Source organism: Pan troglodytes, chromosome 15 (assembly GCF_028858775.2).
Source record: "Pan troglodytes isolate AG18354 chromosome 15, NHGRI_mPanTro3-v2.0_pri, whole genome shotgun sequence".
Lineage (NCBI taxonomy): Eukaryota > Metazoa > Chordata > Mammalia > Primates > Hominidae > Pan > Pan troglodytes.
In genome coordinates this window covers 52,484,754-52,553,294 of record NC_072413.2, presented here as the reverse complement: position 1 = coordinate 52,553,294, position 68,541 = coordinate 52,484,754, and the positions used below count along the sequence as shown (strand labels likewise).

General features: G+C 40.2%; 1 protein-coding gene across 4 annotated transcripts; it reads right to left on the bottom strand.

Annotated features, from left to right (window-relative positions):
• Window positions 1–19,358: 19,358 nt before the first annotated feature.
• Window positions 19,359–48,971, bottom strand: CGRRF1 (cell growth regulator with ring finger domain 1). 4 transcript variants are annotated; one of them, XM_063792915.1, is made up of 8 exons: window positions 48,646–48,838; window positions 43,274–43,391; window positions 36,082–36,221; window positions 30,787–30,886; window positions 28,452–28,629; window positions 27,807–27,954; window positions 21,014–21,121; window positions 19,359–20,780 (listed from the first exon to the last, which is right to left on the bottom strand). In XM_063792915.1, the coding sequence occupies exons 4-8, from the start codon at window positions 30,842–30,844 to the stop codon at window positions 20,460–20,462; spliced, it is 813 nt and encodes a 270-aa protein (XP_063648985.1). In that variant the 5' UTR covers window positions 30,845–30,886; window positions 36,082–36,221; window positions 43,274–43,391; window positions 48,646–48,838; the 3' UTR covers window positions 19,359–20,459. The 4 variants fall into 4 exon arrangements, with proteins under 4 accessions (XP_063648985.1, XP_063648983.1, XP_063648984.1 ...); XM_063792913.1 differs by lacking the exon at window positions 30,787–30,886 and having other exon boundaries at window positions 48,646–48,860; XM_063792914.1 differs by lacking the exon at window positions 43,274–43,391 and having other exon boundaries at window positions 48,646–48,843.
• Window positions 48,972–68,541: the final 19,570 nt, after the last annotated feature.

The following is a 68,541-nucleotide window of genomic DNA, read 5'->3' as shown; positions in this document are numbered from 1 at the left end:
GGGCAGAGGTTGCAGTGAGCCGAGATTGCACCATTGCACTCCAGCCTGGGTGACAGAGCCAGACTCTGTCTCAAAAAATAAAATAAATAAATAAATGAAATTAAAAAATGAAAACTGAATGCAGTTTCCTAAATACACTTGATAAGAATCACCTGGACTGCTCATGGAAGTCACTCATATTTGCAGACCTCACAAAATCCTCCTAAACAGAATCTTCTGGGAGTGGGCATGGAAGTCTGTATTTTTATCAAGAGACCCTGGTGATTCTTGACATCAGACAACTTGGGAAACATCAGAGCACAATTATGCAAAGCCATCTGAAAGAATGGCCCAGAGAAGCAACAGGGGCAGCTACAAACAGATGGAGTGAAAAGGGAATGCCCATTCAGTGTCCACACAAGCCCTCTCTAGATGAAAGACAGCATCCCAGTCATCTCGGTGCCACTCAGGCCCATCTTTTTTTTTTTTTTTTTTTTTTTGAGATGGAGTCTCACTTTGTCGCCCAGCCTAGAGTGCGGTGGCGCGATCTTAGCTCACTACAACCTCCGCTTCTCGGGTTCAAGCAATTCTCTGCCTCAGCCTCCAGAGTAGCTGGGATTACAGGCGCCAGCCACCACGTTGGGCCCATCTTTAAGGCATCCTAGTCCCCATATTCCAATCCCAAAAGCCTGATTAGAAGATGTCATCCCATATGGAGTACTTACAGGAAGAAAATGTGCTGGCAGGCGTGTACAAGATTTGGGTGCCCTCAGTAGTAGAATTCTCACTGTAAATTAATTCTCTTTCATGTCGGATGCATGCAACAATCTCATAAGCTTGCTGAATGTATGTCAGCTCCTGAAAGATGTCCTAATTGGCCTGATCCTTTTTTTTTTTCCCTCTGCACAAAGGAGGACTCTGGAGAATTTGCTAAGGTAAATGTGTCCCTTTGGAGATTTCTGGGAAAATACCCAGACATCCCTTTCTTTCCAAGCAATTTCACACTCTACTGTCCTTTGGACTTCTACAGCATATTTAGACAAAGAGAAGTGTCTGTCGGCGAAGTCACGTTTTTGGAGCAGTAGAGTGGGTTCTGAGCTGGACACTAGGAGCACGCCTTGCCTCCCTAGCCGGCTACAGGGCCCCCGGCCCCCACCCTGGCCTGCATTCAGTTCCTCAGGCGCATCCAGCTCATTCCCTTCTCCAGGCCTTTCCACTGATATTCCTGGAGAATTGTGTCTCTCCTACTCCTCACCCAGAGCCTCAAAAAGCTGACTCCCTCAGGTTTTAGCTCAAATGCCACCTGCTTAAAGAAGACTTTTTAGACCACACTATCTAAAGTGGTGGCCCCTTCCTTATGGGAGCACTTACCACAAACAGAAATGATGTTGCTTATTCATTCGCTTATCTCCTTATTATCTTTCTCCCCTTACCAGATTTTACACCCTTATTACAAGCACCTTATTTATTCCTAGGATCCTCAATATGTTCATAGGACCTGTCATGTAGAAGTGCACAGTATATACTTATGAATTGAATGAATGAGTCTCAGGGCTGGAAAATATCTTAGAAGAGCCCAGGTCTATCCCCATCCTATAATTAAATGCCCTTGAACAGTTCTGAGACCCAGTCCATGGACTGGTACCCAGCTCATGAGGGTGTTTTTACCTAAACTGCAGCAAAACAAGACTAGTAAGAACAATGAGTTTTCATTGTTCTAAATCTATTCAACTTAAAGGACTTTATGCTAAGATTCTGCTCTTCCTGTTTTGGGAAGTATTAAAGTATCTTCTATTACATTGTGGTGATGATAAGTGGTATTTAACTGTTTAATGTCATTACTTGGAAAAATAAAAATAAAACCTTGGTGACTTTAACGGGTCTTCTGGTCTTTCTGACTTGTGACATTCAGAATACTGAAAGCCACTGGTCTCACATCCTCCGTGTGACTATTTAGATGATGCTGAAGTGGCCATTGCCTCCCCCGTTGCCTTTGATTATTAAAGCATGCTTTTTTTTTTTTTTTTTTTTTTTTTGAGAAGACAGAGTCTCGCTGTCACTCAGGTTGGAATGCAGTGGTGCAATCACAGCTAACTGTTGCCTCAACCTCCCAGGCTCAATGCTGTCTTCCCACCTCAGCCGCCAGAGTAGCTGGAACCACAGGCACATACACCACCATGCCTGCCTAATTTTTTTTTTTTTTTTTTTTTTGTAGAGAAGGGTTTTGCCATGTTGTCCAGCTGGTCTCAAACTGCTGAGCTCAAGCGATCCGCCCACCTCGGCCTCCCAAAGTGCTGGGATTACGGGCATGAGCCACTGTGCCCAGCCTATGCTTTCTTTAAATTTTTGTTCTCTCTGTGGCATGGAGGTGCACTGCTCAGCTCTCCTCCCAGAGAGTCTGCCACTGGGTGGTAGCCAGCTCCAGCTGCTGCCCTTTGGGTTAACCATAGTTTTCATGTCAAGGCCATGCCTCCCTTGGGCTGCCTCTAGCCAGTGACGGAGCACAGCATGCGTACTAGGGCTGGGCCATCCCTGACCAATGTGAGATTCCTCCAAGAGCATCAAAGGAGGAACACCCCATCCACTTAGCAGAGACTTTCTCAGAATGGTGTTGTAGTGCTACCCAATCATTCTCCCCCTCTCTCCTTTTACATGTACCATACCTGCGTCCTTGTCTGATGGCTCTCCCAACCTGTTTTTGCTCTCTCGTTCGACGTTCACAGGTATTTCCCCCAATAAATGGCTTGCATGTCTATCTCTTCTTGGCATCTGCTAGTTTGAGAACCTTCCTGAACTAACTTATCCCTTGGCTTACAGTGACTCTAGGAACTAGACAAGGTATTTCAAATGTGATCTGACCAGCTGTGCAACTGTGGACAGTTACTTAATCTATTTCACCATCTGTAAGATGGGGATATTACTACTCACCTATAGGGTTGCTGGGATACTTGAAGGGAAGAACATGTGAAGTGCCTAGCAGTGCCTGGTGCTCTTTAAATGGTAAAGGCCTGTCCCCCGCTGGCTGCCATTATGAGAAAACTGCACTGTTTAAAGGCTGTTCTGAGCGACAAAAGTGCATTTTATGTGTTCAAACAAAGTGACCAAAAGTGTAGATTTTACTCTTAATTGCATATTTTAAAGGATCTGGAGGATTCTTAGGGTTACCAGGTATGATATCAGACAGTCTAATGTAAAATGAATTTTAACGCAAAGTCTACCTTCCAAAGGGCAGATGACTAGGCAGTAATCTGGGAGGAATGGGATTCAGGGGAACTAGAAACATGGCCAGCAGGCAGGGAGACCATTTCTTTCTTAGAAGGAGACCAGCACAGGTGATTCTCTGGACTCGATTCAGGACAGGTACAGAACCGTCGACAAGTGAGAGTTTGCAAGTGAGCACAGGTTATTCAGATCTGGATGTGGAGAAGGAATTGACTAGTAAAAGTGTGGGTGACTGAACAGAGGTGCCCAGAATTAAGGAAATAAGAAGACCAATTGGAAGCAGGCCCAGGTGGCATCATCAGCTAGATCTCTGCCTCTATATTTGCCACTAAGATCTAGCATGTTTCCTGAAAAGTGGGCCCAGCTGTGGGAAAGTAGTGTCTATATTAAAAATATTAAATAATTGGCCGGTCACAGTGGCTCACGCCTGTAATCCCAGCACTTTGGGAGGCTGAGGCAGGCGGATCACGAGGTCAGGAAATCGAGACCATCCTGGCTAACACAGTGAAACCCCGTCTGTACTAAAAATACAACAAAAATTAGCCGGGCATGGTGGCGGGCTCCTGTTGTCCCAGCTACTAGGGAGGCTGAGGCAGGAGAATGGCGTGAACCTGGGAGGCGGAGCTTGCAGTGAGCTGAGATCACGCCACTGCACCCCAGCCTGGGCAACAAAGTGAGACTCCATCTAAAAAATAAATAAATAAATAAATAAATGTAATGCCTGCCCTCTTAAGCTTGTTAAGAGGTTTGAAAATAACTGGCACATTACTTGGGACATAGTAGGTACTTAATAAGCATTAATTTTCCTTTTTGTTTGACACAAATTTGAGTGTGTTGATTTGGCTAATGTGCAGTGTGGCTCTGCCTCACACAGAGAGATGCTTTATTCACTCTTCGAAGACATGGTCTCTCAAAGCCATGTCATAAGGCCTATGAGAGGATTGTCAGGGCTAGAATCAGGATTCGAGGGGATGAAGAGAGAGAGGGGAGGAAGGAACTGCAGAACTGGTGACAGATGGCATGTGGGAAGGCTAAATCAGGAGTCAGGTCTGCTAAGATAGCAACAGTGAAAGGCAAGCTGGGAAGGCCTAGGAACTGTGGCTTAGGGAGACTAAACTTGAGTTCAGATCTCATCATAAGGAGCTCAGAAATATCTTGGCTTTGGCAGGGGCACACATTCAAACAGAAAGTCAGCATTCTGTTAGCCCAGGGCAGAGTAGTAATTGCCTGCACCAATTTTCTGATTCTCTAGCACCTTTTTACACTAGTGGGGCCATGGCCTGATAATCCAAACCCAAACCATAGCTGCTGGCCGGCACAGGAGAAGCCAGGCCAGAGTGAGCCTCAGGTGAAACTTTGGGACCCTTGGAGAATCTGTTTTCATTTTTCACTAAAGTTCTTACTATTTTGAGGATAGTTTTCAAATTGTCTTCAGTTTCTCAATTTAGAGAATTTTTCCAGAAAAAAAGACTCCTTGAACCCGATTTTAAGTAAATAGAATGCCAGTACCCAAAGGCCATGAACAATTGTGATTTTTTTTTTTTTTTTTAGATGGAGTTTCACTCTTTTTGCCCAGGCTGGAGTGCAATGGCATGATCTCAGCTCACTGCACCCTCCGCCTCCCGGATTCAAGTGATTCTCCTGCCTCAGCCTCCCGTGTAGCTGGGATTACAGATGTGCGCCCCCAGGCCCAACTAATTTTGTATTTTTAGTAGAGACAGGGTTTCACTGTGTTGGTCAGTCTGGTCTTGAACTCCTGACCTCAGGTGATCCATCTGCCTTGGCCTCCCAAAGTGCTGGGATTACAAGCATGAGCTACCCTGCCCAGCCCCGAGCAACTGTGATTCTTATTCTTTAGGAGTCACATTGGAATGTGAATTGGACAAGCATGCTGAATCCATGAAGAAAAATACATGTTTCATTGTGCTCAAATACACATAACATGAAACTTACCCTTTTTGCCATTCTTAAATATACATTCCAGTGGCATTAAGTACATTCACAATGTTGTACAATCATCACTGCAATTCACTTCCAGAACTTTTTCATCATCCCAAACTGAAACTCTGTATCTGTTAAGCAGTAACTCCCCATTCTCCCTCCTCCCAGCCCCTGACAACCATCATTCTACTTTCTGTCTCTATTAATTTGAATGCTCTAGGTACCTCATGTAAGTGAAATATAATACTTGTTATTTTGTGACTGGCTTCTTATTTCACTTCTCATAAAGTCTTCAAGGTTCATCTATGTCGTAACATGTATCAGTACCTTATTTCTTTTTCTTGTTTTTTGAGACAAGGTCTTGCTCTGTCACCCAGACAGGAGTGCAGTGGTACAATCATGGTTCACTGCAGCCTCGACCTCCCTGGCTCAAGCGATCCTCCCACCTCAGCCTCCCAAGTAACTGGGACTACAGGTGCATACTACTACACTCAGCTAATTTTTTTATTTTTATTTTTTGTAGAGACGGGGTCTCACTATGTTGCCCAGGCTGTCTCAAACTCCTGGCCTCAAGAAATCCTCCCACCTTAGCCTCCCGAAGTTCTGGGATGACAGGTGTGAGCCACTGTGCCTGGCCATCTTTTTTTTTTTTTTTTCCTTTTTTAAAGAGATGGATTCTCACTGTGTTGCCCAGGCTGGAATCAACTCCTGGACTCAAGTAATTCTCCCACCTCAGCATCCTAAGTAGCTGGGATTACAGGTGTGAGCCACCACACCTGGCTCCTTTTGTTGTTGTTACTGTTGTTGTCTCTAGCACTTGGCCCATTGAGTGGCAATAGAAGACACTCAATAAACTCAATTAAGTAAATGAAGACATGTTCACCTCCATGCAGTAATAAGCAGTGTCTGGCTGCAGGGAGTACTTCAGTCCTTTTTAAGGCAGAGTAATATTCCATGAATAAAACTTTTGAGGCAGCTTTCTCTGGAATGGAGTCAGATGACAGGGGTTAACTAACTTTTTGGACTTACTTTAGTCAGGGACCCTGTATTTTTTACTGATTTTTAAATCAAAATTTAAATAATCAAAATAACTCAAACCAATTAACTGATACAGTTATTCAAATACAATGTAAATATAAAATCAACTACAATTTCAAACAGAAATGCAGATGGGTTCTCACTTTTTAAAAATAAGCAAATGTGTGAAGTATTAATTATAGGGTTTTTTTTTACAGTAGAAAGTCTTATAAAGTATCATAGATAAATTTTCAAGTAAATACATTCAGAAAGTTAAATATAAGCATTGCAAAACCACTCCTATTTAGAGGATTTATACAGGTCAGGATTACAAAAGTGGGACTTCAGATCTTGTGCAGAGATAACCTGCTCCCAGGCTGACAGGAGACAAACAAAATAAAAGTTGCTTATACTGGAAGTCATCAAATACCTATTCTTACCTTGGTTATTGATCCAAGAATTGCTTACATCTTTTTCAACTGAAGGTGAAATAGAAATGTATCCACAGGTTGAAATAGTTTAAATGCAAACAAGTACCAATCTGAGATCATGTTTTTATAACCTAAACAAAGACCAGAATCCCCTTCCCTGAGATTTTTTTAAAAGCAACTTCTGTATGATGAGAGCATCCCACAATAGCTGGCACCATCAGGTTTCCCCTAACCAGGCACTACTGTTGCAAAGGACACATGAGATTTGATATTGTTTAACTCCCCATTTCCACATCCTTGGGATGTTCCCAGTCAGGACATTTATAAGAAACTGACTGAATGCAAATTTAAATTTTATTCCAAGATTTCTCGGAGCCTTTCTTATGCTAATGTTTGTCGTGAGTCTTCCGAAGAGTACACTGTGTGACCGTTCTTAAGCTGACTTGAGTACAGAATCTACATTTCACAGGTCTTCTTGTAGTACTGTTGTCACTTGGGACATATTTTGGGAAATGCTGAGTCTGATAATAGGTTATAGAAAAGCAATAAAAATGATGAAAGAATTTGGAAATTGTACCTACAGTTTGATGTTTAAAAACCATGTATTTTTCAGGCAGTGTAGGAAGGTGACTAGTTTTTAGAGCACAAGCTTCAGGCAAAACAAAACTGGATTCAAATCCCAACTCTGCCACTTTGTAGCTTTGTAATATGAGCTAATTATTTAACCTTATTTGGTTTCAATTTTCTGTCTACTTTAGGAAATTGTGCCAGAACTATAGGAGATAATATCTAATTATATCGATTGAAATCCAGCCAGGAGACAAAAAACACACCAATTATTTTATCAGAGATTAACACAAAGAGTTGTTAACTGAAAAATCAACAGGAAAACACTAAGGTATAACACTAGTAGCAATTGCAGGAAACGGCTACCATCCACAGAGCTGGGGAAACAAAGTGAAGTTGGAATTACAAAAATGTAGAAGTTTGGAGGAGCCCGACAGATCTGAAACACTGAAATCTCTGAGAAGGGGGTGCTGCTGGGCCTGGAGCTGGGTCCTGGGTGGGGGTGAGGAGGCAGGTTTGGAAAATGTTGGAAAAACTGCAACCTGGATTCAACTGCTGCTCCTGGAATCAACCACTACTGTCAAGGTACAGAAGTGAGGCTGGGGTGATGCTCACAGGAATGAGAAGCAAACAGGAAGCTCATGGGAAACAAACAGGAAAGAGCAAATCCCTTCTTCCTCCTATCTGTCTTCCAATCTCCCTCCATTGCTCTGATTTGCAAAGCCTCATGGGAGCAGCTGGGAAAGCATACATGTGGTTTGCAGAGGCCTAGTCCCAGCATTACTAAGCAAAGTATAGAAGGGTGGGTTTGGGGCTGACAGGTGGGTTTGGAACTGCACTACTGGCACAAATACAAAGTGCTCAGAGCAGAGAAAACATATGATGGCTGTTCCCCCTCCTCCTCCTAATCTGACTCATTAACTCAGTCTTATGCCTGGTACATATCTGCAGAATTCTAGAGGACCTAGCTATGATAAACACAGAAGAAATTAAATGCCTGGAGGTTCAAGTAGTTAAATAAACAAGGTAGGCTTAACATTGCATCTCACATTTAAAATGTCTGAAACTGAACACTTGATTCCTCCAAATACGTTTCTTCCTCAGTCTTTTAAAAGTGCAACTCAGAAAAGTTCACTTCCCAGCTTCAACTCTGATGTCTTCCCACTGCATAGAAGACAATGTCAACTCCTACCCACAGCCAGTAAGGCCTGTACTCTCTCCAACTCCATCCGTGTTGCTCCTCCTTGTTTATTCAGTTCCAGTCACACAGGCCTCTTTTCTGTTCCTCTAACACCTCAAGTTCTTTTCCACTTTGGGCCACTGTACTTCATGTTCCTTCCACCCAAAATGCTACAGACAGCCTCTTGACAAAGCTGGGTTTCTGTTAACCCTGAGGGCTGAGCTCAACTGAAGGCTTTTCAGAGATACATTCCCTGACACTCTCCTATCTACAACTACTCCCTAACTTGTCTGTTTCCTTCATGGTGCCTTCATGATATTTTTTGCTCACTGTTTATTGTTAGTCTCCCCTCACCCTTACCCATCCATGTGAGTTGCTCGAGGGCCAGGACCTCTAGTATCTTGTTCATCCTCTCTCTAGCACCAAGGACAGCAGCTCATTCAAAGTAGACCTTCTAAGTATTTTCTGAATGAACTAATGAGTGCTTGAATGAATGAATGGTGTTCTCAGGAGAGAGGCACAAACATGATTAAGACAGTCTTGCCTCCAGGGAGCAACACTCCAACAGAAAAAGTGTACATGTGCTCCGAGATTCACTGACTGTTATCATTCACCTTACCCAAGTCAGAAGCGTAAGAATTACCCTAAGCCACTCCTGTCCATTATCAAAAATCAAGTCCTTCGGCCCTTACTGTTCCTCAACTGTATTACTATAGTGGCATCTTGATCCTAATTTTCCTACCTCTAGTATCCCCCAATTCAAACACTAAATTATCCTCCAAATTTGTATATTTATTTCTAAGTATCCCCCCAATTCAAACACTAAACTATCCTCCAAATTTGTACATTTATTGATAAGCGATTGACATGTCCTAATGCTAATCGAATATTAGTAAAATTTAATTTTCTATGTAGCTAAAAATGAATATGAGTTCTAATACTTTTCCCACACATCACTTTGTAGACTGTTACACTTCAAACCACTTCCCATACTGATATTTTAAAAATACAAATCTGATTATATTGCTATATTTAAAATTACTGCAGTGATTCCTCAATACTTTTAAGATACATTTATTCATTTCACAAGTATTTGTTAAATGGTAAACTCTGTAGAAAGCAATGGGAATACTTGGAGAAACAAGTCAGCTCCTGTCCTAAGTAGTTTCTAGTCTACTGAGAGACAGAGAGAAGTAAACAAGCAAATAACACACAATGTGATAAATGCTAAGATGGGCTTAAGCATGTTATGTTGGCCAGGCACAGTGGCTCACGCCTATAATCCCAGCACTTAGGGAGGCCAAGGCAGGAGGATCACTTGAGGCCAGGAGTCTAAGACCAACCTGGGCAGCATAGCGAGACTCTCTCTCTACTGAAAAAAAAAAAAAAATTAAAATAGCCAGGTGGCCGGGTGTGGTAGCTCACGTGTGTAATCCCAGAACTTTGGGAGGCCAAGGCATGTGGATCACCTGAGGTCAGGAGTTCAAGACCAACCTGGCTAACATGGTGAAACCCCGTCTCTACTAAAAATACAAAAATTAGCCGGGCATGGTAGTACGTGCCTGTAATTCCAGCTACTCAGGAGGCCAAGGCAGCAAAATTGCTTGAACCCGGGAGGTGGAGCTTGCAGTGAACCAAGATTGCGCCATTGCACTCCAGCCTAGGCAATAAAGTGAGATCTGTCTCAAAAAAAAAAAAAAAAAAAAAAAAGCCAGGCATGGTAGCACATGCCTGTAGTCCTTGCTACTCGAGAGGCTGAGGCAGAATGATCACTTGAGCCCAGGAATTCGAGGCTGCAGTAAGCCATGACCACGACACTGCACTCCAGCCTGGGTGACAGAGCAAGACCCTGTCTCTAAAAAAAAGAAAAAAACAAATAAAAACCGTGGTATGTTATGGGACATGGAAATGGTACAGGCTAGCTGGAGTGGGGAGTGTGAAAGGGGAAAACAGAGGTAACAAGGCTGCAAACATAACCAGAGGCAAAATCAGGAAGGGGCTTGATAAGATTTAAACTTTTCTCCTGACAGTAAATGGGAGTCATTGAAGGGTTTTAATCAGAAGTAACTTGATTAGTTTTTTATAAAGAGCTACCTGGTTGGATGTGGAGAATGAATGGGTATGATGGGAGGACTCAAACAGGAGGCCAAGAGACTGTTAGGAGATGGCTACAAAGTCATCTCATGGTGGTAGTGAGAAGCCTAGCATGGAGGTGGGAAGAGAGGCAGGGGTAAAGACAAGATTTGAAAGATATTTAGAAGAGGGTACAAAACAGGAGTGATAAGAAATGATGGCCATGTTTCTGGTTTGGCCAACAAGGTTGGGGATGGTATCATTCATCAAGATGAGGAACTCAGGAAGCAAAACAGAGTTATGGGGAACATGCTGAGTTGAGCTTTGGACATGTTGAGGTTGACGAACCTGTGAGACAGAGTGGAGATACATGGGTCTAGGGTTCAAAAGAAAGTTCTAGCCTGAAGATAGAGAGTTTAGGAATTGCCAACATGGGAATGGATGGAATCAGCCAAAGGATGGGTGGTAAGAAGAGATTGCTCAGGACTGAGCATTGAGGTACACCTACCTTTAAAGAACCAGGCTGAGGAAGGTGTAATGGAGACTAGGAGTGTGGATTAAGTCAGGTTTAGCAGGCAGGGAAAGGGGACAGACACAGAAACTAATAATACAGGAGTGGAATCAAGATTTGCTGACTGATCGAATATTGGGGGAGAGACGAGGGGCCAGAAGAAGGGGAATGTGGGATTCTGGGAAGATAGCAATGTCGCTAACTCAGGAGGGGAAAGTGAGAGAGAAACAGTTTTTGTAGGAAGATGTGTTCTACTTTGGACATGGTGGAGGGGCCTGTGGGAAACATGAGTGGAAACATCCATTAGCCACTTAGCAATGAAAGTTTCAAACTCAGCAGAAAGACCAAAAATAGATAAATTGATTTGAGAAGAATCAGTCTAGAAGTAAGGGCTGATTGCAATAAATAAGAGAGAGCATAGACGGTGCACTCTTTGAGAATAGCAGGTCTATGCTTGACTCCTCAGTGTCTATTCCATGCACTGCCAGATACACCGCGGAAATGGGGCTTAACAAGACATTGGTCCCATGAATGATGCATGGGGCCTGTAGAGACCTAGGGAAAGATGCAGTTCATGGCAGTGATATCTGTGGACCACCTGCTTCAGGCGGTGGCTCACACCTGTAATCCCAGCACTTTGGGAGGCTGAGGTGGGTAGATCACCTGAGGTCGGGAGTTCGAGATCAGCCTGACCAACATGGACAAACCCCATCTTTACTAAAAATACAAAATTAGTTGGCATGGTGGTGCATGCCTGTAATCCCAGCTACTCTACTCGGGAGGCTGAGGCAGGAGAATCGCTTGAACCTGGGAGGTGGTGGTTGCGGTGAGCCGAGATCGTGCCATTGTACTCCAGCCTGGGCAACAAGAGTGAAACTCCATCTAAAAAAAAAAAAAAGAAAGAATCATCTGAAGGCGTGTTAGAGAGGTGATTCCTGGGCCAGATCCTAGACCTATTAAATCAGTATTTTAAGACAGACAGATCTGGAGGTCTGCATTTTTACCTCTCCCCTAAAAGCAGTTCTTAAGCACCATTGAAATGCAATGGAACATGGTGACTCAGAAGCCAGGACAAGTAACTTTCTAGGAGGAGAAAACTAGTTATGTGTAGAATCCTTCAAAGCAGGGCCATGAAGAATGAGGAGCAAGGAAAGGTCATGGCATGGGGTAAACAGGAGCTTAATGGGCACCCTTGGGAAATCAGTTTAAGTCAATAATCAGAATATAAAAGAGGAGGCATAATTAATTGTGAATAAGAAACAAGAAAACAAAAATGACCATAGTGTAGGGTTCAGAGGGTCCCAGACTTAGTAGTATTAGCATTATCTGGGGAACTTCTGACTCAATATGTCTAAGATCTGAGTTGTGATTCTGCTAAGTAGCAGCACTGGGGAATCATTGTTGTAGACTTTCTCAAGATGTCTGGAACTAAGAGAAATAGTAACAGGATAGAAGCTAAATAGGAGTTATAGGGTGGAATGAGAAACAGGGCTGGGGTGGGGGAGTTCTTTAGTACTGGTAATATCTAGCATAATATGAGGCGGAAGGAAATAAGTTAGACTGAAGATACAAGAGATAGGAGATATGCTAGTGTTCTTTTGTTCTCTCAAAGACATCACTCCTGCAATTACTCCTAGTATCTCAGCATTATCATTTTTTCCCTCTCCACTGATTTGTTTTCATGGGCATTCAAACATGCTGTTTTCTCTCGTCTTAAAACTAAACACTGGTAAACCCATATTGACAGTTACCACACTATTTCCGTGTTTCTCCTTATAACAAAATTCTCAAAAGAGTTGATTCTATTTGCTGCTTCCATTTCCTCTCTGCCCATACTCACTTGACTTCATTCCAAATGGGTTTTCACCACAGACATAACCAAAATTGGGCTTATCCAGGCCACACGTGACCTCTGCATTGCTGAATCCAATGGCCAATTCTCATATCTCACATAATCTAATGGTATCATTTGACATAGATCACTCTCTCCTCTCTGAAATACATTATTCACTTGGTGTCTAAGAAACTAAATAGTAGTGGCTTTAAAATATGGGTGAAAATTCATTTGTACTTCTTCGATCAAGAGGTGGAGTCTGTATCTGCTTTCCTTGAATCTGCATGGGCTTGTGACTGCTTGACTAACAGGGTACAATAGAAATGATACTATGTGACTTCCAAGGGTGGCTCATTAAAGGACATGCCCCCTAAGATCAGGCACAAGGCAAAGATGTCCACTCTGCCCATGTCAATTCAACATTGACATGTGTAAATGACATATAAGGGTAAGGGAGACTAGGAGGAAAGGGTTAGACAGGAAGTTCTATCCAGGCAAATTAGGCAAGAAAAACAAATAAAAGGCATTCAAACTGGAAAGGAAAAAGTAAAATTACTTCTGCTTGCATATGACATGATCTTGTATGTAAGTCTAAGGAATACACTAAAAAACTATTAAAGCTAATAAACAAGTTCTAAAATTTGAAGAGTACAATATCAATATCCAAAAATCAATAATCAAAAATCAAGTTATTTCTATATGCCAGTAATGAATAATTTGAAAATGAAATTAAAACAATTCTATTTACAATAGCATCAAAAAGAATAAAATGCTTTGAAATAAATTTAATAAAATGAGTACAACTTACACTCTGAAAACTTTAAAATATTATTTTAAAAAATTAAAGACCTAAATAAACAAAAAAAATCCCATATTCATAGATTGGAAGACTTAATATTGTTAATATGGCAATATTCCCCAAATTGATCTAAAGGTTCAGTGTAATTGCTATCAAAATCCCAGTAGGCTTTTTTTTTTTTTGCGGATGTTGACAAGCTGATCCTAAAATTCATACTAAAATTCAAGGGACCCAGCATAGCCAAAACAATCTTAAAAAAGAACAAAGTTGGAGGACTTTTGCTTACCAATTTTGAAACTTACCACAAAGCTTCTATAAATGAGAAACTACAGTACTAGCATAAACATAGCCATATAGATCAATAGAATAGAATTGAGAGTCCAAAATAAACCTTCAAATTTATAGTCGATTCAACAAGAGTACCAAGACAATTCAATAAAGAAAGAGTAGTCTTTTCAACAGACAGTACTGGGATAACTAGATATCCAAATGTAAAAGAATGAAGCGGAATTCACTTTATCACACCGAATATAAAAATTAACTCAAAATTGATCAAAATGTAAAAGCTAAGACTATAAAACCCTTATTAAAAATATAGGTGTAAATTTTGTGACCTTGAGTTAGGCAAAGCCTTCTTAGATATGACACCCAAAACACAAGTAACAAAAGAAACAATAGGTAAGTTGGATTTCATCAAAATTGAAAACTTTTGTGCTTCAAAGGACACTATCAAGAAAGTGAAAAGATAGCTCACAGAATGGGAGAAAAATATTTGTAGATCGTGTACCAAAAGGGACTTGTGTCTAGTATATATAAAGAACTCTTACAATTCAATAATAGAGAACTGTTACAACCTAATTTAAAAATGGGTTGGCCGGGCGTGGTGGCTCATGCCTGTAATCCCAGCACTTTGGGAGGTCGAGGTGGGCGGATCACGAGGTCAGGAGACCAAGACCATCCTGGCTAACACGGTGAAACTCCGTCTCTACTAAAAATACAAAAAATTAGCCGGGTGTGGTGGCGGGCGTCTGTAGTCCCAGCTACTCGAGAGGCTGAGACAGGAGAATGGCGTGAACCCGGGAGGCGGAGCTTGCAGTGAGCCGAGATCGCGCCACTGCACTCCAGCCTGGGTGACAGAGCCAGACTTCGTCTGAAAAACAAAAGGTTAAAGAACTAACTAGATATACAAACGGTTAATAAAAACATGAAAAGATGTTCAATATAATTAACCATTAGGGAAACGCAAGTCAAAATCACAGTTATACCATAAAATGGTGGTTGTCAGGGGCTGGGGGAGGGAGAAATGGGGCGTTAATAGATACAGAATTTTAGTTTGGCAAGATGAAAAAGTTCTGGAGATCTATTGCACGAGAATGTGAATACACTACTGAACTGTATGCTTAAAAGTGAGTAAGATGGTAACTTCTGTTATGTGTGTTTTTTCTAACCACAATTTACACGTACCCTAAAACTTAAAGTATAATAATAATAAAATTTAAAAAAAAAACACCACAATTATACCACTTCAAGGGTATTCAAGTGTGAAGTGAGGTGGTAAAGGTATCTTATCCCACTAGGATAGGAAAGCTATAATTAAAAGATAATAACAAGTGTTGGGGAGGACGTGGAGAAACTGGAACCCTCATACTTTGCCAGTAAGAATGTAAAATGGTACAGCTGCTTTGGAAAACAATTGGGAAGTTCCTCAAAAGCTTCAACATAAGAGTTTCCATATGAGCCAGTAATTTCACTTGTAGGTATTGAATAGGTCTGGAATAAGCCGCTGTGACATAAAAATTATTTTAAGCAGAAGATATTTGAGTTCCTGAAATCTCTTTTCTACCTAAAAGGAGAGTCTCCCAAAAGAAGTCAAAATAACCGAAACATCATAAGTCCCCATCTCAGGAACAACCAGGGAAGATTAACTATTATCACCAGAGATAAGATGTCTCCATATCACACCTAAATAGACATTTGTTATGAAAACTACGTATCATTTCTTCCATGTAATCTCCTAAGGGCCTATTTATCTTTCCTGAAAGTCATTGTTTTCCCACAAGTGTCTTTCTCCCTCTTACCTTCCCCTATTACTACTGTATATAAGCCCCAAATAATCATCCCTGAGTCACATTCCATTGTGAACTCCTGTCTGTATGTGATTAAAATGTCTTTTCTTTTGCTAATCTTTCATTTGTCAATTTAATTTGCAGGCCTCCAATGACTGAATCTAAGAAATAAATTAAAAGTTTTTCCTTCCCCACAGTATATACCCAGAGAAATGAAAACATATATCTCTACCAAAACTTGTACCTAAATCTTCATAGCATTATTCATAATGGCCCAAAAGTGGAAAACACCAAAAGCCCATCAAATGCTGACTGGATAAACACAATATGGTATAGCTACACAATGAAGTCTCATCCAGCAATAAAAAGGAATAAAATACCGATTCACACTACAACATGGATGAACCTTGAAAACACACTAAGTAAACGAAACCAGTCACAAAACTCTTATATTGTGTGATTCAATTTATGATTCTACATTTGATTCCATTCCATGAACTGTCCAGAACAGACAAATCTATAAAGACAAAGTCAGTGCTTGCCTAGGGCTGGGAGGATGGAGGGATTGGGGATGACTGCTAATAGGCATAGGGTTTCTTTTGGGGGTAATAAAAATGTTCAAAATTGATTGCGGTGATGATTATAAAATTCTGTGAGCACATTAAAACTACGGAATGGTACACTTTGAAAGGGGGAATTGTATGGTATGTAAATTAGATCTCCACAAAGCTGTTTTTAAAAAAGACAAAAACGGCCATGCAGCTTTTGTTTTGTTCACCACAAACACTTGATCTTAGAGCCCTGAGCCTCCATTAAAAAAGTCTGACTACCCTAAAGCCACCAGACTGTCACAAAACCCAAGCCACATGTAAAGGCCATGTGTTGTCCTAGCTCAGCCCAGCTTTTACATCATCACAGCCCAGGCACCAAATACCTGAGTAAAGAAGCCTTCGGATAATTCTAGCCTTCAGGCCTTTGGGTTACCCCACTAGCCATTCAAGTCTTCCCAAATAAGGCTCCAGGCAAGCCTATCTGTGCCACAGCCTGCGCCAATGCCTGACCACAGAATCTCTGAGCATAATAAAATGGTGGTTGTTTTACCCATTCAATTCTGTTAAGAAGAAATAGATCCGTGTAAAGACCACTCTTATAGTTTTCCTCCTATCTCACTGTCTACTCCTCAGTCTATGGGTTCTTCCCTAATCTCCCTGAATGTTGGAGTATCCCAAGTGTCAAACCATGGGCCTCTTCTATTCCTATGCTCACTCCCTTGGCGCTCTCACGTGGTCTTTTGGCTTTAAATATCATGCTAATGACCCTCAAATTTATATCTTCAGCCTGGACCTCTTTTCTGAACTCTAGATTAGTATATTCACCTGCTTATTTGACATTTCTACTTGACTTCTAACTGGCATCTAAAACTTAACAAAAACACAGTTGTTCTTTTCCTCCAAACTTGCTCTTTTTCCAATCATCCCCATCTCAGTAAACTCCAACTCCCAGCCTTGCAGTCATTAAGACCTCTTCACTGCAAACTGGCTTACTCCCTGGCCCCCTTCAGGTCTCCACCAAAATTCCTAAAGAGGCCTTCAAATACAGTGTAACCCAGTCTGTGTCCCTCACATTCCCTGCCTACCCATCCCAGCTTTGATCTCCTCCATAGCACTTACTTCCACCTGATCCTCTTTTACTAATTGGTCTCTTTCTCGCTCTACTAGAATGTAAGCTCCATGAAGGAAAGGAGTTTTGCCTACTTTATTCATTCCTGTATCCCCAATGATCAAAGATGTATAATATCTTTGACACTCAATAATTATTTGTTTAGTTATTGAATGAGTAATCAAATGAGTTCGGGGGCAAGCAGGGATGAAATCAACACAATAAGTAAAGTGTTAGCCTCAAAAGGAGATATAATACATCTCTTCTCTTTGGGAAGAGAAAAAAAAAGTCTACCGATTTTGAACATCTAAGCAAAGAAATGACAGTAGAACCAATCTTACATGGGGCTTACTATGGAGGTCACAAGTGTAAGCACTTTACACATATTCATGGGTGTAATCCTCTCAACTGCCTGTGGGCAGGTTCTATTATCATCACTTTATAGATAAGGAAACTGAGGCAGAGTGAGGTTAAGTAACTTCTCCAAGGCGACTAGCCATTAAGTGACAGAGCTGGAATTAAAATCAAGTTATCTGACTTTGGGGTCCATCATAACCTCCACACCATACTACATCTTGAAGGTTCTTTACTGAGGGTGATATAATAGTGGTGGGATACAGAACTTGAAAAAAGTAGGAGAGGTCTGAAATAACTATTTGGGAGTTCAGTAGGGAGTCCATTAAACTAAAGAATTGTTGAGAAGCATTGAAGGCCTGGTTTGCAATTAAACTATATGGCTTTGCAATGGGCTCCATTAAGTTGGGAAGAAAGGGTCACTGAAAGAGGAGGTGGCTACTCACCTGTCAAGTCTGCTTAGATGTTGCCCTGGTTCCAAAAGCTGCTACTTCTGAAAAATAGCATCTATATAAAGCAAATATTTTATCTAATAATCCATTGAAATAAATTTATAGTTGTTCTCACAAAATGTCACTACTCACATCTACTGACAAATTCTGACACAAGCCCCTAGGAATCAGTGTACTTGTTTTTACTTGACAACCTACCAAATTCTTCATATTTACAATTACTTCAGCTGCAACAAGAACTAAAGGCAAGTTATCTTTAAGTTATTAAAACGATGGATAAATAGACAAACAAAATGTGGCATTCACATCCAGTGGAATATTATTCAGCCTTAAAAGGAATGAAATTCTGATGTAAGCTGACATGGAAGAATGTTTAAGAAATAGGAAGTTTAGACAGACACAAAAGGATATTGTATGATTCCACTTACATGAAGTACCTAGAATAGTCAAATTTATAGGGACAGAAAATAGAATGGTGGTTGCCAGAGGCTGGCGGGAGGGAGAATGGGTAGTTATTGTTTAATGGGCATGGGGTTTCAGTTTGGGATGATGAAAAATTCTGGAGATGGATACTGGTGAATGTTGCAAAACAATGTGAATGTAATTAATGTCAACTAATTTTACACTTAAAAATGGTTAAAATGGTAAGTTTTATATATGTATATTTTACTACAAACGAAGTTATGAAACATGGAATACGAATGCAGGCTTGGTGGAGTCTACTTCTGATGAGAAACCAACTAAGTGTCTAGGACAGTTAAGGTACAAAGAGATCTATAGAGAGGCAGCAGAGCTAGGATGGAGTCTGAATATTCCCCCAATTTACATGACAGAGTTTTCAAGATTGTTATACTGCTAGTTAAGGGCAGCAGGGACTGCAGCTTAAGGGCAGCAGGGACTGCAGCTTTGGACTACCCTGTTTCCAGTGGCAGGGTTGGAACAGAGTCTTAGGAACTTCAGGGCGGGGCGGGGGAGTGGCAAGTCGGGGGGTTCTAATTAGCCATCAATGCTCTTTTTATGCTCAAATACCTGACATCAGGAGTCTTGCCTGATTCTTTGTAGCCCAGACTCTCAACAAGTATCTGGCTCCTAGAAGGTATTTATTACAAAGCTAGTGAATGTAGATGAAAGTTTGATTTGGTTTATATAATGGAGAATAGATAATGTCTTCTTCAGAGTGCTATACCTGGTTGGAATGGAATTATATAAAAATGCAGATACAAAGGTAAGGCATTATTCTTAATACAAACAGGACAAAAAGAGGCTTGAAAAATCTCCCTGAAGGTCACAGTTTATTTGCCATGATCTGCTTTCTTGGTGAGTTATGATAATTCTCACTGAAAACATGGAAAGCTCTGATTTACCTTTTTCTTTTAGTTATCTTGGAAAGAGAAAAGGGTGGGGTCTTTCTGCCTACCAAGTTTCTCAATTCTTACAAAGACAGAACAATGGAAGAATAAAGTAATTTACTATTCAGAAGAATACAGGGTTTATTTGGAATAAAAATACACTAGAAAAAAATAGTTATTTGTTTCTTTTAGTGATTTTTCTAGCTCTATAACCTCCACCTCCCACCTCAGTTCTGGATGGATTTGCTGTACAGGCAGAAATCTAAGGTAAGGCATTAAAGGTCTCACAGATCTTCCCTGGAGATCACATTCTGCTAATCTAATCACACTTGACTATCAATTTAATAAATTTAATTATCCAAAAAATCTTACTATCTGAATTTTATATATCTGCCTCCTATAGATGAGTATCATTTTATAATACACAGAGAACAGTCAAGAATTATATCTTGTATTTATGATTTAAGAACCTATATTTAGAACTATGACCTGTATTTATGTAACTATAATAAGGGACATTAGAAACCAAACAGATGGATATTTATAAAAGCTGTTATTTCAGGAAAAGATCTAAAGAAGCTCATTCCAACTCCTTTGTATAAACTAGGGAGCACAAAATTACTTTAAGTAGAATTAAGTTTTTTCTTAATTGCACTCCGATTACATCAAAGGTAAAACATTTAGTGATCTTAAGAATTTAACCTCCTCAAATTTTCAATGGATTGCCTTTCAGAATGATTTTTCTAATTAACATGAGAGGAAATCTAGCTAATAAAAGGCCAAACTCTTAGATTCTTTTCAAGAGTTGAATGAATTTTTATGTATCAACACAGACGGATTCCAGTATTCATTCACTAAGCAGAAAGGAATAATTAATTTTTATCATCCAAGTACCATACAAATATGAAGTTAAAATAGAATTTTCATTGATGGTCAGTACTGTAGATTCCATGTTATGATGAATTCCAAGATCATCAATTTCTGCATCTTTAGTAGAAAGTGTACTTTTCAGTGTTACGATGTCTTCAAAGAGTCTTCGGTTTGTCTTTATCTTGCTCTTTTTGACTGCAAAGTGCAAAAGATTCCTGAACAAACTGCCTGCACATTGGGCACTGCTGAAAATACTTCACACAGCCATCACACAGGCATGTGTGTCTGCATGGTAAGAGTACCCAGTTCACAGTCCCATTCTGGCAAACAACACAGTCCTTGCTGTTCTCTTCCGATGGCTCAACTTCACTTTCAGAGAGTCCCACCTTTTCCAACAAACTTCTGTCTGTGTTTTTTTCTTCTGAAGAGGAATTGTTGGAGGGAGTGAAATTATTATTTGCAGACATGAAAAGTTGCTGAAAATCAAAGAAATAAATTTAAAGATTATTATAAATAACAATTACTCTTTAAAACTGGGGGTCATAAGAAGCGGCTTAAAATTTATGAGCTAGCAAATTCAATTGCAAAGAATAGTTAGTTATCTTCTATAATTATTAACTGAAAAATATAATCATCTTTCCATAAATGGCCAATCTTTGAAACTCTGTAAACAAAAGAGACAGAGATAAGACTATAGAGTACGACTTACCTTAAGATCATGAAATTGACCTTGAGCCAAGAGTAAATATTGATACAATATTCTGCAGGATAGTTTATAAGTCCTATCAGGAATATGAATCACTGACACCATGGAAATCTAAAATAAAAATTGAACACTGGTCAGTACTTAAAATCTTTATATTATTTCACAAATATGTGAAAAATGCTTTTCAACTGCTTCTAGACACTGTCTTCTGCCAAAAAAAAAGAAAAATGCTTCTCAAAAATAAAAGGCTGATAAATTAGAAAATTTACGTCAATCTGATTAAATCATAATCACTGCAGAGGAATCAGTTACTGACATATTTTTGGCAGAGTTATTTTAATTGTACTCAAATTTACAAATTTAATGTGATCACAATGGACAAAGGAATCTTTGAGAGGACTAAAGGAAATGGAGAGGAATTAAAATCAGTATTGAACAGTCTTTTAAGAAGCTTGGATGTAAAGGGACCAGAGAAAACACTTTTGCTTAGAGAGCTACATGCATTGACTCTAAAATTCTCATATAGAAAAATGAACACAAAAGAACAGCTAGAAAAATACTGAAAAGAGAGAGTTATGAGGGCGACTAGCCCCATCAGATAATAAAACAGACTACAAAGCCTTTAAAATTAAAACAGTATGGTACTGGCACATGAGTAGACAGATGGATGAAACAGGATAAACAGTCCAGAAACAGACCTAATTATGTACAAAAATATAATAAAGGTGTGATGTCAAATCACCAAAGAGTTTTTTTAATAAACAGTATTGGGACAATTGGATAGCTATTGGAAAAATATATAATTAGATGCATTCCTCATACCGTACATAAGAATCAACTCCAGACACATAAGAGATCTAAATGTAAAAAATAAAACTGTACAAGTACTAGAAGAAAATCAACAAATTCCATTTTAGTCACAGTGTAAGGAAAGACATTAACTACAACTCAAAACCCAGAGGAAATACACTTGACTATATAAGAATTAAAAATATACATGATAAAAAGCACCATAAACAAAGTCAAAACACATGACAAACTAGAATAAATATTCACAAGGTGTGTCACAAATTAAAGGTTAATATTCCTAATTTATGAAGAACTTTTAAAAACTGAAGAAAAATGGCCAAAATCCTATAGAAAAATGGGCAAAAGACATGAACGGACAATTCATAAAAAGATATAAACATGAGCCTTGACCATATTAAAAGATGTTTAATTAAAATTAATACTGCACCATTATTCACTCATCAAAGTAACAAAAATCCAAAAGCTTGTCAATACACTCTGTGGAAATACACTCTATTGTTGGTGGAAATGTTTTTTTCCAAAAAGGTACAATTCCAATGGCAATATCTAACAAAACAACATGCATTTACACTTCAACCATACAATTCCAACAATATTAAGATATGTATATATGAATTATTCAGCATAAGATTATTTGTTACTGCAGAATACTGGAAACCACCTGAATGTCCAAGCACAGGAGACTGGCAGAATAACTATGGAATATGCACAGCATACACACAGTGCAGTGCCATGCAGCTATTAAAAAAAAAAAAGTGAAGACAATCTCTGCAAACTGGTGTGCAGTGATTTCCAGGAGATTTTCTGAAATGAAAAAAAGCAAAGTACAAAACAGCATATGTAGCATAGAGTATGTGCTATCTTTTGCGTAAGAAAAAAGAGAAAATAAAAAACAGGGAGGAAAAATCGGAAAACAACAACTATCTCTAAGGACTGGGGTGTGTGGGAATGGCGTGGAAGGGATAAGGAAGAAAACAACATGAGTATATTTCTTTATATGGTTTTCTGACTTTTGAGAGAACTAATCCAAGTAATCTGTGGGCACAGTTTGACTACAAACCCTCAGTCTTGGCAGGAAGCAGGGAAATGGCAGTATGAGCGTCAAAATAATTAAATTCAGCCATGAATTATAAAACACTGGGGGAAAAATTCATGAGGCCATAGAGACAACAGATAAGCAAACAAACAAATGGGAGAGACAGGAAGTCTCTTGCTTGTTGTAGAATGCCAAGAACCGACTGAAGGGAGGGCTGCAGTTGGAAAATAATAATTTTGCAACCATCACAGTAAAGATGAAATCTGGCAAGAATCATCAATGGATGTTAAATCTAGGACAAAAAATTTTTTTAAATAAAAAGCAGGATATTTACATGATCTTACAGTGCCTACTCACAGACCAAGGGGGAGAAAAAAACAGAAGAGTGGAGAAATTAGATAACACCTTGACTAAGAGATCAAAATTAACATGACCAATTAGAGAAAAGAACATTGCATGCTTCTAGAGGTGGCACTCTGAAAAGGACACATCACCTGGGCAGCTCACTGGCTGCAGATGTAAAACTTTGATCTGATCATAAGAAAAATCAGACAAACAAAATGAGAATGTTTTAATTTACAAAAAGGGTGTGTGTGTGTGCGTGTGTGTGTGTGTGTGTGTGTGTGTGACTATACCCTTCAAAAATGCTCATGTCATAAAAGACAGAGTATGGAAATGTTCCAGGCTAAAGGAAGCTAAAGATCCACGACAAATACAAAATCTAGCTCTAGACTAGAACCTGAACTGGAGAAGAAAATTGGTTGTGAATTGGATAAAATACTCTATCAATGTTAAATTTATAAAGCAGATGACTATACTGTGGTTATATAAGAAAGCATCCTTATTTTTAGGAAATACACACTGAAGCATTTAGGGGTAAAGAATCATCACGTATGCAACTTATTCTCAAATCATTGATTTAAAATATATATACGATCATATATATGTGTATGTATAAACATATGGGTAGGCTGGGTGTGGTGGCTCACGCCTGTAATCTCAGCCCTTTGGGAGATCACAGTGGGAGTACTGCTTGAGCTCAGGAGTTTGAGACCAGCCAGGGCAACACAGTAAGATCCTGTCTTTAGAAAAAAGTTTTTCTTAACTTAGCCGGGCACAGTGGTACATTCCTGTTGGCCCGGTTACTCAGGAGGCTGAGGCAGGAGGATCACTTGAGCTCAGGAAGTTGAGGCTGCAGTGAGCCATGACTGTGCCACTATATTCCAGCCTGGTGATAGAGCAAGATCCTATCTCAATCAATCAATCAATACACACATACATACATAAATGGGAGAACAACAATGCAAAGGACAGAAATGTTAATAATAGGAGATCCAGGTACAGGGTATACGGGTGCTTTTTTACTTTTTTATTTTTGCAACTTTTTGAAATTATGTACAAATAAAAAGTTTTAAAACCCTACATTAGTTGCAAAAACACAATATTCTTTACAAGTTTATAAAGATTTATTAATTTAGTAATGGCACCAGAGGCTTTTAATACTAAATCAAAATGATGGGGTTAGTAGAAAATAGTAGTTATCACTTCATACTAACAATTTTGTCCTCTGGGAGCAGTGGCTCACACCTGTAACCCCAGCACTTTGGGAGGCCGAGGCGGGTCGATCACGAGGTCAGGAGTTCAAGATCAACCTGGCCAACATGGTGAAACCCCATCTCTACTAAAAATACAAAAATTAACTGGGCTTGGTGGTGCGTGCCTGTAGACCCAGCTACTCAGGAGGCTGAGGCAGGAGAACTGCTTGAACCCAGGAAGCAGAGGTTGCAGTGAGCTGAGATCGTGCCACTGCACACCAGCCTGGGCGACAGAGAGAGATTCTGTCTCAAAAAACAAAAAAACAAAAAAAAAAACAATTTTGTCATTTGATTTAATATTAAAAGTCTCTGAAGCTATTATCATACTAGTTATATATGTAGTTGTGGGTAAATATTTGATATGGAAAAAATGTTTGAATATACTACTAAGTGAAAGCAGGTCACAAAATAGTATAAAATGTATAATTTTATCCTTTTTTAAAATTACATATATAAAGATTTGGAAAGATACAGACAAATATTCACAGTGATTATTTTTGGATGATAGAATACAGATTATTATACTTCTCTCCTTTTGGCTTATCTACACTTTCTAATTTTTTTTCCTGCCACAAATGTATTATTTGAATAATACTGAAAAAAAGCCAATGTAATTAACTAAAAATGAAAAAATTTTAAAGTCAAAATTCTGTAGTAACAATTCCTGCTTTCCTTTTTTTATTCTAAAACAACAAAGTGGTTCCTAACTGTACTACCTAAATATAATTCTTTGCTGTTAAAATAAAAATGATTTTATAAATAAATTTTTTTAAAAAATATAGTCCCTGACACGCACATACAATATTGAAAAAACACATATGAAAAAGAAATAGGAAATGGTCCATTTGCTTTTAAAATTATAAACAGAGAACATTAATACAAAATACACTAATAAATATATTTGAGTGCCAATATTACCCCCAATCTGAGAAATAAGACAAGAGAAGCAAGGATTAACAGGAAAAAAGGAGGGAGCCCACAGATGAGAATAAAAGACATTCAAAAGGACCCAGACACAGAGACATACACAAAGCACAAGAGAAGATGGCTGTTAACCCTTGGGAGACACTCAGGCTTCCCTATGGGAACAAGCCTCCCACAACTACAGCTGGGCCACACAGTCTTCATCCAGTGTGATCAGGGACCTGAGAGCAAACTCTTCTCTGGCCTAAAAGGCCACTGAACTGAAAACACACACACAAAAATGGTTAAAATGGTAAACTTTATATATAAAATATATATATTTTACCACACAGATACACAATCACTCACTGTTTGGACAGGGGAAGAAAGTTAGAAAAAAAAAAAAAGACCCTGAGCACCTAGAGAGCACTATCAGTGAAGGGAAAAGGAATGCAATGGGGAAGCTGGGAGGGAAAATGACTGCGATCTGATCCTTTTGTGCTGAACCAAAGGAAAAAGGAGAACAGAACCCAAGAAACTCAGGAGATGGGGCACACAGTGGGGGCAGAAGGGCTTCCTTGCCCAAGTACACAGGGTCAAGAACAAAGAAGCTAGAAATAGGAGACACCAATTTAACAGGTTTTATTTATCTCTAACTGAAACTGAGAGAAAGGAGGGAGGAAGCCAGAAGGCCTCTCATGCACGCTAAGGTGCATGGGATGTACAGCTAAGGTGTTTCGCTGTCAAGCTCTATGAGGCTCATTAACATTGTCTAGTATGACTTTTTTTTTTTTTTTTTACTTATCAAACCTTTATTGAACCCCTATTATATCCTAGGCACTGTACTAGGTTCTGGAAATACACTACTGCTGGTATGACTTTTGTATTTTGTATTTTTATTGTATATATTTAAGGTGTACAACAGGATGTTTTGATATATATATACCTAGTGAAATGGTTACTATTATAATGCAAATTAGTATACGCATCATCTTACATAGTTACTTCCACTTTTTTTGCATGTGGCAAGAGCACCAAAAATCCCAAAAGCAATACCATATTAACTATAGTCTTTATGCTGTACATTAGATCTCTAGACCTGTTCATTTTATGTATCTGTAACTCTGTCTCTAGTGACCTACATATCCCCATTTCCTTCCCCTCTGCTCCCCATGACTTGGAAAAAATAAGCTGACCTCAGCTCAATGGAACTTCAGTTTGAAAATATTAAAAACCAAAAACCTAGGTGCTTAACTGCAAATGAGTAAGAAGGGTCTAGATTTCCCAAAGAGTCTGTACCTTCCAAAGCTCAATGTACACTTGTTGCAGGAAGATATTCCTGCTAAAAAAAAATAAACTCAAAAAACAAAAACAAACACACACAAAAAGCTCAGAGTCAAGCTCTTGTTCCATCTCTTACTGCCTGAATGACTGGGATTTTTCTTGACTCTGTTTCAGTCTGTGAAAGGAGAATATTTGCCCTGTCCTAAGAAACCAGGTTGTTGGAAGAAAAAAATAAGTTAATGTTTGTGAACGTACTTTGCATATTACGAATATCACAAAACAATGTTACCATATGTTTATTAATGAATAATCTATATTAAATACTTCAGAAAACTAGTCAATTGTGTTTAAGGACATTTTTACCATGATACAATTTCATCAAAAGTTTATTTCATGTCTAAGTTTCTATTATACTCAGATGATTGTCAAAGTTTCAGTCCTCTTAGATCTCTAAGATACTTTTAACTTCCTAATAGGAATCAACTACCAGACTGAAAAAATAATCAGCACATAATGAGGAAAGGAGATTACTATAATTACTGAAAATACAGGGACCAGACATATAAGATATAGGTGCAGCAGGGACTTTGATGGAAACAAGATGACTGCAAGCAGGCAAAAAAAGAGTGGATACTATCTTAAAATTGAGCGCTTTAGATCATTATTGTGCTTATTTATTCACTGCTAAACATGTTCAGAATAAACATGCTTCCCAACAGACTGTTTCTATACAGCAAATATGACAGAATACAGAATGATGAAATTAACTTAATTCAACCATTATATATCTTTTATTTCCCAAATAAAGTCATATTACTGTGATCCATAAGGCAAAAAATGAGTCATACTCTGAAGGTACTGTTACACATATAAAAACTAAATAGATGTATACAACCAAATAGGTGTTAATGATGAAACTAACTTAATTCAACCATTATATATCTTTTATTTTCCAAATAAAGTCATATTACTGTGACCCATAAGGCAAGAAATGAGTCATAATCTGAAGGTACTGTTACACATATAAAAACCAAATAGGTATATAGTTGTTGTAGGCCAAATGCACATCCTCAGAAATTAAAATAAAACTTTTTCTATTTATCAAATAATGAAGAACCACCATTCAAATCACTTAAAGGTAATGCTTTCAAAATTTTCAATTACTTACAATATCATAAATTTCCCGGTCATCCTCATCAGCTAAGGTCAATAGCGCTACCAATGGATAGCGAGATCTGGGTACTGCACCAAAGTCTTCAATTTTAGTATCTCTTGGTAACTGGCAATATATTTCTTCTTTGCTATCCTTTTTAATACTTTTTGAAAATGTAAAGGTAAACTGCCACTATAACCATAAGAACAAAAATACACCAAAAATGATCAATAAGTTAGCAACACTTTATCCATAAGAAGTCTAATTTTCAGTGCTAATGGGTATATCAGATGAAAGGATACAAATACTGTTCCTGATAGAGATATTCACTCCACAGAGCATCTTCTAATGCTTGAGGAGTGCTTATTCTGAAGCAATAAACATGCTTCTAGTATACCAAAAATGATCAATAAGTTAGCAACACTTTATCCATAAGAAGTCTAATTTTCAGTGCTAATGGGTATATCAGATGAAAGGATACAAATACTGTTCCTGATAGAGATATTCACTCCACAGAGCATCTTCTAATGCTTGAGGAGTGCTTATTCTGAAGCAATAAACATGCTTCTAGCATACCAAGAATGATCAATAAGTTAGCAACACTTTATCCGTAAGAAGTCTAATTTTCAGTACTAATGGGTATATCAGACGAAAGGATACAAATACTGTTCCTGATAGAGATATTCACTATACAGAGCATCTTCTAATGCTTGGGGAGTGCTTATTCTGAAGTAATAAACATGCTTCTGCAGAGCTTCATATAATTTTTGAACACTGCACCCCCAGTAGCATGTAAGGAGGCTATCTTCAAGGCAATCTGTTGTCAAGGTTATGCCAGCTGTAAAAAACAAAGGAGAAAGAATGAAAGTGATTTAATGTAACTTCTAATACAATCATACAGGGTGAGTAACAAAAGCTTCCTTTTGGATGCTGGCCAGGATGATGGCAGTTAAAAGAACTTGTTAAAGGGTATGCCTCCTATAAACGAAGGAACTGGCCTCTGTAACAAGAGATATAAAAGCTCAATGTCTACATATCTTTTGAGAGCTATCAAAAAACTATTTCTTACTATTTATCTATTTAAGCTTAGAAACTGTTAATTTTCTTTTTTGGTGACTCTAAGACATTTCCCATCTAGATTTTTAAAACTAAAATACAGTTCACTATTGATAACCTACCACCACTCTCATAGTGTATATGATCCTAACGACAAGAAACAGTGCAGCAGAATACAGCTGTCCTCTAAAGGGGATATGTACAACCTATAGGGTCCACAACATGATCGCTGTTGTAAGAAAAATATTAAAAAGAAACTGAGCTTTACTAACATTAATATATACATTGACAACATTAACATACAGGCTTGTCACAGACTTAATGTCCCATGTAATATGCAAAATATCCTGAGGAAAAGAGTGGGGATTCCAAAACATAAAGAGTTTAATAGTGGTATCTTAATTCAGTTGTTCACTTTCAACTTAAGAAGATATAACAATTTGAGTAGACCTGATTAAATGGATATACAAATTGTAAGTAGATGTGAAATTATATTATACAGTTTTATTTAACACTTGTATAGGACTTACTTTGTGTCACCTATGTGATTTCCCCCTCCTAGTGGTATTTGTAGCAATATCACATTCAAGGGTAGCAACATCCAGCCTTTCATACTGCTGGGGGTGCAAACTGTAGCAGCGCAAACTGTAACATGTAGTACTCCTTGGCACTGATACACTGACTAGATAAAAAGGGCCTGGTTTTGGTCATTGTTCCTGGCTCAACAGCCTTGGCATCTGATTTTGGCTCTCCAAACCTGCCAGCAATTCTGTAAGCTACCCAATATCCTTTTATTGAAGTTGTTTCTGTTGCTTGCTAATAATTCTGATTGATATATTACCTATTTTTTAAAATGTGATCAAGAGTATATGTTAGAAGAAGATACACAAATACAAGCAGATGCTCCACAGGATACCAAAAACTGATTTTTCCAATTTTACTCTCAGTATTTAGTAGTATGTACACACAGTCTGAGAGTCTGAGTAGCATTGATACATGGCCATTTCTAATCATACTTAAGCAAAAATTTTAATTGGTAGGAACTTTGCATAGGTTAATTGGAGCAGGCTTTGATTTCAAATTTTTATGATTCCAATCATCAGGTATTAACTCAAGAATGAAAAATTCCATTTGATATTAAATAGCTGAAGGAAAACATTTTATTTATACATACACAAATACATATACACACACATACAAAATCACACATATTTTTCCCTTTGTCACTGTAGAACCACATAACATGAGGCAGAAGAAAAAAGCTGGAGGTAGATACGAAAGGAAAAAATAGAAAATGCATATTTTAAAACATTGAAAAAGAAAAAACAAGAAACACAAAATGATTATTTATTATTGTATTACTAGCAAAAATGTGAAAAGATATATGTATAAGGCTACTCATTATAGCACTAGTTATCATAGCAAAATGCTGGAATAAACCCAAATGTTCATCAATGCGGATTAAATGAATAAATATAGTACTCTACAATAAAGTACTAAGAAGCTATTAAAAGTGAATAGGAAGGCGGAGGTTACAGTGAGCCGAGATCGTGCCACTGCACTACAACCTGGGTGACAGAGTGAGACTCTGTCTCTTAAAAAAAAAAAAAAAAAAAGAATTGAGGTATATCAGAGTATCTGCACACACTATTATGAAATGATCTTCAGAATATATTAGTAAATGAAAAAAAAGCAAGGTAGAGAAAATTAAATATATATGCTACTGTTTATCTCACAAGAATGGATACCCATATATGTGTTTGTTTACATTAAAGAAGAACAGGCTGGGTGTGGTGTTTCATGCCTGTAATTCCAGCACTTTGGGAGGCCAAGATGTGCAGATCACTTGAGCCAGGAGTTTGAGACCAGCCTGGGCCAACATGGCAAAACCATGTCTCTACAAAACACACAAAAATTAGCTGGGCATGGTGGCACGCACCCGTGGTCCTAACTTCTTGGAAGGCTGAGGTAGGAGGATCACGGCTGCAGTCAGCCATGATCACACCACTATATTTCCACCTGGATGACAGAGTGAGACCCTGTTTCAAAAAAAGAAAAAAAAAAAAGAACAATGGAAGGATAAGCCTTTTAAAACTCAACTTACAGCTTACAGAACATATAAAACTACCCTGTTTATTTGCTTTGTAAGAAGAAAAAAAAAGCCAGAGCCCCAAAGATTCAGAGCTACTTAAGAGACTCGTTTATAGACTTTGTATACTTAACTAAAATGGGAAGAGTGTCAGAGACCTTTGACAATTGGAGATTAATCAGATTTTAAAATGTCTCTGAAATTAATTTAAAAAAACTACAGAATCTATAAAATTATACTCTCTATAATCTCTTTTTTTAATATTATTATTATACTTTAAGTTTTAGGGTACATGTGCACAACGTGCAGGTTTGCTACATATGTATACATGTGCCATGTTGGTGTGCTGCACCCATTAACTCGTCATTTAGCATTAGGTATATCTCTATAATCTTTTACAAACTTGTCCATTACATAAACTGAGGGGAGAATGTAATGATTTCCACTATCTGAAGACAGTGTCAGTACCCCCATCAAAACTATTCTCCCTTTACCTTTTCCACTTTTTTTTTTTGCAAAGAGTTTCAATTTTTATGTATTTTTTTGCCTTCTAAAACTCAGTACACACATGACATCATTTTAGATCAATAGCATTAACAGAATTGGGACATAGCTGTAAGAAAATTCAGAATCAAAATAAGTGAAGCACATGGGTGTGGCATCTCTCAAACTGTCCTTACCCAGACTATCTATAACAGGCAAATAAAGCGGAGTCTAAGAGACAGCCTTGCAAAAAAGTGAAAAAAATAAGGACTGTAGAAAATGCGCTAAGCCACTAAAAAGTGAGAAATGATGGGGCGGAAAAGCCACAAACCTTCTTGAGGAAGGATCCCTGTGAGAGAAGCAGTAATAAAACAAGGAGACCATTCATGAGGATAATAAAGCCAGAGTATTGGGAGATGAAAGTTTTAGGTTGTAGGGAATAGAGGTTCACAAACGCCTCCAAACATGCCATGTACATTGTGTTTTTTTCCTAACCCTTTTGCTTTAATGTTAGCTCTTACCAGAGTGAATAAGCTAAAATACAAGGAAGCTATTTACAAAAAGACAGCAGAATTCCTGAATCAAATTAATTCAACTCAACTTATATACACTGAGTATCTAACTTTCAATTTCATTAAAGACTCTATATTGGAGACATGGAAACGCAAATCCAAATATATCATTACATAATAACAACAACAAAAAAATCCCAGCAACCCACCCCTAGTAAACAGAACTAAATGACTCAGATTAAAATCGATTCTCTGGTTTTTTTTTTTAATTATAAATTTTAAAATATGGCCAGGGCGCAGTGGCTCACACTTGTAATCCCAGCACTTTGGGAGGCCGAGGTGGGCAGATCACGAGGTCAAGAGATTGAGACCATTCTGGATAACACGGTGAAACGCTGTCTCTACTAAAAATACAAAAAATTAGCTGGGCATGGTGGCATGCACCTGTAGTCCTAGCTACTCAGGAGGCTAAGGCAGGAGAATTGCTTGAACCTGGGAGGCAGACGTTGCAGTGAGCCAAGATTGCACCACTGCACTCTAGCCTGGGCGACAGAGCGAGACTCCATCTCAAAAAAAAAAAAACAAAAAAAAAACTTAAATATAAATAAAAAGCATGTGTGTTTTTTTTTGTTTTTTTGAGACAGGGTCTCACTCTGTTGCCCAGGCTGGAGTGCAGTGGCATCATCTCAGCTCACTGCAGCCTCAACCTCCCAGACTTAAGCAATCCTCCAGCCTAAGCCTCCTGAGTAGCTGGCACTAACAGGCATGTGCCACCACGACCAGCTAATTTTTGTATTTTTAGTAGAGATGAGGTTTCGCCATGTTGGCCAGTCTGGTCTTGAACTCTTGGACTCAAGGATCCGCCCGTCTCAGCCTCCCAGAGTACTGGGATTACAAGCATGAGCCACCACATGCAGCCTCTGGTTTATTTTCAAGTTAAATCAGGTCTCTAGATTATTCACCCTCTTCTGCTATATGTCAGGCAGTTTGGGTACAGTGGTGAAAAAAAGATTTTTAAACTATCTACACATCAAATGAAATAACTTTTTAAAATGTCACAAATATTGTTACAATATTATTTTAATGTTCTGTGTAGACATCTTTAATGATACCCACTTTTCCACAGTTTAAACAAATGAATTTTACTCTGTTGAGTATAACTCCTATCAAAATCCTTCTATTTCCCCATAGGAGAAAGATAATAAATGATATGCATCGGTATTTTAAAAATTAAAATATTTCAGTATTCATGCTGTACGTCCACACATTTAAATAATTTTTCATGACTTCAGTAATACTACTGTTGGTTAGCAACTAGTGTGCAGGCATAGCTAAGAGGGCTACTTACTGGCTATCTTTTCATTTGCCTCAAACATTCGCAAGGCTGGTTCTATTTGTGACTATTTCTGCCTGAAAAGCAGATTGATGGATTTCCTCACACTTTCTGCCTCACAAGTGCCCTGTGTTTTGCTCACAATGTATCAGCTCTTCTTAGTTTTTCAGTGTATTTTCAGACCTGTGGAACTGTACTGCAGGAAGGAAGGCCTTGCAGCTGGTAGGTTTTTCATTGCGGGTCCTGCTCAAGAGCCAGATGTGACATTGTAGCAGGTTCTAGCCTATGGCCACAGAGGTGGGAGGTTATTGAACCACCACTATGCTGTACACTTGATTTTTTATTTTATTTTTTGAGACAGAGTCTCACTCTGTCACCCAGGCTGAAGTGAAGTGGTGTGATCACGGCTTACTGCAACCTCGACCTCCTGGACTCAAGCAATCCTCCCACCTCATCCTCCCGAGTAGCTGGTAGCTGGGTGTACACTTTAATCAGACATGCACAACCTACTATCTTTTAAACAAATTAGTTTTATCTGTGTCATATCTCAAAATTTGGTTTTCTCAAGTAAAAAAATATCAGAATGAACTGTTACCTATTATAGGGAAGGAGCGGGGAGGGGAGTGGCCGAGATCCTAGTTTCCATCAATTCATAGGGTAATAGTATTTACAGCTAAAGAGGATGAATAAGAAATTTTGTACTTTTTGGGGCCAAGAACAGTGGGTCACACCTGTAATCCCAGCACTTTGTGAGCCTGGGGCAGAAGGACTGCTTGAGGCCAGAAGTTTGAGACCAGCCTGGGCAACACAGCAAGACCCCATCTCCACAAAAAACATTTTTTTTTTTTTATTTAGCCAGGCACGGTCATGCACACCTGTAGTCCCAGCTACTCAGGGGGCTGAGGCAGGAGGACCACTTGAGCCCAGGGTACTGGGGCTGCAGTGAGGTATGATCATACTACTGCATTCCAGCCTGGGTGGAAGAGCAAGAGCCTGTCTCGAAAAAAAAAAAAAAAAAAATTATATTTTTCCTTACAAATCAAGATTTACTTAAGCCTGATGATCTATTTAACTAAGTAAACTGATTTCTGACCAGTTATTAGATTCTGAGAGTTAGAGGCAGGAAAGATGAATAGACAAGAATGGTCCATAGACGCAAGGGAGCAGGACGTTGCAAATGAAGGTCAACTCTGTAAAATACTACAGAGAGAGCATTAACTCAGCCCTGAAAGGCTCCCACTGGATTTGATGACTGCTGGGGGTCAAAAGTGCAGGGCAGAAGTCGTAATTAGTGACCTCAGAGAAAGCCATTTCAGTAAGGGGATACAGGGAAAAGTCAGACTGCACTGCACTGAGGAGTAAAAATGAAGCAGGCTAAGAGAAGGAAAATGCAAACAGCTTCTAAGAAGCTGGCTGTGAGGGGAAGAAGAGAAATACGGCAGTAGCTAGACTAGGATGAAAAGCAGAGAAAGATCTGGCTTATTTGTTTTCAAGAAACCAGAAATGTAAGCAAATATAGAAGGGACAGGGTCTCGGCCCAGAAAAAAAGCTACAGAACTGTATCTAGGACTGCCTACTCTTTATTTCTATTGAACTGTCACGAAATAATTTCAAAGTCCAAAAGTTCAAAATTGAATTCATTGCCTTTCTTTGGAAACTTGCTATTCTTTCTGTACTCCTCATTTTTGTAACAGGATCTGGCTATGGAGGACCCATAGGAAGAACCTGAGTCTTCTTAGACTCCTCTGTTACCTGTCCCATCCTATGCTTTAGCCATAACTACTGTTTCTTTAATGTATCACTCCATTTCTCATCCACGAGGTAAACACCTATCTTCCAAGATTCTACTCAAAAAAAAAAAAAAAAAAAAGGAGGAAGGAATAAAGAAAAAAAGTAAGAGAGACTCAGCATATTCTTTTTTATGAAGGCTTTCCTGAATATGCCTCTTCACCTTAACAAATTTAAGCATCTCTTTCTTTACAATTCTAATGGTTCCTATATGGTCCTGCAGACAACTTATTTTTCCAAGCAAGTACAAAAGCAAACAACTGCCATCTATTACCTACCATCTACAAAAGAACATGTTATATCAAAATAATTTATACCAAAATACCATAGTTTCAGATTAAATGACAATCATTCTGGCCGGGCGCAGTGGCTCACACCTGTAATCCCAGCACTTTGGGAGGCTGAGGTGGGTGGATCATCTGAGGTCAGGAGTTTGAGACCAGCCTGGTCAACATGGTGAAACACTGTCTCTACTAAAAAAACAAAAATTAGCCAGGTGTGGTGGTGCATGCCTGTAATCTCAGCGACTTGGGAGGCTGAGGCAGGAGAATCGCTTGAACCCGGGAGGTGGAGGCTGTAGTGAGCCGAGATTGTGCCATTGCACTCCAGCCTGGATGACAGAGTAAGAATCTGTCTCAAAAAAAATAAAAAGGCAATTGTTCTTCAAAAGGTTAGCAACCTTACGTTAACTGTATTTAGACATAATACATCATTTCTCACTTTACTACAGACCAATAAAAATGGCATAGTGTCCTAACAGACTTCACTATTAACACCTGTAATACTTCATTCTACTCCTTTGTATACACATCTACCTCTGTTTACTAGGTGATAAATTCTTCAGGAGTAAAGTTTGTAACTTCTTAATCTTTGTATCTGTCATATACAGTACAGCACCTGGAACAACATAGTTGCCCAACAAATGTTTGTTAAAAGTCTAATGAAGGGAAAGAAATACAGAAAGAAAATAAAAGGGCTAAAAAAAGAGGGCAAACAATGAGAGAAAATCTTTGGAAAACAGCCACCAACTTGTAATTGAAGCTGAAGATGGATTAGTGATCTCTAAGCCAAAAGGATTCTTGACTTGTCTCATTTGCTTTTTGAAAACTCTTGTGCTGAACTGGGTCTCTTCTGAATTTCTCAGAATTACTGGAACATCCCAACCAAACCTAAAAAAAGGTAAAAAATAAAATATTATTTTAACAAATGTTGAAACTTTATGTTATGTGTAAAATCTGTTGTGCTTCATTAGCGATTCCTTTTAGCATTAAGTGTCAGAAAAAGAGGTTAAATTTCTCAATTTACGTTATTTTAGAGATCCCACAGAACTGCAAAACAGTTGGCCCTCTGTATGAACCAACTGCACATCAAAAATATTTGGGGACGAGGGGGAAGAATAAAAAATAACAATAAAAAATACTACAAATTCAAAACCAATACAGTAAAACAACTGTTTACACAGCATTTACATTAGGTGTAAGTAATCTAGAGATAATTTAAAGTGTACAGAAGGATGTGTGTAGGTTATATGCAAATACTATGTAATGTTATATAAGGGACTTAAGCATCCTAGAATATGGGGGGTGGGTATCCTAGAATCAATCCCCCTCAGATATCAAGGAAGGACTAGGTATTGTTCAGCTGGCTGAATCAACATATTCTTGAAAACAAAGAGTTCTATTGTTAATACTCTTGATAACACCAAAGGAGTATGGAGATTATAGATAAATTATACTTAATTTAACAGCAAACACATGATGAACTTATTGAATTTTTTTAAATGTGAAAAAGAAATATATATTCAAGAGGCAGACTATTGGCCGGGTGTGGTGGCTCATGCCTGTAATCCCAGCACTTTGGGAGGCCAAGGTGGGAGGATCACTTGAGGTCAGGAGTTCGAGACCAGCCTGGCCAAAACATAGTGAAACCCTGTCATTAATAAAAATACAAAAATTAGCTGGGCATGGTGGCGTGGACCTGTAGACCCAGCTACTTGGGAAGCTGAGGCAGGAGACTTGCTTGAACCCGGAAGGCAGAGGTTGCAGTGAGCCTAGATCGTGCCACTGGACTCCAGCCTGGGCAACAGAGCAAGATTTCGTCTCTCAAAAAAAAAAAGAGGCAGACTAATATGATTTATGGGACAACGGAACTTTTTTTTTTTTTGAGATGGAGTTTCATTCTTGTTGCCCAGGCTGGAGTGCAATGGCGTGATCTTGGCTCACTATAACCTCTGCCTCCCGGGTTAAAGCAATTCTCCTGCCTCAGCCTCCCAAGTAGCTGAGATTACAGGCATGTGCCACCATGCCCAGGTAATTTTTGTATTTTTAGTAGAGACGGGGTTTCACCATATTGACCAGGCTGGTCTCGAACTCCTGACCTTAGGTGATCCGCCCACCTCAGCCTCCCAAAGTGCTGGGATTACAGGCGTGAGCCACCACACCCAGCCAGGACAATGGAACTTTTAAAACACCAACTATAGCTCTTCATTTATATATCTTCTACTTTTAAATTTCATGTAAAAATGTAAACTCTGACAATGCCCATGGAACAGAATTAAAAGGAAAATGAAAGGGGCTAAATTCAATTCCCAATAAAATTAAAAAACAGCTACTTTACTCAATTTACATAAAATAATCTAAAATTAATACACACCAGTTAAACTAGGAAATTTTAGTTAAAGACGGCACAGTTAGGAGCCTATTTGATGCACTCCCTTCTCTCCAAATACATATCAGTGATAGATAAAAAATAAAAAGAAAAATTAAAAAGACCCCACAGATACCTGAGTCCCATATGCTTTAAGAAAAAAGAAAGACTCCGCTGAAATGAGTAAACAAACTGTGGTATATTTAAAGAAAAGAATAGAAGTATTCAGCACTGAAAAGGAACAACTTATTACTACAATCAAATGGATAAATTTCAGAAACATCGTGCTATGCAAAAGAAGCCTTACACAAAAGAATAAATGCTGTATCCTTCTCTAATATAAAATTCTAGAGCAGGCACAACAAATTTATGGTAGAAATAAAAATGAGAACAATGGTTGCTTCCGGAAGTACAGGAGTAGGACTGACTGGGAAAGAGCATAAGAAAATTGACGGTAATGTTCAGTATCTTGACAGAGGCTTAAGCTGTATAGATGATGTGTTTGATAACACTTGGTAAATGGTACACTTAAGATTTGTACATCTTGGCCGGGTGCGGTGGCTCACACCTGTAATCCCAGCACTTTGGGAGGCCGAGGCGGATGGATCATGAGGCCAGGAGATCGAGACCGTCCTGATTAACACAGTGAAATCCCGTCTCTACTAAAAATACACACACACACACACACACACACAAATTAGCCAGGCGTGGTGGTGGGCGCCTGCAGTCCCAGCTACTCGGGAGGCTGAGGCAGGAGAATGGCGTGAACCTGGGAGTCTGAGCTTGCAGTGAGCCAAGATCGCGCTATTGCACTCCAGCCTGAGCGACAGAGCAAGACTCCATCTCAAAAAAAATAAATAAATAAAAAATAAGATTTGTGTATCTTATATGTAAATGTTACTTCAAAAAACTATAAACGAAAACAAACACTGAACTCTAGTCAGTAATATGTAATGTTTTAGAACTTACAGGTGAAGAGTACAACTCACTTTGAAGGGCATCGTGAAATAAGATAGACCAATGTGTGGATAAAAGAGTGGATTAATATGGACAGATATGTAATAGAGAAATTACAGTAAAATGCTGATTGTAGAATCTAAGTGATGGGCAGATGTGTGTTCACTGTGTAATTCTTTCTAGTATTCTGTATGTTTGAAAATTTTTATAATAAAATGCTGGGAACAAATACCTTTATGGATCCAAAAAAAGCAAAGAAACAAAGTAATGAGTAAGGCTATGCCATGGTTTCATGGTTCTCAGTCTGGCAGCAGACAGTGGCAACCAAGCCTTCATGTATTAAGGAGACCAGCATAGGCTGTCTTCTCCAGACAAGGGCCAGAGCCAGGTTTATAACTTGGAACCAGGAGCTGGATTAGGTCAATACCAAAATATGCAGAACTGTCGTTATACGACTTGGTCCTAGGCTGGGTGCACTGGCTCCTGCCCATAATCCCAGAACTTTGGGAGGCTGAGGAGGGAGGAATGCTTGAGCCCAGGAGTTCGACACCAGGCTGGGCAACAACAGCGAGACCCCATCTCTACAAAAAAAAAAAAAATAGAAAATTAGCTGGGCATGGTGGTGTCCACCTGTGGTCCCAGCTACTTAAGAGGCTGAGGTGGAAGGATCGCTTGAGCCTGGGAGGTCAAGACTGCAGTAAGCAGAGATTGTGCCACTGCACTCCAGCCTGGGCAACACAGAGAGATTCTGTCTCAAAAAAAAAAAGGCCAGGCACAGTAGCTCACGCCTGTGATCCCAACATTTTGGGAGGCCGAGGTGGGCAGATCACCCGAGGTCGGGAGTTCAAGACCAGCTTGAACAACATGGAGAAACCCCGTCTCTACTAAAAATACAAAAAAAATTAGCTGGGCATGGTGGCGCATGCCTGTAATCCCAGCTACTTGGGAGGCTGAGGCAGGAGAATTGCTTGAACCCAGGAGGCAGAGGTTGCAGAGAGCCGAGATCATGCCATTGTACTCCAGCCTGGGCAACAAGAGTGAAACTCTGTCTCAAACAAAACAAAACAAAACAACAAAAACCTAGTCCTGGTCTGGAGGTCTAGGAATCTGGGTATAAATGAATATAAAATGTTTTTGCAATCTATCCATCTGACAAAGGTCTAATATCCAGAGTCTACAAGGAACTTAAACAAATTTACAAGAAAAAAACAACCCCATTAAAAAGTAGGCAAACGACATGAACAGACACTTCTTAAAAGAAGACATTCATGCAGCCAACAAACATGTGAAAAACAGCTCAACATCACTGATCATTAGAGAAATGCAAATCAAAACCACAATGAGATACCATTTCACGCCAGTCAGAATGGCAATTATTAAAAAAATCCAGAAACAACAGATCTTGGCAAAGTTGTAGAGAAAAAGAAACACCTTTTTTTTTTTTTTTTTTTTTTTTTTGAGATGGAGTTTCGCTCTTGTTGCCCAGGCTGGACTGCAATGGCATGATCTCAGCTCACCGCAACCTCCACCTCCTGGGTTCAAGTGATTCTCCTGCCTCAGCCTCCCAAGTAGCTGGGATTCCAGGCATGCACCACCACGCCTGGCTAATTTTTTTTTGTATTTTTAGTAGAGACGGGATTTCTCCATGTTGGTCAGGCTGGTCTCAAACTCTCGACCTCAGGTGATCTGCCCACCTCGGCCTCTCAAAGTGCTAGGATTACAGGCATGAGCCACTGCGCCTGGCCTAAAAGAAACACTTTTGCACTGTTGGTGGGAATATAAATTAGTTCAACTATTGTGGAAGACAGTATGGCAATTCCTCAAAAATCTAGAGGCAGAAATACCATTTGACCCAGCAATCCTATTACTGAGTATATACCCAAAGGAATATAAATCATTCTATTATAAAGATACATGCATGTATATATTAATTGCAGCACTAGTCACAATAGCAAAGACATGGAATCAACCCAAATGCCCATTAGTGATAGACTGGATGAAGAAAATGTGGTACATATGCACCACAGAATACTATGCAGCCATAAAAAGGAACAAGGTCATGTCCTTTGCAGGAAAATGGGTGAAGCTGGAAGCCATTATCCTCAGCAAACTAATGCAAGAACAGAAAATTAAACATTGCATGTTCTCACTTGTAAGTGGGAGCAGACAGTGAGAACACATGGACACATGGAGGGGAAACAACACAGACTGGGGCCCATCAGGGTGGGAGCTGGGGGAGGGAGAGCATCAAGAATAGCTAATGGATGCTGGGCTTAATATCAAGGTGAATGGTTGATCTGTGCAGCTAACCACCATGGCACACATTTACCTATGTAACAAACCTGCACATCCTGCACATGTACCCCAGAACTTAAAAGTTGAAGGAAAAAATAAAATAAAATACTCAACTAAAAATAACAATAATAATAATAATAATTGCAAAGTGGATAAACAGTGAGGGTGATAACAAAGGGAGAAAAGTAACAAAACAAAACGAATCTTCCACTAAAATTTAGGTTGAAAACTAAAGTTTCAAAACACACAAGTCTAACACTGAGAGATAACCAATAAAATTAACAAATGAAATAAAAATTCACTTTTGATGACTCTGATTTTATAAAAGAGTTGGGTAAGACTGCTCTGGTCCTGCCTAACAAAGCTGAAAAGCAAGCCTCTAACAGACTAAACTATTTCTGAGTAACTTAACAGTGACCCAGAATAAAGCTCAAGAATATTTAGAGGAATACAAAAATATCCAGCACCTAGTAAGGTAAAATTCACAAAGTATAGCATCTGATAAAAAAACATTAACAGGCATGCAAAGAGCAGGAAAACAGTACCCACAATGAGGAGCAAAACTCTATAGAAATAGATCCAGAAATCATACAGATACTTGAATTAGTAGACAAGGATACAAAAATAGCTCCTAGGACTATATTCCATATGTTTCAGAAGAAAAGTAATGACTGCACATATGATATAGAGGCATGGAAGATATTTAAAAGGCCCAAATCAATATTTAGAGATGAAAAAGATAATGTTTTAGATAAAAAATATAGTGGATGAGATTAACAGCAGATTAGGTATTGCACAATAAAAGATTAGTAATCTTGAAGACAACATAACAGAAAGTACTGAAATTGAAACACAGAAAGGAAAAAGACTGAACAACAACAACAACAAAAAGCATCAGTAAGCCAACTTTTAGTCAGCCATGTAACTGAAGTCTTAACATATCACTGAAGTTTGCAGAGGACAGATAAAGTATTTGAACACATAATGGCGAAAACCTTCCCCAACATGTTGAAAACTATAAAAACCTACAGACCCAAGAATCTCAATGAGCTCCAAGCACAAGAAACAAGGAAAATTACCTAAGGCACATAATAATCAAATTGCTTAAAACCAGTAATATAGAGAAAATCCTAAGAAAAAGAAAGAAGATATGCTACGGTAGCCAAAGAAAAGGAAAAAAAGATATACTACACATAGAGGAACAAAGATAAGAATGTCAGTAGCTTTCTAATATTAATAAGAAGCAATGGAAGGCAGAATATCTTTTAAGAACTAACAGGAAAAAAATCTTGTCAATCTAGAATTCTATACCTATATTTTTCCAAAGCAAAATAAAGACTTTTTCAAACATAACAAAAGCTAAAAGAATTCATCACCAACAGACTTGCACAACAATAAAAATTAAAGTATGCCTTGGGAAGAAGAAAAATGATACCAAATAAAAATCTGGATTGATACAAAGAAATAAATAGCAGTGAAATGGTAACTACGTGAGGAATTATAATGCTTTTCTTATATCTCTTTAAAATATTACCTGAAGGTAGATGGTGATAAGTTAGAGATACATTATAAACTTTCAAGCAACCACTAAAAAAAGTTATTGCTAATAAACCAACAAAGGAGATAAAATGGAATCACATAAATTATTTAACTAATGTAAATGATGGCTGAACAAAGGGGAAAAAGAAACAAAAAACAGACTAGTAAAATAAAAGAGGGGAAAAGAAACAAAGAACAGACAAAACAAACAAAAAACGAATAGCAAGATGGTGGAATTAAATCTAACAATATCAATAATCACATTAAATGTAAATGTTTTAAACTCCCTAGTTAAAAGGCAAAGATTATCAGATTGGATAAAAACATAAGACCTAGCTATATGGTGCATACAAGAAACCCACTTTAAATAAAAAGACAAAAAGAGTTTACAAGTAAAAGGATGAAAAAAAGATGTATATGCTAACACTAATCAAAAGAAAGCTGAAGTAGCTACATTAATACCAGACAAAGTAGATCTCAGAGCAAAGACTATTACCAGGATCAAAGAGGTCCATTTCATAGTGATATAAGGGTCAATTCATCATGCACACAAAACAATCCTAAATGTTTATGTACCTATTAATAGAACTTCAAAATATAAAGCAAAAACTGATACAACTGCCAAGAGAAATAGATAAATCCACAATTATAGTCAGAAATTCTAATACTCCCCACAACTTCAATAACTGATAGCTCCAATATATAGAAAATCAGTAAGGACATCAAAAACTTGAATAACACTATCAACCAATTTGACTTAATTGACACTTATAAAACATCTCACCCGGCCGGGCGCGGTGACTCACACCTGTAATCCCAGCACTTCGGGAGGTCATCGCGGGCAGATCATGAGGTCAAGCGATCGAGACCATCCTGGCCAACATGATGAAACCCCATCTCTACTAAAAATTAAAAAAAGAAATTAGTTGGGCATGGTAGTGCACACCTGTAGTCCCAGCTACTCTGGAGGCTGAGGCAGGAGAATTGCTTGAATCCAGGAGGCGGAGGTTGCAGTGAGCCGAGATCATACCACTGCACTCCAGCCTGGTGACAGAGCAAGACTCTGTCTCAAAAAAAAAACAAAAAAAAACAAAAAAAAACTCACCCAACAATAGCAGAATATATATTATTTTTAAGTGCATTAGGACATTTACCAAAGAGAGAATATATTTGGATTATAAAACAAGTCTCAATAAATTTACAAGATGTCAAATCATAAAAAGTATGCTAACCACAATGGAATCAAATTATAAATCAGTAACAGAGGTATCTTTAAAATTTCCAAATATTTGGAAACTCAATAACAAACTTCTAAATAACTTAGAGGTCAAGAAAAAAAATCAAAAGGGAAATCATTTTAAATTATGACCTGAATAAAAATGAAGACATATGTGTCAAAATGTGGGGGAATGCTGATAAAGCAGTACTTACAAGGAAATTAGAAGGCACTAAACATTTCTGTTCCATCTCCTGGAAGAGAAGACCAAATACAGCATGTTCTCACTTATAAGTGGGAGCTAAATGATGAGAACTCATGAGCCCAAAGAAGGGAACAACAGATACTGGGATCCACCTGAGGGTGGAAGTTAGGAGGAAGAACAGGAGCAGAAAAGATAACTGTTGAGTACTGGGATTAATACCTGGGTGATGAAATAATCTGTACAACAAACCCATGACACGAGTTTACCTATGTAACAAACCTTCACATGTACCTCTGAACCTAAATGTTTAAAAACAACAACAACAACAACAACAACAGAAATCTCAACGTTATAAAATAAAGGCCACCAATGAGTCCAAGTTTCCATCAAACAAACAAGTATGAGTTAACGCTTTAGATGCAGAATTTCTTGAGAATATACCCAGATGAATAAATATGATCTGATCTAGTGTTACATTCTATTCTCTGGCTTACAATCCATCCTCACATATATTCCTCAGGATTCCACAGATATAAATTAGCAAAATTTTGCAATTATTTTCAAGGACAGACTATTTCTAGTCAGATCAGATTTTGTCCCTATACTAGGCAACATGCAGAGATCTGGGCCTCATGACGAGATAATAGAGGTAGCTCTTAAGTGTGGATAGCCCTTTGCAAAGAAACTACCCTAGGTGAGGTTATTACAGGATCTTCAAGCAAGAGAAGGCTAATTTTCAAAAGTAAGCAGCTTCTGTCAACAATGGAGGCTCAGAGTGACTGGAGTTTTTTTCAAGATTCTCAGCTCTGTCCATGTCTACCTAGATGTCCCCATTCCAAGTCTCAGGGTTCTACTTCTTTCCAAACAATATTCTAAATGAGACACTGACAAAGGCTAGGTAATTCTATTACTATCGCAGTTAAAACTGTGTTCAGGCACCTGCCACCATGCCTGGCTAATTTTTATATTTTTTGTAGAGACCGAGTTTTGCCATATTTCCCAGGTTGGTCTTGAACTTCTGGGCTCAAGCAGTCTTCCTGCCTCAGCCTCCCAAAGTGCTGGAATTATAGGCAGTGAGCCAAGATCATGCCACTGCACTCCAGCTCGGACGACAGAGCAAGACTCTGTCTCAAAAATAACACAACATAACATAACATAACATAACATAACATAACATAACATAACACACAACATAACACAACATAACATAACATAACATAACATAACATAAAACTGTGTCCAATTTTTAGCAAGTCTTTCTGTGGCTACACAAAATAAAGTGCTTTAGAACCATGGAAACTTTCTGATTCTCTAAGACTTGACCGACCTAACGCTTTGAAGACCTGAGTTTGTCATTTGCTTTCTGTCAGTGCTCCAGTGAACACAGAAGCACCTATCTCACGTCTCACTTCTCCCTCAGTCCCTGTAGTCATCATTACTGCCATTAACAGTCAAGCGCTTTAGCCACTTGGTCCTCCAGCACACAGCTTCAGAAATAATTTTATCACAATCAACCAAATGTATCAATTTGATTGTGATGCCACTACATGTTGTGGGTTACTAGATTATTTCCCATTGGCAAAGAGCTAAAGAAATTACCAAACCGATGCCCCCAAATTCTATCTTTGAAAGTTTTCTCACCAGGATCCCATTCTTAGTGACAATTTCTTTATCAGTCAGGGTCCAGGCAGGAGTCTGAAAATGCATCCGTTATTTTAACAGAGAGATTGGACTTGATTTTTAAAGTTGTCAGCATCAACATCAAGAGAAATTTTCATAAGAAAAATGTTAACCATATGTTGAAGAACTGAAAAGGCAAAAAGAGGACACTGAGTTACTACTTATGTGATAAGAAGTAGTAACAGCAGGAAGCAGCTATCACTCCTAGGACAAGGGAACAGAGAAAAGAGAATAAAGAGAATTTACTATAGTTTAGAAATGTGGAGGAGAGACTCTATGGAGCTCAGGACTCAGATCTGAGGAAAGGATACTGGTATCTTTAAGGAAGTGCATAAGGCTGATTCTAGCAGAGTAGGAAAGCATAAACTGGAACAAGTGGGACCAACTATTAATGCCAGAGTGAGGCACTATTGTGGCAAGTGACAGACAAGAAAAGGAATCAACAGGAAGCAGCAAGTCCCTTCATCCTCTTCCAGCTTTCCAGTCTCCCTCCCTTGTTGTCAAAGCCCAATGGGCAGTCAGCTTGCAAAGAAGAAATGTAGTTTAGAGTTCTGCCCTAGATTCACAAAGCAGAGGGTGGTATGAAGTTGAGGTCAACAGCTTAATAAACTGTGGTCAAGAGGAGGCCGGGAATAGCTACTGGAGTCATGGTCCCTGATTATTTGAAACTGTTAAAGGATGTAAATGGACTTTTGGGCTTCTTTGTGCTCAGTGCCTGCAGAAAGCTATCAGAGATCACAGAAACCACCACATGGTGAAAGAAAAATACTATATTTCCAGTTGCATGCTTCTTTGCTATTGCTATTGGGATTCCAATAATCATATGCTCCTGTTTTTTCCCCACTCCCACACAGTGCAGGCAGACATGGCAAACAATGGAAAGAAGCAAATAGTGAAAAACTCAGAGAAGTACTAAGGGAAAAACCATGACAGAAAACACATGAACAGTAGAGATGGTATTATGGGAGGTTAAAACAAAACAAAACAATGACAAGGGTGAAAAACATGCGTATTAACTAGTTTACCCTTCTGACTGGGGTACTATTGGTACTATTAGAAAGATGTTTTTATGCGATTTAGATGGTGTCCAAGTTTTCATCATTTCTAGTCAATAAATACATGACCTTGGCTTAAGTTTGCAAATAAACATAGTAAAAAGTTTATCTTCGTGGGCAAAACTAACTCGGATGGAGAGAATGGTTGGGTTAGGCACAAGATGACTGGTTAGGCCTAAATTAGGATGGAAGTGACTGGATTTACATGGTCTTGTGGCCTCAGCAGTGCTTAGCCCAGACTTCCAAATGTTCTATAATTACATGGGCTTCCACTCTTGTAAAAAGTCTTACCTAAATGGGGTGATTTGGCAATTATTAAATTTTCAAACCAAGTCTTAAAGCTGGCAGAGCTGGGATTTGAACCTATGTCTGACTGACTCCAAAGTCTGTCTGTTAACCACTACAAACATGAGGCTCCTGACTACCCTCTTCCCAATACTAAAGATTGATATCTAAGATATCTAATTAGTTGGCCTATTTAAAATAAAAATTAAAGCACATAAGGCAATTATCAACTAGTTACTATTTTCCTTAGTGGAGGAAAATTATGCTTCATTAAGAGAATAACACTAACATTATAGTCATTTAAAAATCTTGTGTTAAGACTGCTTTTCTCACATGGGCAACACCTTCCTAATTCCAATTACAAACTTTTGTGTAATGAACATTAGCAATAAAATCTGATGGGTCAAGAATAACCAATGGTGTAAGATTGGTCTTTGTTTTCCAATCTTACCCCCACATATAAGGAATTTGTATTTCCAATCCTCACCCACATACAAGGCAAGGAATTCTATGCTCTATTGCTGGTAGAGTGAGGAGCAGTGTGGACAGGTTAAAACTTTTGTCACTTCCTAAAGATGGCATATATTTTCAGAAACCGACAAGGGCCCGTGTTCTTTAAGGCAATCACATATATGTGACCAAAGGCTATTTTAAAACTCGTTTTACGTAGCCTTCTTTATTCACTAACATGTTCTCTGCCCCTATGCTCATGCTGTCTTCTCTGAAATGCCTTTTCTTCCCTACTATATACATTTAACTCCATTTATTTTTCAAAATGCTCATTCTTCAAAATCCAGCTCATGTCCCTCTTCAACAGAGTCCCCTCTGACCTCTTCAGACCATGGCTGTTATCCACTTAGAACTGCTGTTTGATCTTTTTGTAACTATTATCATCTCAAAGGGATTTTGGAGGCTGCAGCCTAGAAAAACTGTTGTGGGCTAGTTACACGGTTTCAACTCGTTATTTACAAGGCTTGTCTAAACATGATACAATAGCATCTCCTCAAGAGAGAAATTGAACCTCTAGGCTAGAAGAATTGCTCAGCGGTTATCTAACAGACCATTCTCCTTGTCTCCAATAGGCAACTGTCCTACCCTCGGTGTTACATATTTCTAAGGTCTCTTCCAGCTCTAAAATTATGATTTTACAATTCTATCGACTAAATATTACTTCAAAAGGTGTGGAATGTATACAGAAACCATTAAATTCTCAAACGGTAACAGTTCAGTTACAAGTTACTCTGAAAGATCTGAGGCTAAGGGCTCCATTCAGGTCAGAATCACAACTGTTAACCTCGCTTACTGTCCAATCTATGCACTGTAGCACAGGTGACTAACTCATCCAGGACACACAGTAGGCCCGAATCCGGGACAGAAGCCTACTAGAGAAGCACTTTCTCCCAACACCAAGCCCAAGCCCAAGCCCTTCCTGGCTGCTTTATCGCCTAGAAACAAAGCTGAGTAAAACACCCCAATGCGGTACCACCCCAAGATGCCCCAGCGACACGGACCAAACGGTGATGCAGGGCAGTGACGCAGGTGCAGCGTCCACCTTGTTTTCCTCCCAGAGAAAGTCGGAGTCCTAGGCACCCGGGGACACCGAATCCCCGACGTCCTCCGGCCCGCGGCCCTCCGGCTCCTGTGCCCCCTGCTGCTCGTCGCGACCCCACTCCGGCGGTATCCGCCCCTTCGTCTCTCACCCCTGGGACACTTACCATCCCAATACCAGGCCGGTGGTCACGATGAAGCAGGTAAAGACCACCGCGATGTAGAAAAGCGGCGAGTATTCATAAAGCGTTACCAGAAACACCGCAGCCATCAGGGTCTTGCTCTGGGTAGAGCCCGGCTCCAGCCGCGGAGCCCAGCCCAGCCCGGCTGAGCCCTGCCCGCCCGGCCAGGGTAAAAGCCACTACGGTGCCCCGGAGCGGACAAACTTTGTAGCTCCGCACTTGCCTGGGGTTCTCATGAGCTAGACTTTAGGGCAGCCTCGCGGACAGCGGGAGCTGCCGTGCCAATCACGGCGCCGCCTGCCGGACACGCCACGCCCCTCCCGCTCCCGTCCCGAGCTATTGGCTACGCAGACCTGGGATGGGGGGGCCCGACTCGCACCGCCCCCGACTCCCAGGATTGGTACCCAGCGGGCGTCTTAGGCGCTGTGGCCCAGTGGTCATTGCTGTTCCGCCGGCAAATTCTAAGTAGACTTTGGGGCCAACTCTGTGCCAGCCTTAGGCAATGTAGGTTTTCTGATGTCAGAGAGAGGCGCAGTCTGAAATCTACGTGCATCGTTTCTAAATCCTGAAACCCTGCCTATTATATCTTAGGCAAATTTGGGAGAGGGTGGAGCAGGAGGAGGAGGAGGGCGGGCATCTTGGATTCTACAAAATGAAATAACCATAAGCACAGTGAAAACACAAAAAAAGGAGTCTCTACCACAAGCAATTTTTACGAGACTTGTCAGCCTTTTCAGATTGGACTTAATCATAGAGGAAAATCAGCATTGCTTATCCAAGATTCTCTTAGAAATAAAGCATCCGCTTCCTCCCACATCCCCCTCCTTTTCTCCTCTTCTTGTACTCCTCAAATTAGAATTAGCCAAACATTTGAAACTGTATTTGTTTCCACTTTAAGAATAATTTTTAAAAAACTTTTTAAATCACACAGAAGCTTTTTAAAAATTACTGAAAGTAGCTAAATGGTCACTCCCTTGTCTCAACCCTGTGAGTCAGCTCCATCAAGGTGGCCTCCCTGAAAGTCTTTCATAACAGTTCATTGACACCTCATTGGTTTGCATTTACTCCTAAAGCCACATCTAGCCACATCAGAGAATGGGGATATGTAGTCTTATTATTCGTGAGCAGCAACACACCCTGGTACAAATCAAGAGTTTTGTTACTGAGGCGGAAAGAGAATGGACATTGGGATAGTTAACTAGTAGCCTCTGTCACACTCCTAAATCACCAGTAAAATTCGTGTTGAGAAAGATGAACTAAGTTTGTCCTATGGCCTCACGTATTCCTTGGCAAATGAGCACGTAGTCTCTGGAGCAGCACTGTTTGAGAAGCTTGCTTCTACAACACAATTTTTAATTACTATATATCTGATTTGTGAAAATATATACTTTAATCAGCCCTCAACTGTTGGAGAATTTTTCATTGCTATAAATAACACTGCAATGAACATCCCTACAGCTAAAGTATTTCCTTAGGATAAATTACTAGAGGTGGAACTATGGTTTTAAAAAATGTACATTTTAAAGATTTTGTAAAAACACTGCTCTCCAGAAATGTACCAATTTGTATTCCCAGTTTTTCATCCACAGTTTTGCCATCATTTGATATTGTCACTTAACAAAAATATTGGCCAATCTGAAAGGCTCCCTTCTCCAGCAAGCCTTCCTGGATGCTTCCAAACCCTTGGGGAGATGCCTCTCCCAAAGCACCCAGTATGTAACTGTATGGGAGCCCTCTTATTTCTGGTGTGAGCACCTGCTCACTAGTGTATTTAGCCTGCTAGGAACCCAGCTCTCTGAGCACAGGAATGACACATAATTGATGTTTGTGCCACCGGTACCTAGTATATGTCGGGTAGTCATATTACTGAATTAATAAATAAATGAAATAAGCTTTTCTCCATGAGATTACTTGGAAGCACAAAGTATCTATATTAGAGTTTTTTTTAAAAAAGTTTGACTCTCAGATGAACAGGAAGAATGACTGTTCTTTATTATCTATAACTGATCTAGTTTAGCTTGAAACCCCACCCTAGACCCAGCATGGTGGCTCATGCCTGTAATGCCAGCACTTTGGAAGACCAAGGCCAGCACTTTGGGAGACCAAGGCAGGGAGATGGCTTGAGCCCAGGAATTGAGACCAGTGTCAGCAACATAGTGGGACCCTGTCTCTACAAAAAATTAAAAAATTAACTGGGCGAGGCAGAAGGATTGCTTGAGCAAGGGAGGTTGAGGCTGCAGTGAGCCACGATTGTGCCGCTACACTCCAGCCTGGGTGACACAGCAAGACGCTGTCTCAAAAAAAAAAAAAAAAAAAAAAAAAAAAGCAAAGCAAGAACCTGTCTCAAAAAAGAAGAAAAAGAAAGAAGCCCCACCCTACTATTAGACGGGGTAAAAAGAGAAGACAATGTGAGCTTAAATTTATCAATAAAAAGTATCTTAGGCCAGGCATGGTGGCTCACGTCTGTAATCCCAGCACTTTGAGAGGCTGAGGCGGGCAGATAACTGAGGTCAGGAGTTTGAGACCAGCCTGGCCAACATGGCAAAACCCCATCTCTACTAAAAATACAAAAATTAGCCCAGCATGATGGCGGGCACCTGTAATCCCAGCTACTTAGGAGGCTGAGGCAGGAGAATTGCTTGAACCCGGGAGGTTGAGGTTGCAGTGGGCGGAAATTGTGTCACTGCACTCCAGCCTGGGCGACAGAATAAGATTCCGGCAAAAAAAAAAAAAAAAAAAAAAAAAAAAAATCTTAGACTCTTCAAGTTTAATTGCACCTTTTAGGAAGCTGGTCTCCTTTAGGAAAATGTTTAGTCTCTCCTCTCTCTTCTCTTGATTCTTCCCAAGACAGTATCTGATTGTACAAGGTGTTCATATGACCTGATGGTGGAGGTCAGGAAAATGAGACCTCAGCTCTGCATGACACCTGTAGGTCCTCACTAAGGGGAAGCGGGTTTCATCTGGCTTTTTGTGGTACCAGGCCAGCCCTCACTGCGGAGATCCAGGGTTCCAGCCATTTACCTCTGGTTGTAAAACCCTCATAAGCTATGGCTCCTTAGCTCCACTGGCTCACCAGACTGCTTACCATCTCCAATGTTACTTACTGGGGCAATATGTAAACATGTAGATTCTCACATATGTCACATGCAGGCTACTGAGAAGCAGCAGTTATCTCAGGATGCCCAATCAGGCTACCTCTGCCACTGAATGCCATTGCTCTAGCACCATGGTGAAGGTGGTGTGAAGCAAGCCAAATGTAAGGCCTCTCCTCCTTTCCTAGAGGGAAAGTGGACTACCAGCTCCAATGTCTTCAGTTCCTCCAGTACCCCACCTATTTGTTTTTTAATTTTTTTTTTTTTTTGGAGACAGAGTCTCATTCTGTCGCCCAGGCTGGCGTGCAGTGGAGCAATCTTGGCTCACTGCAACCTCCACCTTCTGGGTTCAAGAGATTCTCCTGCCTCAGCCTCCCGAGTAGCTGGGACTACAGGCACCCGCCATCACGCCTGGCTAATTTTTGTATTTTTAGTAGAAACGGGGTTTCACCACATTGGCCAGGCTAGTCTTAAACTACTGACCTCAAGTGATCTGCCCGCCTTGGCCTCCCAAAGTGCTGGGATTACAGGCGTGAGCCACTGCACCCAGCCCCAATACCCCATCTATTTGGATGCTTCCGCTACAACCACCTGCTTCCCTGAGATTCCAGCCTGGAGGGATGTGGGGACAAAACTGTCTTTATTTTATTTTAATTTTTGAGACAGGGTCTTGCTCTTTCACCCAGGCTGGAATACAGTGGCATGATCACAGCTCACTGCAGCCTCAACCTTCTGGGCTCAAGTGATTCTCCTGCCACCGCCTCTCAAAGGGCTGGGATTACTTACTCTTTATGTAGAAACATTGCTGGAAAAGATGGTCCCGATGCAGACCCTAAGAGCAGGTTCTTGGATCTCGTGTAGGAAAGATTTTGAGGCGAGTCAGAGAGAACAGTGAAATACGCAAGTTTATTGGAAACTACTCTGTTACAAAGTAGGAGTCTTCAGCAGGAGAAGGAACATTCCATTCTTTGTTAGTGCCTCTATACTTATAAGAAACTAAAAGGAGCAATAATAAACTTGGAACATGCAGATGTGCTCACTAAAAGTAGGGGCTATTGGTGTTACAGGTGACCATTAATCAATCCTTCAACCCAAGCCTCTTAGTTAATGGTATCTTTAAGCAAAGTGGGCTGCACTCTTAGGACATCTGGGCATTCTGAAGGCTTGGTGGGAGATGCTCTGTATGGTTATAAATACTCTGCATTTATAAGTGGTGGTCAGCTTGAGATGTGACTATTTTCAGACCAGAAGTATTAACCTTATAAGCCTCGTGAGTGCTTAGTTACTCAAGATGGAGTCCCTCTGTTCATGCATTATTAAACCAGAGGCCTGAAAAGCAGGGGTTTCTCTAACAGGAACATCTATTCATTTTAAGTTTCCTCCAAAACAACCCTTGTTGTTTCAGAAATCATAGGCTCTCCTCTGACACCCATAGCCACCTACACATTCCTTCCAGAGCACATATGCTCTTTTCCCAAGATATAAGCCCTGGGTCTGGGGTGTTGTAGTGCAAAGATCTAATTGTCTTGCGGCTGCCCAAGACAACATTTCTGTCTGTAAGTTTCCCTAATAAATCACATAAAACCAACAAACTGGATTTGTCTGCCTCCTTCTTTGGTTTCTCTGCTCCTTCGGCTTTTTATGGCCTTTTCACGGAACAAGGCGGAAGCCAGAACGGGTGGATATGATGCTGCACCTGCTCTAGCCCTTTCTCCTCTCCACACTCCAGCAGATCACAAGCAGAAGACTTTCCTACCCTCCCACTTGGCAGGTACTTTCCTTATGTCATAGCCTCACTTTCCCTGCCGTATGGCATACATTAAATACCACTCTTACTGTTGCCAAGGTCTTGATTTTGAAATGTTAACTGAACTTTAAAAGTTTATAAAGCCTTTATTTCTTGGTAGTGTCAGGCTTTTTCAAGATGACTGTGTTTCTTGAGATTCAAACATCTTATTTTAGAAGTCAAAAGCTGCTTTTTTTTTTTTTTTGAGACAGAGTCTTGCTCTGACACCCAGGCTGGAGTGCAGTGGCATGATCTCAGCTCACTGCAACCTCTGCCTCCTGGGTTCAAGCGATTCTCCTCCCTCAGCCTCCCAAGTAGCTGGGATTACAGGTGCCCACCACCACATCCAGACAATTTTTGTATTTTTAGTGGAGACGGGGTTTCACCATATTGACCAGGCTGGTCTTGATCTCCTAACCTTGTGATCTGCCCGCCTCGGCCTCCCAAAGTGCCGGGATTACAGTCACGAACCACCGCACCCAGCCTAGCTTTTTCTTTTTAATTTCTGACATCACAGTTCTATTTATCCTTTGATGCTGATAGATGCTTCTGACTGACCAAGGAGAAGGTCCCATAAGAGAAATGCAAAAAATATATATATATATTTTGAGACGGAGTCTCACTCTGTCACCCAGGCTGGAGTGCAGTGGTATGATCTTGGCTCACCACAACCTCCGCCTCCCAGGTTCAAGCGATTCTCCTTCCTCAGCCTCCCAAGTAGCTGGGACTACAGGTGCAAGCTACCACGTTCAGCTAATTTTTGTATTTTTAGTTGAGGTGGAGTTTCACAGTGTTGGCCAGGCTGGTCTCAAACTCCTGACCTCAGGTGATCCATTCGCCTTGGCCTCCCAAAGTGCTGGGATTACAGGTGTGAGCCACCGAGCCTGGCCAAGAAATGCAAAAATATTAACATGTTTTTGAAAGTTATAATCTCCCTTATGTTATTTGTCTTGGAGCTGCCAACCCTTTCATTCATATTGTCTTTCTATAGTCCACATTCTTTCCTGGAAGGTCAGAAGGTCAGATCTCAATGTGGAAATATAAATAGGCAGGAATATAAATAATAAGGGTCCTAAATTTGAGTTTCAAACATGAGAAACTGGCAAATGGAACTGAATGTGCAATTTTGATATGACGTCATAGATAACAGGAATTGTGAAAAATCTTATAGTAGTTTGGCAGAACCTAACAGCTTAACTCTTTATAGCCCATTGAACTTCCAAGTTCCTGAAACTCTCATGGTTTCAGATGCTGGGCTTCTGTTGTCCGTACATACTAAGTGGTAGGAGGCTACCTGAAGCCTGCTCCAACTGAGCTGACACTGATGATTAATGTGGTATTTAGTCTGTGGCCCAAAGCTTAGGACATTCATCTAGAACAGTGATTCTCAACTCGGAGTGTTCCTCCCTACCACTTCAACATTTGGCAATGTCTGGAGACATTTTGTTTGTCACAACTAGGAAGTTGCTACTGGCCTCTAGTGGGTAGAGGCCAGGAATGCTGCTAAACATCCTACAATGCACAGTGCAGCCTACTCACAACAAAAAATGTATCCAATTATCCAATGTCAATATTGCTGAGGTTGAGAAACCCTGGTACAGAAAATTCTATTGGCCCTGGGCACTTCGCACCAAATCACTGTTTCCACCTTGGTCCAGGCCATGTCTTTTCCGGGGTTACCACAGTAGCCTCCTGAATAGTGTCCTTCTTCTGTCTCTGCTCTCCACAGTCTAGTCTTTTTCTTTTTTAAAAATACTTATTTAAGGCCGGGCATGGTGGCTCATGCCTGTAATCACAGCCCTTTGGGAGGCCGAGGTGGGCAGATCACGAGGTCAGGAGTTCGAGACCAGCCAGGACAATATGGTGAAACCCCCGTCTCTACTAAAAATACAAAAATTATCCGGGAATGGTGGTGTGTGCCTGTGATCCCAGCTACTCAGCAGGCTGAGGCAGGAGAATCATTTGAACCCGGGAGGTAGAGGTTGCAGTGAACTGAGATCGCATCACTGCACTCCAGCCTGGGTGACAGAGCAAGACTCCGTCTAAAAAAAAAAGAAAGAAAGAAAGAAAAAAACTTCTTTAAAATTTAATTTAATTTTTTATTTATATACAGTAATGTTCACCATGTTTGGTGTACAGATCTATGAGTTTTCACAGATGTATAGAGGTCATGTAACTGTAATCACAATCAAGATACAGAAGGGCAGCTCAGTTTTCAAAGTCTCTACTTTGCTTTCTGAGTCAGCTTCTTTGATTCAGCCTGCTTAGGTCAGAGTCAGACAGTAAAGGAGAAAAAAAAGAACTAGAAAATTTGGGTGTCATTCTAGTCATTCTACAAGTTTTGACTTCCTGTGGTGCAAGCCCTGAAGTTAGGATCTAATATTATGTGCTGTCTTGACATCTGGTGAAATTGGGAAAGGCTTAACCTCAAGTTCCTTTCTCCACTCCGCTCCCATGGATAAAGTCCCCTAGCCAAACAGCCCTCCTTATCAGGAGTACCAGGCACAGTGTCTGCTTATCCCTGAGTAGTGGGTTTCAGTTCCCTGCCAGCCCACAGGATTATTTAAACAAGCCCATCACTTCCTACTGCAGGAACCAAAGAGCTGTAGAGGAGGGAAAAATAGCTTCCCTTTACCCTTCTAGGTTCTTTGGCTGGCCTCAAATTAAATTGACATGCAACAGATTAACAAGAGAAAAGCCATAATTAATAATGGATGTACGCATGAGAATCCCACAAAATATGAGACTCGAAGAAGAGTCAGATGATTGAAGCTTATATAGCATCCTGAGCTACAGAAAGGAACAGTGACTCGGGGCTTCTGAGGGGTGATAATGATATAAGTTATGGAAAAGCGAGGAGAGGAAATTTTGCTGAATAAAGGTTGTCTTGTTATACAGATAAAAAGTCCCTTGGGTAAAAAAAGTTGTCTTAAAGCAGCCTTCAAAAACATAGGTGATAGTCTGTCTGGGCACGGGTCAACCTCTAGTCTCCTCCACTGCAATCCAACTTCATCTTCCCTGGTTGATATGGTTAATAAGATTCCCAGAAAGGGGATTCATGACAATCGAATTCCTTTTGGAGGATTCATCTTCAGGCAGATTGGAGGATGCTTAGAGAAAGCCTCTGCCTGCAACTCTTGTTCCCCACGTGTCCTCAGTTCAAAGTAATCTGCATACCAAAGCATCATATTTGGGGGTGGCATTCCCTGAACTCCTTTGGAGTATCCCACCCTCTTGAGTATCCCACTCACTACAAAGCCTGCCTTCCACAGCTCCTGATTGTTCATTCCGTTCCCAAGTGCAGCACCCTTGGGCCATGCTGTGTCCTCTTCCCCTTTGCTGGAAGTATATAAGACCAATAAACTGCTGTTGATCTCACCTGTCCAGTGTCAGGTGGGGTGTGTTCAGCCATCCCCATAACCCTAGGGTGGACAAAGTCCTTGTGATCACTTAAGGAGGCTCTACGTGATCCAGCCCTCCAATCCCAATATGACCTCTTGTCCTCCTACAACTCACCCCCAGCTCATTCTGCTCCAGTCATTTGACTATCTTCTTGTTCCCTAAAACAACATACACGCTTCTGCCTCATGGCCTTGGCAGTGCAGTTCCCTCTGCATAGGATATTCCTCCAGATATCCACATGGCTAATTCCCACAGTTTCAAAATCTCTCTCTCTCTCTCTTTTTTTTTTTCCAAGACATGGTCTTTCTCTGTCACTCAGGCTGGAGTGCAGTGGCACAGTCTTGGCTTACTGCAAGCAGCCTCGACCCCCTGGGGTCAAGCAGTCCTCCCACCTCAGCCTTCTGAGTAGCTGGAACTACAGCCACACACCACCATGCTGAGATAATTTTGTTCATTTTTTTTGTAGAGACAGAGTCTAACAATGTTGCCCAGGCTGATCTCAAACACCTGGACTCAAGGGATCCTGCTGCCTTGGCCTCCCTAAGTGCTGGGATTACAGGCATGAGCCATTGCACCCAGTCCCCCCTTTTTTATTCTCAGTTTCAAATATTTGCTCAGACATGACCTTCCTGGTGAGGACTACAACTATCCTATTTAAAATAGCAAATCCCTCCTTCTTTGCACTCCCAACCTCCCTTTTCCTATTTTCTCTCCCGTAGCACTAATCACCTTCTAACATACAATATTGTTTACTACGCTCTTGTCTGTCACTTCCTCATTTCCACTAGAATGTTACTTCCAGGAGAAAAGGGCTTTGGACCTTAGCATCCAGGAAGGATACATAATAGGCCCTCAAAAACTATTTGTTGGCTGGGCGCGGTGGCTCATGCCCGCAATCCCAGCACTTTGGGAGGCCAAGGCAGGTGGATCACTTGAGCTCACAAGTTCGAGACCAGCCTGAGCAACATGGTGAAACCCTGTCTCTACTAAAAATACAAGAAAATTAGCTGGGAGTGGTGGCATATGCCTATAATCTCAACTACTCAGGAGGCTGAGGTGGGAGGATCACTTGAGTCTAGGAGGCAAAGTTTGCAGTGAGCTGAGATCACGCCACTGCACTCCAGCCTGGGCAACAAAGCCAGACCTTGTCTCAAAACAAAACAAAAACAAAACAAAACAAAAAACTATTTGTTGAACTAATGAATGTGTGGGAATATGTAAAGAAAATTGTGAAAAGAAAAGAAAATTTCAGGACTTTCCAAATTTATTATGCCAAAAAGAAAAGCTCAGCCCTGGAAACTGAGTCACATAACACAGCTGTTTTTCTTCTTTAGTGCGTGACTGTTGCTTCCTGACCTTTGTGTTGAGTTGTTATACATTGACCAGAATCCCTATTCTTCATTCAAACCTAGACTAAATGACGTTGGAGATAGACACCTTTGTGATTTTTACCTCTTTCCAATAGAATGTGAAGGAACCCCTTTAGAGAGTAATCAGTAGTAGCCAGTCAAATCTCATGTCTGTATGTCACCCTTTTTATGGAACATGTTATAATTCTGTTCAGCATGTCAATTTTTGCCTAGGCAAACAATCTTCACTTTCCCCACATAGGAGAACTACTCACCATTCTTCGGTGTCTGTGTGCCCATGGACAGCCTGTTACCCTCATACTTTGCACTCGAATAAACTCTTAACTGGATCCTGATCTTTTACATTATTTTAGGTTGACAATACAAACATACTAGCAAGGCTGCTAATTCAGAGAATGAAGAACTTAGAAAAGTTCAAGCCGGAAAAAATTAATCTAATTCTGATCTTTCCCCAGTTTTTAATTAGAATACTCCTTTTCTTTCTACCCTGATCTTGTCTTATGTCAAATCTTTTCGTGAGATAAAGCACATTTTGGTGAACTCGACATGGCTTAATACTGATGGATTCTTGTGTTTGTTACAGAGTTGAGCTAGGGCTATTTCCATGGCAGAAAAGTGCTGGAAAACATTCTGGAACTTGCTCCTTACCCTACAATAACCCAAGCCAGAATGGCATTCCCAAACCTCATTGTAAATAAAAATATGTTTTTCTGATTAAATATATTCTATAGACTGAGTGCAAATAGTCTATATTCATTTCACGCCTCTCATATACTAAATCACATTTTCATCAATTTGGCCTCATTGTGAATACATCATCTCTGCAGCCTGTTTCGGGTCTGTATGAGACCAGCCATTTTATAGCTTATACTGTTTGGAAAACTTCTGTTTTTTTTTTTGAGACGGAGTCTTGCTCTGTCCCCCAGGCTGGAGTGCAGTGGCGCGATCTCGGCTCACTGCAAGCTCCGCCTCCCGGGTTCATGCCATTTTCCTGCCTTAGTCTCCACAGTAGCTGAGACTACAGGCACCTGCCACTGCGCCTGGCTAATTTTTTGTATTTTTAGTAGAGATGGGGTTTCACCGTGTTAGCCAGGATGGTCTTGATCTCCTGACCTCGTGATCCGCCTGCCTCGGCCTCCCAAAGTGCTGGGATTACAGGTGTGAGCCACCGTGCCTGGCCTGGAAAACATTAAAAAAAAAACAAAAACAGAAGGAAAAGGGTGTTTGAGCCAAGAGGAAACTTCCCCTTTGCCCTCTGAAGTTTTGCTGAAAAATCAACTGACAAAAGGCAAATTAATTGGAGATAGGCTATATAAATGTATTTAATATTGCCTAATAAAAAAGCCCCACCAGCTCTTTTCAGAGGTTGAGTCAGGGAATTCTCTGTCTGTCTCGTGCTGCCTTCATTATGCCTGGACATAAACTCCAATGAAGCATTGTCTGGGGAAACTATTTTGGCCTCATGTCAATTCCTACTGCATTGAGAGCCCCAAAACTCGTGGCCAGTAACATATTCTTTGGGGGCTCATCCAAGATCACAGGACGTGGAGAGCCTTTCTCTATCTGAGAGGGTGACTTGTGAGGTGACGGGACTGCTGGAAAAGATCCCTTTATGGCTGACAAGCAGCTGCCTGAAGTTTTGATTCAGTGTCACCGCAATGGGTGAGTCTTTCTCCGGCCTCCTGGAACGCCTCACCTTCCCCACACAGACGATGCCTTTCTCCCTTCCCTTTCCTCCCTCTGTCTCCTTTCCTCTTCCTATCTTTTCTGTCACTCAGGGCGCTTTGCCTCTCCTCTCCTAATCCTTACTGGTTTGGGTTGCTTGAATAGACATCTATGAGGGACGGGTTGAAACAGCCTCCCTAGTTTACTGGTCTGGGTCACCTGAATAGCCATCCATGCAGGAAGGATGAAAACAGTTGACTATCCAGGTCTGATTAACTCAGCCGGCATTGGGACAGGTCACATCCCTCCCTGGCCTAAGTTGTTGTCGGTTCAAATCCCAAGAAAAAAATTCTCTCTCTCTCTTTTCCTCTCTCCCTCTCTGGCACCCTGAACTTTGATCCTGTAACTATTTGAAACCCCTCATTATGTCACTTCCCTAGGCCTGTAATCTTTTAGAGTTTCTGTCTGTACAAATGTATAGTCCTGTCGGTTTGGGGAGACTGCCTGAGACACAGTGCTGGGGACGCCCATCTAGTCTTCAGGAAGGCACCAGGGATGCCTGGGTGCGACTGCCAGTATTGGTTCTCTGCATAATAGGAAAAGTTCAGAGTTCAAATGGTTAACCTGCAACTATAGAGATAAGTAAACTTAACTTCATAATTTTAAATTTGAGAGGCTTTCGCCTGTGGTTCCATAAAACAGAAAAGATGATTTTCTTTTGTAGGCACCTTGGCCCCCACAGGTATGGCACAGAGAGCAGGGTCACCTGAGCCATTCAGAGAAAGATAACCCAAACCTCTGGCATGCCTGTAAAAGGGTAAGGATTACTTACTAGCCAGGCTTCTGGCCTCCCTCTCTCTGTGCAAACCAGTTAAGTGAATAGTGAAAATCATTGTTTGTCTCCTCTGCAAGGTTTTAATTAATGGGAACAGGGATTTGTGTGACAAGTTTTAGATTGTAGTGAATCTGGTGTACTTTGAGCTGTGAATTTGTCTTTCTATGTAATTCTATCAAGGAGAAGCATACCACAGGATAGAACGCAGGCTTAGGACTTATAAAAGCCCGCTGCTTTCAGCAGCCTGGCAAACTGGTTAGTTACAAACTTTGCTGTGGATCCCTGAACAAAAAGTGGATGAGGTTTCCCTCTCATCTTGTTTTATGTCCTTAGGAGCATGACCTTGTTACCATATGGGGATACTCTCTCGTGGTCTCTTCCATCCAGAGGGCAGGAATTATCAGGTTCATATCAGGAGGCCAGTCTGAAAGGACCAGGAGGTTGAGATGAGTCAGCACACTCTTGGTCCGAAAGTGTCAAGGCCTGGGGTGAGTTTTGTCTTAAGATGTCCCACCCCTAGGGGCTTTTGTCATCTTTTGCTATTTTAAGCTCATTTCTGAGAGTTAATTCTTGGGGACCATGAAGATGCCTCCTTTACCATCTCTCTAGAAATACCTTTAGCTTATATAGTTAAAAAAAAAAAAAAACAAAACCTGAGAGATTACCATCTGGGCTCTAAAAGGCTTTTGGATTGAGTGTCTATCAGAACTGAGTACACCATTAAGAGAAAAAGGACTTTAGAGATCGCGTATTCTTAACAAATTTTCAAAAAGATTTAAATTAAAAGAAGAATGTATAATAATGTCATGATTAGCCTTAAAAATCATGTCAAGCAGTGGCCAGGCGTGGTGGCTTGTGCCTCTAATCCTAGCACTTTGGAAGGCCGAGGTGGACGGATCATGAGGTCAGGAGATTGAGACCATCCTGACTAACACGGTGAAACCCCGTCTCTACTAAAAAATACAAAAATATTAGCTGGGCGTGGTGGTGGGCGCCTGTAGTCCCAACTACTTGGGAGGCTGAGGCTGAGGCGAGTATGGCGTGAACCCAGGAGGCGGAGCTTGCAGTGAGCCGAGATCGCGCCACTGGACTCCAGCCTGGGGGACAGAGCAAGACTCTCTCCCAAAAAAAAAAAAAAAAAAAAAAAAAAAAAAGTCGTGTCAAGCAGTTAAAATCCTATGTAGGCTTGAAAATGACTGCTCTAGGCTCCTTCAGAGAAGAGCATGGTAACAACCCCATGCGTTAGCTCAGTAGCTAGGGCTTTCCCCCTTCACTAGGGGCTGCCTGGGTTCATATTCCCAGGGAATTAATCTTTTCTGGTTTGTTATTTGTGTGATCTTTGCTATTTATTGATTCTTTTCCCCTCCATAAACAACTTCTGACTTTCTGTCTTGAATTTTCCTTTCTCTAAGCTACCTTTGGGGTGATTCTAAATCATGTAAAAACCACTTGACATCTCTTTGAAGACACCTCAAACACTCGTGGTTAAGTCATAGCTTTAGTTAAGGCTTATTGGTTTCACTAGGGAAAATACCTTTGCAGGGACTGGAGAAGGGGGAGTAGGGGGTGGGGGAAATATACATATATATGAAAGGTTTAAAAGACAGAGGTGACCGGGCATGGTGGCTCATGCCTGTAATCCCAGCACTTTGGGAGGCCGAGGTGGGTGGATCACTTGAGGCCAGGAGTTCCAGACCAGCCTGACCAACATGGCGAAACCCCATCTCTACAAAAATACAAAAACTTAGCTGGGTGTGGTGACGTGCACCTATAATCCCAGCTACTCAGAAACTGAGGCAGGAGAATCGCTTGAACCCAGGAGGCAGAGATTGCAGTGAACCAAGATCACGCCACTGCACTCCAGCCTGGGCGACAGAGTGAGAGACTCCTTCTCAAAAAGTATACTTATATTTTAAAATCTTTTGTTATCTGGGACAAACAGCTGACACCTCTGGCTTTTTTTTTTTTTTTTTTTTTTTTTTTTGAGACAGAGTCTCACTCTGTCACCCAGGCCGGAGTGCAATGGCATGATCTCGGCTCACTGCAACCTAAGCCTCCAAGGTTCAAGTGATTCTTCTGCCTTATTTTCCTAAGTAGCTGGGACTAAAGGTGCATGCCACCATGTCCAGCTAATTTTTATATTTTTAGTAGAGACAGGGTGTTAACATGTTGGCCAGGCTGGTCTCCAACTCCTGGGCTCAAGTGATCTGCCCGCCTGGGCTTCCCAAAGTGCTGGGATTACAGGCATCAGCCACCACATCTAGCCAAGTTTTTTGTTTTGTTTTGTTTTTAAGAGTTCTATGGTTAAAAGTCAGCTAATTTTATAAGGCTTTCAGGCTTTTTTCTCTTCTTAGGTCTTGTTTTTTGGGGGAAAAAAAGTGTTTTTTTCCTTCTCAGTTGACTGAATCATTTCTGCATTTACTTCTGTCTTCTTGCTACCCTGTACGTCCACAAGAGATGACCTAAGGTAATTTCTGACAGCCTGAGACTTCTTGGGAGAAACATGGGAGGTGCCACCGACCCTGTTTTGGGAGAAAATTTTGTTGTCCTCATGGAACCCCAAGAATTGTAAGCAGACAGTTTCCTTTTAAAATCGAAGGCTTTGCTCTGTTTTGCATTGTGTTACCTGATCTGTTTTACTTTTGGGGACATCAAAAATTATTTTGCTTTGTGAGAAAACTTTTAGCTTTTGTATGTAATAGCTAGGTAGGAAATACACTTTTAGGGATGGCTAATGACAGTTGCTTACAGTGAACAGTTATTATTACAAGGTAATACTCCTTTCTTTGCACATTTAGAAGAGAAAAACAGGCTCTTATGCACCTGGAAAGTATGAAATGTGAGATGGGCTGATTACAGAGCTGGCTGATAGGCATTTGGTTATCCAGCAGCTTCAGAAAATGTCCTTACAATGAAATACACTGTGGGCCGGGTATGGTGGCTCAGGCCTGTAATCCCAACACTTTGGGAGGCCGAGGTGGGCGGATCACTTGAGGTCAGGAGTTGACCAGCCTAGCCAACATGGTGAAACCCCGCTTCTACTAAAAATACAAAAAAATTAGCCGAGCATGGTGGCATGCGCCTGTAATCCCAGTTACTAGGGAGGCTGAGGCAGGAGAACTACTTGAACCTGGGAGGTGGAGGTTGCAGTGAGCCAAGACTGCACCGCTGCACTCCGGCCTGGGCAACAGAGGGAGATTTTGTCTCAAAACAAACAAACAAACAAAACAAAACAAAACAAAAAACAATGAAATACATTGTGAAAGCATTACACTGTCGCATCCTGTAGTGGTTTCTTCTTTTTGAGAACCCAAAATTTGGTATAAAAATGAGCTCCTTGTCTTCTGGGGTTCTGTTCTGCCTTTCATCTGTGCCCTAATAGGTCTAAGACCTATTAGGTCTTAGAAACTGCATGCTTTCTGGGCCCTGTTCCTTAAAAGGCTCCACTCTAAATCCAGTAATCCAACTTTAAAAATTTACATCTTTAAGGAAATCTCGATGTGTAAGAATGTCTGCTTTTCCTGGCCATCTTAACTTTTAGTCAGGCCATTTTTTCTTGGTTTGAGTAAAATGTGAATTCTGTATCTTGTTTACCTGAGTTGTCTTTTGAAAAATGCAAATTTAGAGTTGCCTAGCTGACAACTGTTTAAGGCAGAAAACAGGTAATCAAGACACTGATAGTCTAAAATGGGAAAGAAAAACTTAACTGGCAAATGAAAAATGTATAACCCTACCAGACCTGCTTCTGCCTGTCTGTGTCTGTGCTTATATGCAGTGTGTGTAATGTTTATATAAAAGAGCTCTCATCAATTGGCTTGAAGAAAATTCAGTGCTTAAATAAAATATTTGGTCAAAAAAAAGCTTTAATGGATTTTAGTCCACATTATTTTAGTAATCTTTGGTACAGTTTTACAAATTATTAATAAAATAAAACATCTTCAAAATTTAGGTATTTGATCTAAATTAGGCAGGTCAGATACTGTCTTTACTAGATGCTTTAAAGTCATGATACTGTCTTTACTAGATGTTTAAAGTCATGAACTCCTCTTGCTACAGGTAGTTAGACAGGCATGGGTGGGGCAGGAGAGGGCTCTTCCCCACCCACTAGGAACTTGGAGTGATGGTTTGACAATTATCACATTGCCTCTTAAAAGTGATAAATTGGGAGCTGATGCCAGGGAGAGACTATTTCCTAATGGTCCCCACCTGTTCCACTAAAGTGTTAACCGAATGCGGGTGCCAGGGAGAAACAACTTCCTAGGCATGCCCATTAAGAGACAAAATGGCGGCCAGGCACGGTAGCTCACGCCTGTAATCCCAGCTACTCGGGAGGCTGAGGCAGAAGAATCATTTGAACCAGGCAGTCGGAGGTTGCAGTGACCTGAGATGGCGCCACTGCACTTCTGCCTGGCGACAGAGCCAGACTCCATCTCAAAAAAAAAAAAAAAAAAGAGACAAAATGTTAAGAGTATTACTTTGGGAGGAGGGGGGACTCCCCCGGAAAAAGGAAGAAAGCCTCAGATGGGCATGTATACAACATCCTAAACAAACCGTGTGTGCGCACTTCCCAGGGGTAAGGGGGACACTGTGGGTGTAGGCAGCCCACCCTAAGGGAAGAATCGTGGGAAAGGAGCCAGCCTGTAAAGGCCCTAGGATCAAGGTTGAACACTGCTTGGCCTTCTTCCAAGTTGTACCTACCTTCTTTTCTTTTCTTTCCTCACTGTTCTAAAGCTTTTTAATAAAATTTCACTCCTGCTCTGAAACTTGCCTCGGTTTCTACTTCTGTCTCTGCCCCTCAGTCGAATTCTTTCTTCTGGTCTTGGCCTCCCAAAGTGCTGGAGCTACAGGCTTGAGCCACCTCACTTGGTCTGTTATTTTGTTTTGATCCTTTTCAAAAGGCAGTTTATAATCAGCTATAAGACTGGATACTCTTAAATATAGTTTTCTGATCACTTTGGAGAGTGGGTCATTAGAATAGAGGGAAAAACTTCCAGGGCTCTCTTGGAGAGCTAAGGTGTCAAATATCAAGAGCAGAAGTTAATTACGTGGACTGAACTAATAAAAGATTAAAACAATCATTTTATGACTTTTTGCTTGAACTGTTGCTGATCCTTTTGATTTTTGGAGTCAAGAAAACTTTTTTTTTCTTTTGAGCTTTTTACGGCTTTTAACAATTGAGTAAGGTATAATCCTGTGAACAAAAATTGGAGCATATTTCTTTTTTTTTTTTTTTTTTTTTGAGATGGGGTCTCGCTCTGTCACCCAGGCTGGAGTGCAGTGGCACAATCTCTGCTCACTGCAAGCCCCACCTCCCAGGTTCACACCATTCTCCTGCCTCAGCCTCCCCAGTAGCTGGGACTATGGGTGCCTGCCACCACGCCCGAGCATATTTCTTTCTATCTGACTTCTGCAGAATTTGGAAACTATTCCTGAGTATTCTTAACTTATGGCAATACAGTTATTTGCATAATTATTTGCATAATTGCAATAAGAATCTGTTTCTTTGATAACAGAACACAATTGGAAACACTGGTTATTTTACCAAGGCTTTCACTGAAATGACATGCTTTCAAATATAAATAGACTAGGGAATCAAAGTTGACTTATAGAGCCCATAAGAGTCCTTTAGGAAAACTGGCCTCATAGTCTATGCAGTCCCTATACAGAGTTCCCAATCTGTGGTATGTACAGAATGTCACTTTCTTTTTATTTTTTATTATATTTATTTATTTTGAGACAGGGTCTTACTCTGTCACCCAGTCACTGCAACCTCCACCTCCCAGGCTCATGCAATTGTCCCACTTCAGCCTCCTGAGTATCTGGGACCACAGGTGCACACCACCATGCCCCACTATTTTTTTGTAATTTTTGTAGAGACAGGGTTTCACCATGTTGCCCATGCTGGTCTCGAATTCCTGGGCTCAAGTGATCTGCCCGCCTTGGCCTCCCAAAGTGCTGGGATTACAAGTGTGAGCCACTGCACTCATCCAAGAATGTCACTTTCTAACAGGCCCAGAAGCTCCAAGTTATCCTGGGATGTCCAGAGGAGAGGAATTCACCCAGTTTATACAGGTATTTGCAGCCCAGCCTGCTCAAGGCTTTAAAAAGTCTCATCTGAGATTCCTTATGGAAAAAGTTCCAACAAAGCCAATTTAAAAGATAATTATTCTTGCTGCACTTTATACACATAATAAGGCCAAGTATAATAAAACTAAAACTTATTTTACAAATTGGTCCTACCTTGATTCGTCTCTGATAAAAATGAGAGACTGGAGAGAGAAATATTATAATACACCTGCTAGTAGACTCTAGTCTTGTCTGTTGTTTTTGAGTATTTTTAAAATATTATTTTCTGCTGGGTGTGGTGGCTCATGCGTCTAATCCCAGCACTTTGGGAGGCTAAGGTGGGCAGATCACTAAGGTCAGGAGTTCAAGATCAACCTGGCCAACATGGTGAAACCCCTTCTCTACTAAAAATACAAAAAAAATTAGACAGGTATGGTGGCATACACCTGTAGTCCCAGCTACTTGGGAGGCTGAGGCATGAGAGTCGCTTGAACATGGGAAGTGGAGGCTGCAGTGAACTGAGATCAAGCCACTGCACTCCAGTCTGGGCGACAGAGTGAGACTCTGTCTCAAAAAATAAATAAAAATAAAATATTATTTTCTACAATTTGGATTTGATCTTAAAACCTTTCTGGGCTACAAGTCTCCAAAATAATGTTTTCAAATTTTTCTCCCATTTTTCTGACTTATACTCAATAGAATTCCTACTACCTTTTTTTCTGAGGCCCTGCAAGCTGAAGCTTATTTCTTGTGATACAAGCAAGAAGAACATGTCACATTGCCACTGCCTTCCTCCTCTGTAACTAAAGATGCTTTGAGTCTAACATCTGGATAGATTATACCAACCATTAACGTTTGTTTTTCTTCTGTTTCCATAGAAATGCCTCTTATTAAAAGTCTGTTGCCTTATATTTCAGACAACAGGAGACTATTCACTTAGATTCCAAATGGCATCTAATCTCTTCCTACAATCATTATTAAACTGAGCTTAAGCATTTTATTAGTTATCACTGGGTGCTATTTGGCTTTTAAAATAATTATTTGTTATATTCAATAGGGGTACAGTTGTTAAAGTTTATGTCTTCCAGGCTTCAACTATTCCAAGTCCCTTCAAGTCTGTAGAACAGTCAGTGAGAGATTTCCATGCCCCCCGGGGTTAAGCAGGGATGACAACCCTGTTCAGCAGGAAGTAGCTTTAGAAGATAAGATCTTTGGCCCTTTCTCCTTAAGAATAAGGAAGGTAAAATCTTATAAGGGGAAATGAAAAACAGTAGAAATGGGGCTTGGCTTCAGCTCACCCACACTAGAGCATTTTTTTCATGCATTTCCACTCATGACAAACCCACACCACTACCTTACTGCTAATAGTCCTTTTATTTAAAGAATTCCAGTGACTGGCCTTAGGAGATAACCAAGGTTGAGAGTGTCCCACCTTGGAGAGGAATGTTGAACAATTGATTCACAGCCTTGTTGCCGCAAACCAGACCATCGGGTGGCCCATTACTCAAGACAACCCTGGCAAACAGATAATGCTGACCTGCATAAACTACCCCTAATTTGTTGTGCTCTTTTAGGAGAGTCAGTCAGGGAATTCTCTCATTCTCTTATGCTGCCTCCCTTATGCTCCAGCATAAGCTCCAATGAAGCCTTGCCTGGAGAAACTCT

What these genes read in the sequence shown, in the direction of transcription:
- CGRRF1 (XM_001160908.7), bottom strand. Translation starts at nt 48,749, where the DNA reads ATGGCTGCGGTGTTTCTGGTAACGCTTTATGAATACTCGCCGCTTTTC. An exon ending in ACCGGGAAATTTATGATATT is followed by an intron (nt 21,122 to 27,806) that starts GTAAGTAATTGA and finishes TTTTTATTTTAG; the next exon opens with ATTTCCATGGTGTCAGTGAT. An exon ending in GTCAATTTCATGATCTTAAG is followed by an intron (nt 20,781 to 21,013) that starts GTAAGTCGTACT and finishes TTTGATTTTCAG; the next exon opens with CAACTTTTCATGTCTGCAAA.